Raw genomic sequence first — 70,316 nt, 5'->3', positions numbered from 1 at the left:
ACGCTACGTTAATGGTAATTGTATTACTCTTTTAATTCTGTTCCTTTCACATTTCTATTCCTCGCTGATCCGTTGATTTTAAATTCACAGGAAAAACTAAAAGATGCTCAACTAGGGCAGACAGAGGATGCAACACTACACAAGATTGATGATTTTAGCCCAAAACCGGATGGCACGGTGAACCTACTTGCTAGAGTTAACAATAATTCTGATGAAGGTGAGGCGTATGAAAATAGTAGTCCCGGAGCTAAGCTTCATGAGCTTCTTGATAAAAGCCCCAGGACTGACGCTGTAGCCGCAATCTGACTGCCGAGAGAGTCGCTGTGATCCTCTGGCATAATTTCAAGTCCAAAATTGCTTTTTTAACCATAGTATTGTAACACAATAGTATTACTGTAATAGCTCAAAAATCTAATTTATTGACCATTAATCTCAGCAAAGATGGAGAGCATTTTAAAGTTCAGATTTGCTGGGTTCTACAGATTATTCGATGTATATTGGAGGGAGAACGACTTAACTTGGGAGTGTTTAGCCGCAGATGTATTAATATGGTGTCTAATTTGTATGTTTTTGTGTGTGAGCTCTGAAAACAAACGGACTTTATTCCTATAGCTTGGATTTATTTGTTTTCTCCTTTTCTTTTCATGTAGCTTTGCGACTTATCTTTGTATCTTTCTTTTGATAAATGAAAGATAGGAAGAAGGGAACGATGTAATCATTTGACGAGCAAGTCACTGCCGTCCATGGAGTTGTGTCAAAATTTCAAGATTTTACTTATTTTCTTGCAACGAAAGAGTGCAAATAGTTAAATGCCAATTTTCTGGCAAATATATGAAACATCACCGACCCAAAATCTTATGTATCATGTGAAACATGAGGAACGAAATGAAAAATACTTTTCATCCAATAAAAATATATTATGATTACTCAAGTCAGCAATTATGATTCTTCAAAATATCAAACTAGTAATAATGAAATTTTAACCCACAAATCAAATATATGTCAAACATGGTAAATGTCGAACTCCATTATTTTGTGATTATTTGTATATTTATTTTCAAACTTTTTATTGATTGATTCTATATACAAAATAAAACGTCTAGCTCTGTCCCTGCATCACATTAAAATATTAACTAAACACTACATTAAGGCAATTATTAAAGCCAAAACATATATTACCACAATTGTTTAACGTTATGAAAATATATTCACGTTTATTACACAATCAAAATGAGATTTGTTATGAGATACAAAATGAAAGCTAAACATGAAATATACAACAACAATCAAGAATATCCTTTAGGAAAACACTAAACAACTGTTGTAAAAACTATTAATAATTTTTTATTTGTATAATCAAATTGATCAAATAAATTATTTCTTCCTTTGGAGACGTTATATTGAAAAAAAAATTTGTCTCAGATGGTCGTTAAGTTACGTTTACGCAATTTACACAAGCTCATCTTTTTTTCCCTCATAATAATAATATAAAAATCTGCTTATCGAAAATTATTATTTATAAAAACGTCGAAAAATCATTTGGATTTTGTTCTACGAGTTAAAGACTCGGGAACTTTGAAATTCTTTCTTGGCATTGAAGGTGGCTCGATCCAAGCAAGAATGTACCTAAACCAAAGGAAGTAACGTTACAGTTGCTGTCAGAGTCTGGAACACATAAGGAGCAAAGCCCTGTGACACTCCAATTCGGGGACGAAGCCAGAAATGGGGGCAAAAACAAATATTAGAGAGGGAAAGTGTAAAAAATATAATTATTGTAATGAAATTAAAAAATTAAGGGGATAAGTCGAAGAGAAGAGCAGCATGCAGACATATTTACAAAAGCTTTGGGGAAGAGTCAACATAGATATTTATTGAGCAAGCTTGGTGTGATACATCTATACCAAGCTTTAGAGGAGTGTAATGAAGTCGCATTTTAATTGTATAAAAGCGTGTTTCTTACTTTGTAGCGGTTAGCATGGTAAAATTTGTGTAAATATTGAAGAAATGAATGAATTTTGGGTTAATTATGTATCAGTACATTTTGAAAAAGAATTTGGGTTTTAGTACCTGGAGAGAGAAATTTTCTTTAAAAATACAAAAAATGCCCTTATTCCCTATTTTCTTTTAATTGATCCTCGCGCTTTCAAAATGGTATCAGAGCTTTAGGTTAATTTATTTCAAACACATTATTTATTATTATAAAGAAACGAAATGTTTGAGGAGGAGAATTTCGAAAATTATGAATCCGAACTTAAGTTCGAGAAAAATAATTTACAAGGATTATTCCAATATTTTGGAATATACACAAGGACATCTAACTATTGTTAGATATCTAGAGCAGAAAGGGAAGCCTCAGCACCCTCAGGTAAACTTATGATTCAATCTAATAAGTTTATGGAAATTGTACCCGATTCTTCTAAGCTCTCTTTAGATCTTAGAGAAATTCAGAAAACAGTACAAAACTATGGCAATATGCTATATTTTGTACCGCAACGAGTTGAAAAAATCCTTGAAAACCAGGAAGAAATTCTTGGAATATTAAAGGATATTCAAACAAGAATTCAGAAACTAGAACAACAACCAGGTTCTAGTAAAAAAACTTCAGGAGGATGGTTACCACCATCATTTGGTACTGAACCTTTGTTACATCAACAAGGAAAGACCAGAGTGGTGTCAAAACCTTTGACTGAAGAAGAAAAGATGATCAATCTAATAAAGTCTGTCTCAGAAAAGAAATTAATCTGATGACAACATTAGAAAGGATTGGTCTAGAGGATCTACAAGAGCTTGCAGAATCTTTCGCAAATCTCAAAGTTGTAGATCTAAAGATGAACAAAGCAGGAGGTGAAACACCTGCTATAACTTGGTCATCTTCACAGAAACCACCAAGGAAAAGTGTGGGATCTCAAAATATACACATGAGAGAATCTCAAACTGATTTCCATACTGGTGGAGGTTCACACCCTGCGGGAACAAGGACAAGGAGAAATCAAATTCTCTTGCACCAAACCCCCTATGGGAAAACTGTTTTAGATCCTATACATCCTTACGGGGTTATGCTTAACCTTGATGTATTAGATTTCAAAAACAGAGAAGAACTCATAGACGATTGGACATCTGCTATGAGAATCGCAGCAGGAACACTTGATCTCAATAGAGAAGGATTCATTAAACTCCTAGAAATGAGTCTTATGGGATCAGTGAAAATTGCTTGGGACATGACTTCGGTGGAAACTAAAGAGTCGGTCCTAGCCGGAGAATCTCTAAGCGAGATAGCCGGAAGAATGGCTACCCTATTTAAAGCACAATTTATAGGGGTAGACTATTTTAACAGTCAAGACACAGAGAAAAGGAAGAAATATACTGTATAGTCTTGAATTACATGACATCTGTTTAGTAGATGAATACATTATGTTATTCACTAAATATAGATGGAATTCAGGAGTCGAAGAAGACATAGCTATGCAGCTTTTCTTCGCAAAAATGCCAAGTCCTTGGAGAGAAATGCTAATAAGGGAATATGTACCTGGAAATCCAGATACATTGGCACGAAGAGCTTCTTTCCTTGAAGGAAAATTGGCGGAATGGTGCCATTTGGCAGCATTACAAAATAATTACAAACGATTAAGGGGTATTAACAAACGTACTCCTTTGTGTTGTAAGGAAAATGATCTTCCAACAATTATTGGAAGTAAACCACAAAAGCATAAAAGGAAAAGTTTTAGGACTCATCCTTATGCTAGAAATGGAAGAAGTTCTTGGAAACCAAGGACAATATGGTCTAGATAGAAAGCCAAATCTTACAAATCTGGACAAAGAAGTGGACCATCGAGAAGTAGGATATCTTCTCAGGCATCGAGTACATCTCGAAGCACTGGAAGAACACCTACAAAGAAAACTTTCAGAATAGCTCATACACGAGCTAATGAAAGTTTTAAGGATTGTAATTGCTGGACATGCGGAGCAAAAGGTCATATCTCGACTAACTGTCCAGAAAATGAAAAAAGAGGTATCAAACGCTTCGATCCAACTCCGGATATTGAAGAAGCAGTTTATTACCAAGATCTTATTCAGGTATACCTATTTGAGGATATTGACTCAGATGAGAGTATATATGAAGAAGAAGAAGTTTTAAGTCAGGAAGAATCCGATGGAACTGAACCGGAATCTGACTGAAAACGAGGTGTTTCGACACGAAACACATGAGGATTTGTCTGGGTTCTTTAGCCAGACAACAATATCTCATAACATGGTCCAAAGGATCATGAAAGAAAATCCTAGTCTACAGAGATATCAAAGATTCTCTGCAGGACAGGTAGAAAAGTTCTTAGGAAATCTTGGCCTAAGAAATAGAAAGCATCATCTTATTTATAAAGTTTCCAGAAGGGAAATGACAATCCCAATGGAACTTACTGGATATAGAATGGAGATGCAATTAATTCCTTCTGAGGAAATAAAAGAGGAATTACAAAAACTCAAGATCGAAGTAGCAAGGACTATGTCCTGGATTCATATTGGAGCAATCCAAATTATGATAAAAGCTACTTTCAAAGAAGGTATAGATTCACCCATTGATATTGCTATATGTGATAATAGAATGGGGAACCTTCAAGATTCAGTGCTGGGAACTATATCAGGAAATCTATGTGCAGGCAAGATTGTAGGAGTAATCTATCTAAGGATAGCCTACAACCTGGCAGATCGAGATTTCAGTCGAGCCTTGACATTGCATCAAAATTTCAAAGAGAAAATACTGATGAAGGAAGGTAATAGACCATATTCTATTCCTATCAAATCTCATATGCTTTATCTAATACACATTATTCAGAGTTGTTTATTATAAATGAGTTTATTGAGATACCAGAAATATTCGGAAAAGTTGCTCAGGCAATTTATCCAGAACGACTTGAATTTCCTGTTATACAGGAAACAGATATCCAAATACAAGACAAATCGATTCTACAAAGGAATCAGAGTCTTAGATTGGAATCAAGAACACTATCTTTTCAAGGAGATATAATTACAAGCTACAGATGGGGAAAAACCCCTGTCTAAGAAACCCAACATGAGCTAAAAAGTTTTTCAACAATAGGAAAGCTTAGATGCCCAGTAGGGTGGAAGGAAGTCGAAATAGTATTTGATATTACGAAACAAAGGAATCAATTTCCTTTTAATACCTTCTACTATTTAGAACAACATATGATAGGAACTTACCAAGGAATGATCCAAGTAGGAGAATTGGAAGTTAATATCACAGGGATTCCAGGAAAAGAATCAGATCAATTGGTTCTTGGACTAGAGTTTCTTAAGGAACATAAACTTTGGAAACGTCTAGAGTGTGGAATGGAGTTTATGGCAGAAGATAAGATGTGGAAAATCCAATGACTACAAGTCCATTCTCCATATACATTCCAGTCGGAATGTTATATAAACAATATAAGTCAGAATATTTTGCTGCTTATATTGATTCAGGTGCTGGCATTTGTACAGCAAAACGAGGAGTTTTTCCAAATAATTTGGAAGAAGAATTACCAAAGATTGCTGGAAGAGATTTTTCCAGAAGAATCTTAATCTTATGTATATGGATTAAGATGCCTGAAATAATGATTGACGGTGCTGTGCAAACACCTTGGTACAAGGTGAAGACACCACCGATTTATTTTCATGATACATGAGCTGAAATTTTACTAGGAAACAATTTCCTACAAATGTTCAAATCCTATACTCAAGAAAATGAGACTAGAAGATTAGTGTTTACAACTCCTTGTAACCACAAAATTATAGTCCAGAGACTAAGAGAGGTATTTTACAGAAAATTGCCGATCCAGTTTCGCAGCAAGCGTGGTGATTCAGGACAACTTCTGAACCCAAAAATAAAAGATTCTAGAAGGTTTGACGAAACAATGCTCCAGTTGAGAGCAGATAAAATGCTCCAACCAGAAGATATGGAATACCTAAAGATAACTCTACATCAGAATGAAGTAGAGTTTGAATCTAAGGTATCCTTAGAAGATGTCAAGAAAAGGATCAAAGAAAATTACAATGAAGATCCTTTGGCATGGTGGGACAGAAATCAACTCAAAGCTTGCCTTAAAATTAAGGAAGGCAAAGAGTATGAATTTGTCCGTTGCAAGCCTATCCCAATGAATATTATTGATCAAAAAGATATGCAGATTATAATCAAGGAACATTTGGACCTTGGTTTAATCAAAGCAGGAATGTCACCATATAGTAGTCCAGGTTTTCTGGTAAGAAATCATGGTGAGATAAAACGAGGAAAACCCTGATTAGTTATTAATTATCAAGAAATTAATAAGATTCTGGAGTTTGATGGGTATTTTATACCTAGTAGAGAACATCTAATAAGTTGCATACGTAATGCTAATATATTCTCTAAGTTCGATTATAAGTCCGGATTTTATCAGATTCGGATGCAAGAAGAAAGCAAGAAATTTACAGCTTTCTCAACACCTCAGGGACATTATATTTGGGAAGTATTACCAATGGGATTGGCTAATTCACCTCAGATATTTCAAAGAAAGATGGATACTATTTTTAAAGATTATTTTAAATTTATGTTTGTTTATATTGACGATGTTTTAATAGCGTCTAAAAATATAAATGAACATGTTAAGCATTTGGAGATTTTCTCTAATGTTTGTAAAAAAGAAGGACTTGTTTTATCCGAAAAGAAAGCAGTCATTGCTACAAGAAAGATTGAATTCCTCGGAATTGAAATCGATGAGTCAGGAATTATTCTGCAAGAACACATAGTGGAAAAAGTGCAGAGTTTTTCGGAAAGTCTCAAAGACAAGAAGCAACTTCAAAGTTTCTTAGGAGTTGTTAATGTTGCTGGGATGTTTATCAAAAACCTAGCAAAACATAGGAAAAGGATTAGTCCATTATTGAAAAAAGATGCTAGATTTATATGGACGGATGAACACACACAAGGATTATGCCAATTAAAGGAGATTTGTAAGAATCTTCCAAAAATGGCTATTCCTCAAGATGAGGATGATCTGGTATTATATTCTGATGTCAGTGATCATTGGTGGGCAGCAGTTCTTACAAAGCTCACACCAGATGGAGAACAACCATGTAGGTATTGTAGTGGTTTATTCTCAGATACAGAAGCCATAAGATGACATATCAACGAGAAGGAATTTTATGCAGTAAAAAGGGCTTTTGAGAAATGGCCATTATTCTTGCTTGCAAAGAAATTCACTTTGAAAGTTGATAACACACAAGTGAAAGCTTTCTTAAGGAATAGAATTGAGTCTAAACCTGAGTAGGACAGATTATTAAGATGGCAGGCATTATGTCAAAATTATATTTTTGATATTATAATTATTAAATCTCATGAGAATATTCTTGCAGATTTTTTAACAAGAGATGGACATCATTGACATTGATGCTATCATCAAGATGCAGAGGCATTTGAGGGAACACCTTGAAATGCTTCAAACCGAGTTTAACAAGTTAGCATTGAACGCAGAAGTTGCGGGAAGGCTTCAACAAGCTGATAAGAGAATTGTCTCTGATCGAATCACATGATGTTTACAGGCATATACTCAGTTATGGTCTGTAATGCAAAGACCTATCTTCTAAGGCATTCAGAAACCATTGGTTTCTCAAATGGAGAGTTTTCGAGTACAGGACTCTATACCTGGAGAAGGGAATTCAAGTACCCCTAGCACAAGTGTTAAGTCGGGATCATCTCCAGATGAGTAGGCTGAAACAAAAATTGAGACTCCAGATCCTTATCTCGAGTCCTCAAGTCAACCCTTCACCTCGGGGATTGAAGAGGGAGAGATCAACCTTAGGCCTCGTACAGACAAAGGCAAAACTAAGGTTGGTACTAATGAAAATACAATTTTTCCATTTCAGGTTTACCAACCGAATTGGGAGAAATTAAACACAAGAATTGGCATCAACCCAGCCATGGTTCGAGTTGATGTTGCAGGAAAATATCCTAGGGTATGGATGAAACAAAATTCATATCCAAAGGAGGTCAAAGCCTGGTATGAATTTGGGGCTCTTGCCTCAATTTATACTACTTCACCGAGCTTCCCGGATATATCAGCACTACCAAAATGGATACAGGAAGCGGTACATGAAACTTGGACAAACAATGATCATTTGTCCAGAGGAGATATTTTGGAGCTGTATTTTTTCAGTGCAGCACCAGAACCGGCAGGGAAAGGCTGACACGAAGCCTTTCATTTCATCAAGCTAAGGAGGCCAGACATGAATTCTCAAAAATTTATAAAGGATCCTCCTACAAATGAAACCCCATTAGTCTCTTCATTCAATGAAGATGATATATCTACCAGGAGAGCATGGGGTATTTGGGTCTGTCTCACGGAGATGGACAAAGTCAAGTTTCCATTTAAATTTTGCCAAAATTCTTTAAATGGATCATTCCTGTTAAACACTATGACATGAAAAACTATAAGCTTTGCAGAAGACCTATTCGAAAAGAAAAGAAATCTTCTGTGGAACAGCAAGCTGCCGGCCAGTAAAGAAACTCGCCGAAAATTCTGTAATATGGCACACATAGGAAGATGGTCAGAAAACATCTGTCCTGAATGCCAGAATCAGAAAGAACCGGAGTTCGGTAAAAGTTTCAAACCGATATCTGATCGGAAACATTCTACCGAAGCAAGAACTAGTGGGGAAGGACCACATTTACATTTTCCTCGAGGATACAAAAAACCTAAGATTCCTCGACAAAATTAAAAGGGACAGGTGACCAAGCCCACTAACCAAAAGAAAATCCACCATGTGAGTGGAAGGACATGACCACCAATAATCGGTGGAAAAATGACAAAGAACATTGGATACCTTATCTTTAAAGATAAAGGAAATCCAATCAAAACAAGAAACTGGACCCCAAAAAAAAAATTTACGATATAAATATGGGTAATTGGGAACCAGTAAAACACACCAGAAAATCAAAACTCAAAGATGTATCTAGTATATCTTAAAGTTTTGAAAAGAAAGATAAATTACAAGAGAAGTGAAGCTGCTGCCCTTAGATCAATAATTAAGATGTACAAAGAAAAGGGTAATGAGATAACAGCAGATCTATTCCAGACTCATCTCTATTGGTATCTCGGAGGGGTAAAAGAAGATGAGAAGTTGATTGCTAGATTGATAATCTAGAAAAAGACGAAAGTGGAGGGGCCATTTTAAAAGACCATTCAACCACTACATGGTCCCAAGCCAAGCTGTAAAGGCTTATCAAGATTTGAAGTCCGAGTTTCAAATCCGAAGAAGCCTTCTATAAATAAGGCAGGAAGAAGAAAGTGAAGATCATCGAATATTTTACTCATTTCTTTCAATTATAAGTTGTAATATTTTCTCTTTCTAGTTTATGTGTTTTTCAAGTTCGGCTATTATAAGTAGCTAAGCAAGTTCCTCATCCTCTACAGGAGGTTTCTATGTAATAAATAAATGTTTGTGTTTGAATAAAGAGATCTTTGCTCTCAGCCCATCTCGTGTATTATTTTCAAAATTTTATCTTTTATTGTACACCATAAAGTAGGAAACGAATTAGGGTTGTGCTAAGTGCTGCTGAAGGAATCTGCGTCTGTAACCATCGGTTGCGATCGTGTGGTTGAATTGTGAGGAGCAGTTCGTAAAATACGGTGGATATAACCCGGTGACATTCTGGTCAAAAAGGTAAAAGATTTAATTTATTTTATGGAAGCATGATGGGCCTTGAATTTAAAAAGAAAAATCAATTTAATTAAAATAAAGGATAAGGGGTATTTTGGGAAAAATTTGAAAACTAGGTATCAAATCCAAAGTTAAAAAACTTTGGGTACTGATACACAAGTTGCCCATGAATTTTCCCATCTCTGTTTCATGCTAAGTTTTAACAGTCTCCATACAAAAATCCAATGAAATAAAAATAACGTATCATTAACATTTAATCAGATTTAGAATCAAAACATAAGTCAGAAGAATTCACATCATATGCAAACGGGCTTCAAGAATCAATAAAAAAAACTTGAACATAAGAGTAAAAATAAAGACTGAGGTAGATCTTACAGACAACTTGAATGAATTAATTGCTGGTTTAAAATTCTTTGTAACATACTACTATAGTAGCAGCAGTCGAATAAATAATCATAAAAAAATTGTAAATTGATTCTTCTAATTTTAACTTCATGTGATACCAATATTATACATTTGTTTTTAATTTTCTAAACTTCAATAAACACTTTTGTTTTTATTTTTTTTAATTACAACAATTCACATAGCATTTTAGACCCTCGACAATTTGTCAAATTTCACTATAGTCTCTTGATAATTATAAAAAAAACTGTACACACGCACTACGTGTGCCAAGTAGCTAGTTATTATTAATGTTATCAGGATCCTTGAAACATGAAGAATAATATCTGAATTATGTTTTATTCAAGAACATTAATTATTTCTTAAAATAATTATTAAAATTGAAAAAGGTAAATAAAATAAAAGTCTGCCCTAAGTCGTCGATTTGCGTCAAGTAACAGCAGAGCAGCTGCAGCGAAAGGAGAAAACCAAGGAAAAGCTAAAGCGTAATCGCCTCCCATTTTCTATTTTAATCAGTACGTATTCATAAGTATAAAGTATATAATCTCCTTATATTTCATTTGTAATAAACAAATCGTTTGGTCATCGACATTTTACATTTACGGGGTCTTTTCTTCTTGGTGAAATTTTACATTAGATCGGACGATTTTTGGGTCGATGGCTTCGAAACGGATCTTGAAGGAGCTCAAGGATTTGCAGAAAGACCCTCCTACTTCTTGCAGCGCTGGTAAATCGTTGACCCTTTTCATTTTTGTTACTGGTATTTTTTTAAGCGTGTCTGGATGTGTCTATATCTCGTTTCTTAGTTGTGTTTTTTTGACTTTATTGGCATATTTTTTTATCTGGGTTAGTTCGATTTTTGTTCATCCGTGTGTAGATTGGTGTTTATTCAGTGTAGGTAGCCGTGGTTTGTTGTTTAGACTGTTGTTTGCAGGTAAAATGTTGGCCTAGTCATGAATAATGGTAATTTATTTTGGGCATATGGGTGCGCAGATTAGCATTATTTTGCTAGTCTGCATAATTTTGTTGTTCGATTGTTTCAGCGAGTAAGAATGTGACTTTGGCTGTAAAGTTCAAGGCGGGGGTGTTATTGGTCCTCGTTGCAGCTTGTTAGTGAATACGATCAAGAAAAAAAGTAGTAGTTTGTGCTTATGAACTTGTTGATTAACGATTTTATTTGAGCGACTGAGCGATTTTATGGTTACAATCAATTGCTGCTGATAAACGTTATCTCGGTTGTGGAAATTTTTTGGTGCACATGTTAATAATAATACATTTTGTGAGTTTTGTGTTAATTTTTAAAGTTGGTGTATGTTCTCTAAATGATCATAGGTCCATAAAGCCTCTCAAATTGAGGTGAAAATGAATTTTCTACTATTGAAATTCAGCTAGGGGCTTCTTACGATCCGCGCCTTGGAGCTAAGCCATAAAATATTTGATGTTTGTCATGAATTGATAGTATTTGTGCACAGTTATTCTTACGTTATATACAAACTATGAATTATATATTTTGTAACCAAAAGTTGAGCATCCGTATTTGCTATGTGCCCCTAGGTAAAAGTCTACAATCCATTTACTTATTTGTAGAAACTCTGTTCTCTCGCCAACAGACTGAATCTCATAATTAATTGGGTAAAAGAGATTCTATTGCAAGTATATATGCATTGTTTTACGTCTGCATATCTTTATCACATAAAAACCTTGAGAACTTCAAACATTTATAGTGGACTGCGTTCTATTCACACACCCTTTATCCATATAAACCAATTGCAAAGTTTTTACCTGCCTCCTTTTTGCCCTGAATGGTGCAAACACTTCCATCGACTATATTGGTATTTTAAAGGAAATTAAATCATAATCGGAAAGTATCCACAGTTATTCTTGCAATATTTTGTTTTTTATTATAAAAAATGTTGCTATGACACCAGTACTGCTGGACTTGCTTTTGACACTTGAACTCTACTCGATTGGTAGTTGATCCCCTTTTTCCACCCTTTTTCCTTGTTTCGAATGAAAACGTGATATACCTTTTGTTGTAACAGGACCTGTTGGTGAGGACATGTTTCACTGGCAAGCAACAATAATGGGACCACAGGATAGTCCCTATGCAGGCGGAGTGTTTTTAGTCACTATTCATTTTCCCCCTGATTACCCTTTCAAGCCTCCAAAGGTATGACCTTTCATAATATAATATTTGTGAATTTTGACTCTTTATTTACTGACTCGTCGTTGTAAAAAAATATCAATACTGCCACATTTGTCCTTAATAATATGTGATTGTGATTTCTGTCGAAATGATTTTGTTTTAATTTCTTTTCGAATGCAACTTCACAGAGTAATTTATTTGCAGTCTTTTATTGAGTAAGTTTCTTAAAAACTAAGGTTTTATTTGTGCGACTTCTATGTATATGAGTGATATCATTCCAGCACTTATTTTTTTAAAAAATACTTCTGATTTCTTTCAATTTTCAACCTGAATCTGGTGGAAAAAACTTGATACTTAGTTTCAATTTTCCCTACAAGTGTCGATAAATTAATTAGAAAATCGAAAAACTTCAAATTCTATTTTCCATGTATATATTATTATGTACGTGTTAATTTGGTTCTTGCAGACTATTATAATCAAATTCTTTCAGCTCTTTAACATTGTTGAAATTGTAGTGTGCTTTTGTAATTAAACTTTTGCAGGTTGCATTCCGGACTAAAGTTTTTCACCCAAACATTAACAGCAATGGTAGCATTTGCCTTGACATCTTGAAGGAGCAGTGGAGCCCAGCCTTGACAATTTCCAAGGTTGTCACGTGTTATCGCTTGTATGCTTTCTCGTAATTTAATCTGTGTCAGGTTCACATTTACATCTCGAAACCAATGGTGGCTTTGATTGAGTAGATTAAAGGTGAATTAGCTGTCATAATTGTGTTTTGGAATGAGGTGAAACACTTTTACTGTAGATAATTTCCTTTTTCCAATGGTTCCCAAATTTCTCACAATCTATAATCTTCAACTTAACGACCAAAAATGCTTTAAAATGTGCTTCAGACTGAATCTTTCCATTCATCTCTTCTACAAGTCCTACCCCATCAATTCGTCAGCACAGTAAGTAGCTTCCAAGAACTCATCATTCTTCTCTACTTCTAAAGTCATATTTGGGGATGTAAGATGAGTTGGGTTGGCTCGCAAGCCTGACGAGCCATCTTGTGTGGAGCTCAATCAAGCTAAGGTTTTCTTAAGCGTCCAATTTTATTTGCTCATGAGCTTTATGTAAATTTTAAAGATTATTTATATGAATTTAAAATTAATTAATAGTATAATATTATTATTAGATAAAAATACTGTAATTAATTTTACGTATGAAGTTCATTAACAAGTTCTTGAGTTCAAGCTTACTAGCCAAACTCGTGATATGAGCTCGCTAACACGTTCATGAACAAATTTTTTGAACTCGAGCTTCTTTATTAAGAGCTCGAACGGCTTGAACTAGAGTTCAAGATTGTACCTTTGTAGTCTAGCTCAAGCTCGAGCTTGATTCATACACCTTGACGGTAGTAGTTTATTCTCATGTACAATATTAATATAAAGTAGCATGTAGGTAATGTATTGTTGCATTAGTTTTTCCTGCCATTGTTGTCTTCGGAATCACGGCATTTTACAATTGTCATCCATCGGTGTGTCCTGTGCTACTGGATACCCATCTTTCCGTTTGTTGTTTCCTTTGGAAAATTCTAAAGTGGAGAAACCATTCTTTTGGACTTGAGGTGGTTGCTTTTGAGTTCCTATGTTACAATGAAGGCCCACCTGGTTTTCTAGCTGGCTACATGTGAATTCTGCTATTGTCAAAGAAGACTTAACCCATTTTTTTGGTGGCCGCTTTTGGACCCTACAGTTGCGTTTGAAGACCCACCTTCAATTTTCATGGTAGCTGTGTTACTTGTGGACCTATTTTTTTGTTTCATGGAGATTGGTAAGCATTGGCATGTGTATATATACAGAAGATAAAATATATTAACAGAAAAAAATTACTCGATACTCAGAACATTCAGTGTGGACTCAGGCATACAATCGTTGTTTAAGAAAATAAATTAACCACCACCAACCTTGAAAGGGCTGATATGTAGAGATTTTGCCACTAAATCCGAGCTTGGATTGAACAAAAATGATGAAAAAAAATAAAATGCTTGAGGATTTTGCACGGAGTCTCTTTACCGTGAGGAGGAAAAACATGTGCATCCCTTTTGGAGGTCTCTTTGTTCCTTGCTGCCTGAGGCCCTGAGCATTGACTTGAAATTAATGAAAATGAAAATTCTCAAGGACTTTACTAAGTCTCTTAACCATGAGGAGGAAAAACACGTGCAACTCTTATGAAATTAGATATTCGAAAAGGTTAGAGTGAAGGGTTCGAGGGAATAAGCTATGAGCTCAATTTGGTGCAGCTTATCAACTTATATTATTAAGCTCTTGCAACATGTTTTATCTGTTCCTTGAAATTAAAGTCCTATCTGTTCCTCGACGATTAATCAGTGTGGTTTCTAGGTACTGCTCTCAATATGTTCCCTTTTGACGGATCCAAACCCCGATGACCCTCTGGTGCCAGAAATTGCTCATATGTATAAGACTGACAAAGCCAAGTACGAGCAAACAGCAAGGAGCTGGACTCAGAAATATGCTATGGGTTAGTATTATTTGTCGCCATTATAAAATGTGCATGTGCTCTACGATCTTATAGTTGAAGAAATCCTGGAACTGATGCAATGGTGTCTTGAATTGTTTATGTGGAATGATTGTTGGAAAAGACTGGGCACGTTCTATTGACTATGTTTGATCTGTAACGTTGAGTAACTTCTATCATCTATAATCTACTGTTTTTAATTTTATAAATAAGTTTACTTCACAGTTTCTGATCTAGGAAACAAACTAACTACGAATCTGTTATATGGAGTGGATTGTATTTATGTTACCTATCAAATACATTGATGGGATGTTCGCAAGTACTGTTGCGAGGTCTGAGTGTATATTTGCACCAGAATGAGTACCTTTATGGATAAGAATCAAACCATGAATATGTTCTCCACTGTCTTTAAATTTCTTCATGGATCAAATATACTGACGTGAAGATCATCAGTTCTATCAAGGGACACCTACTAAGCATCCTGTGTGGATAATAGGTAGATCTGCACTGGAATGAATACCTCAGTAAAAAAAAATCGTAACCATGAATCTATTACATGGTTGTATATAATTTGTGTCTCGAATATGTTGATGGGATAATAATCCATCCTATTATGGAACAGTCCGTAATCTCAGAATTGATGATGTACCACCCAACGTGGGTTTGCATAAGATTGAGCATCTTATAGCCACATTACCAGTGACAGAAGGCACTCTAAATTCTGAAATGCACATGAAATATTTACTGAATTTGGCAGTTGTTGCGTCAGTTTCTTAAAATTGGAATGTCTCTAAATGAACCTGTTCATGCAAACTTTGAAAACAAACAAAACATGTAAATTTTGATCTCATCTCTTTTTTAAAAAAAAATCGAAGAATTGTTCTTTCTTGAAATAAAATTTGGATATTTTACTATCATATGTGTGATTGTTGACTCTTTAGTTTCCGTTTTGAATAATTTGTTTAAGTTTTGTTGCGACAAAAACCTTGAAAGGTGTATCAGAAGCAACTTTTTGATCTGGGTAACTTTTGCTGTCAAATTTGGAAATTTGTACTATGGGGAAACTTGGTGGCAAGTAATAATGTTTTTGCTTGTTTGTATTCAACTTTAGAGCCACCACCATTCAACAACAATGGATACGATCCTAGTCATGAATCTTTATGATTCATGGCCCATCGCAGTACTACGACCCCCTTTGCAATGCCAGATAGCATAATTTTAAGTGGAGGATGATCGTTCCTTTTAATTAAATAATTCAATATTTAATTACAACTTTTTAAAATATAATTATAAATTGGCTATATATATATATATAAAACTTTCAATTAATAATTGTGCTCCTAAAGTTGTAGCTCGAATTAACTGTTTTTATTTTGCTGATTCATAGTCGATATGATCTAATAACTTGAACTTCAAAAAAATAGACATCGCGGAAGGAAAAATGACACCAATCATTTAAAAATACATATGAATATTATTTGAAGCGAAAGTTGAAACTCTCATGAGAAACGATATTCTAGATCTATGAAAATATATTAATTTTTACGTGAGAATTTATTTTAAATATGTTGATAATAATGTTTTAATACGTACGTCGTACAGTAATCAATCTTAATAAAATCTGACGAACCAACTTTCGAGCTTTAAGGTAAAACGTTATCCAATTTGAAACGACCCAAGTGATGGTCTACGTATCTTGAGGCGAAAACAATCAGTTCGTTTTGGATGCAGGTTGAATTATTCTTTCAATATATATCGTTTTTTTTATTTATTTTAGAAAAGGACTCTTTTTTTTATTCAACGCATTTTGTGGGTGACGAGGTGTCAAGAGTTTCTCTTTTCTTGAAGGCCAAGTTCAGAAGTTGTACTTCCTCGTAATTCACGTCCAATGAGTCGGTGCGTGTTGGATGCGGCGAGTCGCTTGGGATCTCCCGTGTTACATGGATCTGCTTCCGGTTGGAATTTCGTTGCAATAATTATGGTGGCATATATATATATTTAAATAAAAGTTACCCTTAATTGGAAGTTGAATTATATCAAAGTTATTTTCAATATAAGAGTGTCCATTTATATCTATATAATAATTATACATAATTTTCATTTTTTGTTGTAATTTTTAATTCAATAGCGCAGACAATAAATAAAGAAAATCCCATATTAATAAATCATTTTAAATTTGTCTACTTTTTGGTTAATAAAATTTGATCCCAAGGTTTATGGGGTCTCCACCTACTTAAATGGATTCTCAAAGCACATTTTCTCCTTCTTCACTCACTTGCACACCTTCTATTCTCAATAATTTGCCATCAGTTGCTCCACTTTTTCTCTCCTATGATCCTGTTTTATACTGTAACTCACTCTGATTTTCCCTCCTCTCGTTAATATTTACCATTTACTACTCTGAAAATTTTGATGAATGGATTCGAAAGACTCGAAACCCGTCAAGTTTTCGGTCCACAAGACCACCACCACCGTGCTGCTTCCTCCCCTGCCGTGTAAAAAGGCATGTAAAAGGAGTTTCAGCTCAAACACGCCGCGTTTAGTGACGATTTCTGTCACTGATTGTGATGCTACTGATTCTTCAGGTGATGAATGTGAGATGGAGAATTTTCGGCGAGTGAGGAAGCATGTGAGTGAGGTTAGAATGGAGACAAGGAGTAAGTTCAGCAAGAGAACTACGGAAGAAAAGAGTCTTTCGGATGCGAGAAAGAAAAAGAGGCCAGCTGCGGAGCAGAGGGTGGTGGGAGCGCCGGGGAAGAAGTTTCGTGGCGTCAGGCAGCGCCCATGGGGGAAATGGGCGGCTGAAATACGTGATCCAACGAGGAGGACCAGGGTTTGGCTCGGGACATACGACACGGCGGAGGAGGCGGCGCTAGTTTACGACAGGGCTGCAATTCAGATACGCGGCCCGGATGCTCAGACAAATTTCATAAAGCCGCCGGTTAGGGTGTCTCCGTCGACGTATCCGGCCGCGGATGCCGTTTTGACATCGGTCTCCGGCTATGACTCAGGCAAAGAGGAGTCTTGTGAGAATCTCTGCTCACCCACCTCTGTTTTAAGGTTTAGCAATAACAACAAAGCTCCGGTTCGGTCTAACGCATCCGTGGTTCGGTCCGAGTTCAAAAAAATTGGAGCAACTTTGTTCGAACCGGTCTTCCTAGATAACAAGGATTTCTTGGTTGATGAATGTTTACCTTTGGATCAATGTTTTTTGAAGGATTATTTTGATTTCCGGTCTCCTCTTCCATTGATCTACGACGAAATCACCCCGCCGGACCAAAATATAGACGTGGCTGCGATTGACGACATGGGATGTGATTTCGAGTCTTTAACATGGGATGTTAACGAATTTTTTGAAGACCAAATCTTGGCGACTTAAAATGGCAAATGGGATTCGGACCTTTCGGATTGGCGACTTAGGCTCTCAAATTTGAATCTTTGGTAGGCTACGGAATAATTCTTCTGATGACAATGGTACATAATAATTTTGGTAGCATTGGTATTTTCTCGGAAAAAAATCTTGTAAATTGCATGTAGTGATTCTGTGGGTAAGTTAATGACACCTAATATCCTTAATTAATTTGTGGTATGAATAATCAAACATTTACTAATAGACAGTGTTTGTCCGAGCCAAGAAGAATGAATGTTTGCCTCTTTAATAGAAAACATTTCATATTAAAGGTATTAATTTTTTCAAATTTCTTGGATCTCGTTTTATAGCTCACCAGAATCCTGATTTTGTTCTACAAATGACAAATCCAAAATTAATTCAAATATCTTAGCTTCATCGTAAATAGGCTTACTATCAAAATTTTAAATAATGAAGCTGCGAAATCTCGAGTTCAAATCTTGTAGAATAGGAAAAAAATATTCGTTAGAAGAACTTCCTCCATGACGGATTCGATCTATCACAACCATATATATATATGTGTGTGTTTATACGTAATCTAATTTTAAATTATCTTATAGTTTCGTAAGGCGACGGGTCTAGACTGAGCAAAAACATTAATTGATACGTGAAGTGCGAACTTGTGTACGGTTATCGTACCTCACTCTGGTCTGTAACATACAATCTATGTCGATTTGTCGGCTTTCACTAGGTCTCTGGACGCCGAAAAGCACACATTTATTATTATTTTTGGGAAAAAATCTTATAGAATCATAATTAATATAACAAAAACTTCTTTCATGGATCAATTTTATCATCAAAAAATATAAAAAAAAATATTAATTATTTTTTACTTTAAATATGAATCATATTTAATTACATACTTTAAATATGTATCATAACATAACTACTCAATTAATATTCGATGATGTCTCATAACACAAATCATTAATGATTTTACTTTCACGAAATTTATTAATGATGCAAATTTTGAACCATTTCATTTCTCTTGCTTTGCCTGAACATTTTGTATAATATAAGACGAAATTTTCAATCGTGTAAAATGACAAGAGATGGGGGGGGGGGGTTTAAGGATATTTTGTAAAATTATTGGTATTATAATTGATATATATATCTATAAAATAAAAGAAGCCGTGCCAGAGAAGCTTGATTGGCTTTAAGATAGTCATGTGATTGTTCGAGAAAAAGTGAGACATATTGCACTATTTCACATTTAAATACTACTTTATTTTATTTGTATTATTTGGAATGATAAGACGTTTGATTCATCCAACTTAATTATTTATACACAAAATAAAATCCCATTTTGTTGTTTGAAAATGAAATAATATCTAATACTTTTTTCCGGAAAAAAAGAAAGGAAAAGAAAAGAAAATTTAAATATTCTAAAATCACACATCTCAAATTTCTCCATTAATCAAACAAGTTTTGTAGGCGAGGTGTTGAAGTTACTGGAAAGTATGAGGAAACGGCACTGTTTGCTACTGGCAAAGCTGCTCGAATGCAGCAACAATCTGTGCTGGTTGAACCACAGTCCACTCCTCTAACACACCTGCGTATGGAGTCGGCACATCCTGTGACGACAAACACAGGATTGGAGCATCCAGATAGTCATGGAAATTTTCGTTTATCGATGCTGTCAAGCTCGCGCCAATGCCACCGGTTCTCATACACTCCTCCACGATCAGCACACGATGAGTTTTCTTCACAGAATTCCCGATGGTGTGAAGATCAAAGGGTTTCAATGATCTGATATCGATAACCTCAGGGTCATATCCTTTGTTCACCAGAGTTTTGGCAGCCTGCATGACATGATACCTCATTCTAGAGTAGGTTAGAATTGTAGCGTGCTCCCCCTTTCTAACCATCTCGGCTTCTTCAAGATTCAATATGTATTCTTCATCCGGGATCCTCTCTTTGATATTGTAGAGCAAAACATGCTCAAAGAGAATCACCGGATTATCACTTCTAATAGCAGCTTTCATCAAACCCTTGGCATTGTAGGGTGTTGAGCAAGCAACCATTTGAATCCCAGGAATTGATTGGAAATATGATTCGAGACGCTGAGAGTGCTCTGCTCCAAGCTGTTTACCAACTCCACCAGGTCCTCGGATGACAACTGGTATCTTGAACTGACCACCAGATGTGTAATGGAGCATGCCACAGTTATTGGAGATTTGATTGAAAGCAAGAAGGAGAAAGCCCATGTTCATTCCCTCGACAATGGGGCGTAGGCCGGTCATGGCAGCTCCGATAGCCATGCCAGTAAATGAGTTTTCAGCAATGGGAGTGTCGAGAACCCTGAGATCTCCATACTTAGTCGCCAAGCCCTTCGTCACCTTGTATGAACCTCCATAGTGGCCAACATCTTCTCCCATTACACAAACATTTGGATCTCTGTCCATTTCTTCTTCAAGGCCTTCACGAAGAGCTTCGAAAAGCAAAACTTCATGGCTGGGAATAAAAAATTATCCCATTAAGCGATCATGTAAACTCAACCGGAATTAAGGCAGATAAAAATTATTATTAGTCACTAAAATACCAAATACGATTAAGAAATTATCCTTTTTCACCAACTTCTACAACAATCGGAGACAAATTACAGTAAAAACCTAGAGGATTCACCACGTTGTTTGTTTGGTTTAAAGTATGTAATATGACAACACTAACATTCGACAGAGTGAGAGTTCCACCTTGCTGGTATTATAAACACTCTTGGGTTTTTCTACTTTTTGAGGTAAGATTGTTACTACAGAATGACAGTAAAATCAATGACCCGGTAAATCAATCCAAATGACAATATTCTAGATCAAATTATTAGCAGACAGAAAGCACGCTACGAGTTAAGACCAATGTCGAGAAGAGGAAAAAGTAAAAATGAGCATTCAAATTTTAAGCCAGAAAAGTTTACAATAGATAAATTGTTGAAGCATACCCGGGATTGGAAGCAGTAGAAGTCGTTGCCTTTTCTTGCTTTGTCTACAACATAGAGAAGTAAAATATACAATAAGAGAAATCAAACAAGCGGATGAGAGCGTTCCACACAAGGAGAAAGAAGCGAAAATTACTGCAACCGCATTAGTTGTTAGCCCTCCCCTTCTATTCTTGTCTCCATTTAAGACAGAGGGCAAACTTCCATCAGATCTAATGACAAAGAAGCCAACTCTCCTCTCTGGAAAATTTGATTCGTAGACAGAACAAAGAGCAAGCTTATAGAACATAAAATGTAACTTGTTTAGTGCAGCTAGTTACGCTCATTATGAGACATAACGAAAAGCAATCACATATAGAAATGAATAAATTTAAAATACTTTGAAAAAAGAAACACCTTATTAAATTCTACTATGCCAAATATGGAACCAGCTTTGGCATCAAATTATTACAAATGTAATTCAAGGGGGAAAAAGAAATCTTTAACATAACTAACAAATTCAGTTCGAACAAAAAAATCAAGAAAATAAAAACCTGGGAGAGTTCTGCGGGAACCCGGATGAAGGATTTTGCAATTGGCAGACGAAAAAACACTTGCCAATCCAATCCCTTGCATGATCACAGTCGCCATCGAGAAAAAATTTCTGGAATCCAAGAAATAACGAGTGATTATTCTCCTGCAAACAGATCCTTGAAACATAAAATCATTGCAGCAATTTATTTTCTATCCCCCTCAAAGTACTCATCACAAATAATCCTAGAAAAGAAATATTACCCAATTCAACTTAAAAATATGCTTAAAAGACAATACACTAATTCTTTATTCTCCCTTGGAACAAAAACCACTGATTATCCTCTTCAATACGTAAAATACAAAATCTAACCAACAAAAAACAGTTAGATTTTTCATGTTCAATTCTACGTTCATTTCACAACAATTATCCAAAATTAGTCAATAATGTCCAAACCAAGATCATAATGTCACAAGACTGAATCATTCACAGGGTTTTATGCAGGAACAAAATTCTACAAACCCACATCCCCAAAATGGAAAGTTTTCTATCTTTCAGGTATTAAACTCTTTAGAAAAAGAAAAAAACATAAAAAAGCAAGAAATTACTTACAGATTTTCATAGAGAGATTGCTCCGCAAATTTTACGCAAAGGAGCGAGGCCAAAAGGATACTTTTTCTTTACAAGCTCAACTCAGGTGAATTTGTTTTTTTTAAGGACAAAGGAAGATTCACAGTTTGAATTGTGTGGTGCTGCGTTTTTCTACCTATATAAAGCCTACATTTTCTTTTGTCAAGTGTTCAAATGATGATTATTCAAAAAATGATTTTTTTACAGTAAAATAATGACGATTATTTAAAAATGATGATTATAATAAAAATAGCATGCATATTTTGAAAAATATATTTTTTACGCACCAAGGATAGTGGAAAACCAAGAATGGAGCTGCTTCGCCTGCTGATTTCCATTCTCTCCACCACTTTCACCTCTCTTACCCTTTCACTGCTCCTCCCCTTCCGCTATCTTCTCCGCCGCGTTTCCAACCCACGCGTCACCGCAGATCCTCTCAATGTCATCCTCTACCAAGGCACAGTCTGGCACGAGCGCCACCGGCCTGTCCACCACTCTTTCCGCTACCCGGTTCGCTATGCTCTCTTTGACCTCGATGGTGCCTTCCACGCGCCGACCAACCATCTTTCCGCTGATGAAGCCCGCCGTGTCGCCAACACCAACGGACCAGTGTGAGTTTCCACTTCCTCCCCTTATTACGTAGATTGGCAGCGATCTAATTTATTCATCATCTATATAAACTGCTCATTGCATATGAAAAAAAAAACATTCTTTTACAATGAAATTGTTGTGAAATCGTGTTTCACTTGATTTAAATTTGTATTGAATATAGACATTTGCTAATTTTCAAGTGGTTAAGTGGGGATTGACCATAGATGAATTTGCTTGACGCCATTGGCAACTAAAAAGCGAAGTCCATTGGCTTGAAGTCAGACTGATTTTATTGAAATGTACTGTTGGGTGTGGTGTGATGATACTCTACTATGGGGTATATTGAACTTCTGATTGGACTGAATAAATCTAGATCATCTTTATTATTAATCTACTTACTTTTCTTGAATAGGCATTTAGTTTGTGTTACTGGTTGAAGTTGAATTGGACTGATGATTTAATGGATTCCCCAGTTTTTGTTGGAAATTTAAAGTAAATTTAAAGATTGAATAAAAATTATGTCTCATGAATGTGGGAGTGTCTTTTGACTCTCCACATTCTTGAGTTAATTGAAGAGTTTTGACTCTTCATATACTTGAGTTAATGGGAAGATTAATTGAGTTAATTAATCTTGCATGACTCTTGGTGTGCATTTTGCAGCTTATAAATAGTAGGGCTCATTTTCTCATTTCAAGAACATGAAAATCTTTTCTCTTTCAAGCATTCTCTTGCATTTCATATTGTTAGCTTTCCATTTGGCCTCCGTTAAATCTCGGTGATAAAGTAAAGGTACGTTTTCAATTCGCCGTAGTAGTGTCTCGTGCTAAGTCACTGCTGGTTGTTCCGTTGTATCCTGGGAAACAGACTTCCAAGACGATCCTCGAAGCACATACAGGAGAGGACGAATCTGTTTTAAGGAAACTGTACATGCTACAGGCCTCGGTTTGGTTTTGCTTTCTTTTATACGATAGTCATACTGTAAACATCACACTTGTTTCGGTTATTGCTTTATCTCTACAAGTTCGTTTCTACGCTATTGTTGTTAGCAATTTTTCTAACAGTTTTCTGTTGACAATACCTCCTAGCGTGGGATATGAACAAAACCCATTGAGTTTGTACTATTGTTACGATTTCGAAGCCTCCAAGAAGACTCTGAGGAAATGCATTGCCGAGGTGAGTCGCGCGAGTGTGCACACACACCCAAAAAAAATAAAAATAAAATAAAATATTAGTCCACTCCAAAGAAAAATGAAGGGTGCCTGTGTCTTCTAATTGTTTCTCTGGAATTAGATAGTTTCTGACATGATATTGTATTGCATCAGGTTACTAATACACCATGGGGTGAAAGAGTATAATTTTTGTTCAATCCGAGCTCGGACTTAGTGGCAAAATCTCTTCATGTCAGCCCTTTCATGGTTGGTGGTTGATTTATTTTCTTAACCAGCGATTACTTGCCTGAATCCATGCTGAATCTTTGAGTATTGTGTAGTTTCTTTGTTACATATTTCATCTTGTGTACATGTTACTGGTAACTACAACAGGATATGCTTGGGAACTGGAGTATGAAAACAAATGACCCCGGGGACAATTTGCATGTAGCAATTTCAGTACATCACCCCAAGCTTGGCAACTACTTCACTGCTTCGTTGACCGCCAAGAGAGTGATCCCCTCTATCTCCGGGGATAATACAGGGTTTTTTCTGGCTGATGCCCCATAAAGTTGCATTATGGATATATTGGCATGTAAGCTTCATTAGTAATTATCTTCGGTTTAAAATTGATATTTAACTCGATGATAGCAATATGTTGCCCAAGCAGCCACAGAATGAGAAAAAAATTATTTTTGAGAGGGATGCTTGTGTTTTTTTTTAATATTTTGGACAGAATATATATCTTGGGCTACTCATTTTATTGTTTCAAATTGATGTGGTATTTCACTTCATGTGGTGTTCTAGGCTCTTAAACTTTGGTGGAAAAAAGGTTTCCTTGATTCAACATCCAAAGCAGCGAAATCCGGCGAACAAGGAAGAAGCATTGTTGCGGGATAAAACTATACGGTTTCGTCAGGCATATGGAGGTAACCAAACAAGCACTGTTCGAGAACTGGGGGGGCCAACAATCGATCAAGTGTCTATAACAGAGAACATCCGTTGCTGCACTTGGACAGATGCTTCGTGGCCATGGTGCTGAAGATATGCACGTAGGATCCATCATCTGACTGTTAAAAAAACGTAATGGATGACATGCTTCTGAAGCTTGTGATCACATTTTTCTGCTGTGTGCGATAAAATATTCATTTATAACATTTATTTTGCATGGATGAGCATTGTATTTAGCTGGCTCTATATAAACTCATCACATTTCACCTGGGGATTACAAGTCTTTTGTAACTGAATTCGTAAGTATAATCGTTTTATTTTCCTAAATAGATAAATAAATATTTTTTGGACTCTGTATCAGGTACAGCTATGGTTTGCGGTTGTACTTGATATATATTCACCAACAAAGAATTGGGCCTCTAAAAATCAGAGGAGATTCACCAAATTTGATGGCCAAGATTTATAAAATCACGTGAACAGCACACTACCATCATTATCATTTACTCGAAAATAATGGACCTCAACAGCGACTTGTCCTTAAATTTTAAAAAGACATAAATATAGATACGAGTATAATCTATTTTGACACTTCTAGGTGGATGATATATATTTTTTTTCAAAAAATTAAATCACCTAATAGATCGGATCGACTTGTTTCGATTTTTTTTTTAAAATAAAATAAAATTGAACAGCAAGCAGTAAAGATTACCAACTGATGATTTGCAACAAAAGAAGCAAAATAAAGAAGATGAAGATTCAATAGAAATGGAGGGGGATATAACTAACCCTACAAATATTATAAATAAAATATTTTTGAAAAATGAACTATCACCCCCCTCGATCCCGTGTGTCCATCCCTCAGTAGTGTGACAAATATATAATATTGTATTTATTCGGAGACAAAGTCACAATAGTGTAAAGTGGGGCATGAAACACAGCTAAGTTTGCAAAGCAATGAATGATCACTTGCAAACAAATCGCTTGCAAACAAAACGTGGCTTTGAAGTAAAACCACATGAAAGGAAAAAGGAGAAGTTCTTGGTTCCAAATTTTCTTTTGAAAAAAGAAAAGGCCGGGGATCAAGACGTCCCTGATAAAGAAGTAAATGGTCGTGAGAAAACCTGAAAAATAATATTTTTGATGGAAAAAAATAATCCTAAAGTAATAATATATGAACCAGAATGATAAAACTTCAATATAAAATAAAATGATTGATGGGATAAGAGATTGGTTCTTACATAGAATACAATGGAGGTTGTCATGAGCAGCAATGACCTGCAAATCCTGACGGATAGAAGTAGGGATTTGTTTGGCAAAATCAGCGAGATTATTGATGAAGATGGGTTTAGTTTCTGCTGCCATTGCTCGAATCATGGACGGTATTGCGTGGTGGCAAACAACACCTTGGATGAGAGGGAGAAGCAGCATATGATTGCTATCAGGGATTGTATCCACGATTTTCATACTATTCTCGTCTCTTTACAGGTGACGAATTAAGCTATTTATTTGCNTTTTCTTTTTTTTTTTTTTTTTTTTTTGTGGTATGGATGCTTCTAATTATCTTTGTATCATATTGGAAATCCAGAGATTAGCTAGCTAGATCGAACTTGAAATGTTCCTTCTCCTTCAAAAGCTGTTCTTTTGTCTTTTTTTATATTTGATGTAGCAAATTGTTCATTCTGAATCAACTGAAGAGATTTCTAGAACTAGCTTTCATTCTTCTTGATTCAAATTCAGGCACGAAAGTCAAGCGAAAAGAGACAAAGAGATGAAGCTCTGTCCCGTCTGGAAGAAAGTAGAATACATCTGACAGACATAATAAACCGATGCTCGGAGAGGGAGAGGAAGCTCGAGGTTCTCGAAGAGCTGATCACATTTCTTGAAAATTGTAATTTCGAAGGGGAAATAACGGAGGACAAAGCTGATGAGAAAATTGTGAATGGGGTCTCGAGTTTTCTTGTTAATGCAACCAAATTTGCATTCGAATTCGTCGTTGCGTTCGCAGGTATTTATTCTTCCATTCAATTCTATAATAACAGACATCATCGGAAACAGGTGGCTGCGGCTCCAGTAGAATCAAGAACAATAGGAAAACTCGAACGGTCTGCAAATGACAACTTGACTATACATTTAGATGTGTTACGTGGGAGGGGTTGAAATTTTTTTTTAATTTAATTGTTCAAGATTTTTTTCCTTCTTTTTTTGGTTAAAGATTTGTATTGTACATAAATGTTAAAATGATAATTTGTTCACACGCACGAAATTATTCTATGCTCAACGTGTAACTTCAAATTCACCAAGAAATCCCTTTGATCAATATCATATATAGAACATATATTTAATGGCTGAAAGGTCTAATACAGTCTCAACTAGCTAAGTTACTTGTTCCCATTACTATGTAGTCCACAAATTTATCCAGCAAGCAGTACAAGAATCCAAATTATCTGATCATTGGACTTGACATATATTTGTCTGAATAATTGAGTTAAACAATGAACAACCACACAATTCTGGGTAAAAGCCATCAATAATGCAGCACATATGGATGTGTAAATTGTATTTCAAAATGAAGATCAAGTCCAGGGCCAAGCTGTCGGCAGGTGTGCCAGTATCATCAGTGGTGACTGCGATTGCCAGTAAAAGACTGCGATTTTCCCTGAATGGACGTTCTCGTCTGATGAATAAGTTATCTAACATAAATAACCGAACTGTTAAGATCAATGTGAAACTACATTTGTTCTGTGCCGCTCGCAATTACTATGACTATCTGATCTGGCAAGGATTAACTTGAGGAAGCAGAAAAAAAACAAGTAAGAAATTATATAGAGCAAAGGCTTTGCGTGACTATGCTATGCACAATGAAACATATTTAATATAGCACACTTTGATAAATTGCCAAAAAATGACACGGTTTGCATATTACATAGCACACTTTGTTGCCAAAAAGAATCACAACAAATAAAAAAATATAAAAAAGGAAACTATTGAAGAAGTACTCTGATTTCAACTTAACAGAGTATTTTACACAGTAAGTTTCACTCGTATTATGTTCTGACAAAATGATAGAATTTGTGGGCCTTTCGATGCTTGTGATCATACATCTCAAAAAATTTCAACTACAGAAAAGTACGACGTACCAAAGTTGTTCAGGAATCCGTAGAACGGTCAACAGAAACTTCGAGTAGACTTCGAGGTGGTGGTTTTGTCGTCAAAGGCAAATCAACGAGCATGTTCGGAGGAGCGAAATACATGTGCAATGACATCATGCAAATTATAATTCCCAGATATAGCTGCACGTGCATGATGAAATTACACACCACACAGAAAAACAAGGGACATATCAAAGGGGGAGAATCAGCTAAAATAGAAAACAATGTTTCCATGTTTTGCAAGAGATACAATAAAGTCACCTGAATTGTTGGCTTGAAGTTGAAAAGGAACACAGATAGTACCATAGTTAGCAGCATGGCCATTGACGTAGAATACACCTGTTGAAATTAAAAGAAAAAATAGGACTTCAAAATAAATGAAATAGAATAGTTAATAAGATTAGTTATTGAGGATTTATTACAGCATAACCATAGAAAGGTTAAGAAATTAGGAACTTTACATGACAAAAACACGCATTGACCAACAAAGCAAGTTACATAATGTCAGCACAAATGCCTTGCAAGTACTTGGATCATATCTTTGGCTTGGTTCAAAGGTGTTTAACGTTTTGGGCCCAAGAAACGTAGAAAAACACTTACAGGGGAAGCTAGAACTAGTTATGCTTAAGGGCAGTGAAGTACTGGTGTATATTTAAGTTTCATTCCCTTAACTACGTGTAAAAATTATAGCTCAACAAGATCATGGTCGTTTAAGAAATTGAACATGATTTCATTTCTAGGAGCACAGGTTTGACGATATTTGTACTATACATGGAAAAATTTTGTTGGTAACATTGACGGGTTCTCACACAGACACACACGTTTAATATAATCTGCTTTTTTGGGAATACTTTTCTTGTTCAAACTTCCACGTTCAAGCAAAGATGCATATACACATTATAGTAAGCGGACACTGAAGGTTAGAATTCAACAAAGAGAAATTAGTTAAAAAGTGTAAGATACCTCACCTTCACGATATTGTCTGCATACTTCATTAACCACGAAACTAACAGCCCAGTGGAACCCAGATTTAAAACCACCAACCAAGTTGTGATGTTGTATCCATTGAAAAGTCGTTGCCACCAAGGTCCTTTCTCAAATCCACTTCTGAAATCATCCAAGACGAGCCGTGCCACGTTGAATATCGCACCAAATCTGAAAGTAAAGCCATAATCATCACAGTGCTTAATCCAAGTTAATCATGCTAATCTAATAGCTAGCCTAAACAAATAACATTCTAGTTCCTCCTCATGATATGTTCACTGGTGCACATATATTCACACATATAAAATTGAGTGTTTTGCCCCTAAAAACAATAGCTGATGTTAACTGCATAGTTAAAATCTTTCAACATGCAACAGGGTGCTACTTTTCGACTGGTATGACATATGGATGGCCATGTGGGATAAATGTGGCCATTATTAATCCCTAACAATATTCTAAACAAGCGCATGGATAAGAATTACATGTTCGCAAGGTATCACAAATTTACAGCTGTAGTCAAGTAATATAAGAAAGGACAGAGGTGAGGGAGTGAGATTACAAAAAATGACTCACGTATATAGTTGAATATTTTGCCAGTATAAGCTATCGTTGTTCTTCTTCATCAAAAATTCTGTATAGACACCAGCCAATGCTGAAAGGCAAGCAGATAATAGGCCCAACATATAGCCCTGAATCGGTGACGAAAAGAGCGAGTCACAAGAAGCTTCTCCACAGCTCTTTACCTGCATCAACATAAAATGGGTATTAACATGTTCAAATATTAATATTTTAAACTGAAAACTTTACCAAGAGTGTAACATAAATGGTTTACTAGAATCTTATTGATTTTAAGCCACTTATATATTGATATTTCTATGCATACTAAAACGAAGAATTTCATGTCTACGGCCCATCTTAAGAGAGCGTAGAAATGTGCCTCAGAAAGAATTACCAACAAATCGTGCACCCGTTATTTTTTTCATACATAAATAACTGACATAGTACCACAATATATAAAATCAAAAGAGTTATTGAAAAGATCTCTGCAGCACCTGACTTGTGGTCGTTCCGATAGCCAATAGGCCAATCGCCATCCACTGCAAATTAGAGAGCTTCCTCTTCAAAAACAGCCTAGAACAAAAAATAGAAAAACATTTCATAATTCTTCTCAAATAGAAAAAAAAACATGTATCAGGTTCATTAAGTCCCGAGTAAAGAATTCTGCATGAACTATTATAATGAATGAAAATGAAATTATGCATCACCTGAATAGAATTCCGGTAGTCACAATCTTTAAATTCCCCATTATCTGATATGTGGAGGTATCAACATAAGTCAATGTAGCAAACTGAACATTATTGTGAATCAGGTATATAATTGATGGGATGGGGTATAATCGGACACTCTTCCATTCTGTTGTCATTTTAGGAGGAGGTGACCTCTGGCATTCCCTCCACAGTAATACACTAGATACAATAAGCTGCAATTCAATTAAGGCTTTTTAGTAGCAAAAGAAGTTGATGCAAGTTTACATCAATAAAAAACGCATCGTCCAAAATAACTATACATGAAACACTGCCTCTTAGTTCTATTATTTTATTGAAAGGTATCTGATTCTTCATCTAAGATTCTTGTTTGAATATAATGGCTCATCTTTTTCAACAAAATAGTACATTAGTTCTATCTGAGTTTGAAAAAAACCGAAGCTTTAATCCTAACTACGTTAAAACGAAGCTACCACAAGATACAAAAGGGGTCATATTTATCAAAGATCATGATTTAACAACTATATTTCAGCTGGAACCAAGAAAAAAGGATTAAAAAATAATTAAGGAAACATGTTAGTTTCGAGTGAAATAATGTAATTATTATACAAAACCACATCTTACAAATTAGTAAAGTACCTTGAAAACTTCAGCAAGAAATGGCACAGTGGCATAGTCATATTTATATCCCCCATTACTCTGTGATAATGTCGTCAATATTCCCTACCAAAATGATATAAAATCGACACCCTTTACTCCAAATATCATAAATTTAAAAGAATCAATCACATATTTTCACACAAACACCTCTCTAATGAATCAAGATTCAAAATTTGAGTAGTGGATTCGAAGTGAGGAGAAACCTGAGAACTTGTAAGAATCGTAAGAATCGAAGCGACGACGTACCACTGCATCTTCGCCTCAAGGTATGCACATCGCACTGATCCGTATAATTGTTACACTTGAAAATCAGAATACTTGACTCATAAAATTCTTATTCAACCCCTGTACTTTGACATACACCGGAAGGTAGCCCCACGTTTATGAAAAAGTATTCATACATTTTTCCCGGATTATTTTTTTTAATCTAAATATGGGATAATTTCTCTTTAGCCCCTCATTTTATCACAGTTTTCGATTCAATCACCGATGTTTCATTTGTCTCGATTTAACCCTTCATTTATGTATTTTTTCTCAACTTAGTCCTCTCGTTACACACAATTAAAAGTTACAGAAAGAGCATACCACTCAATAATATTGGCAAGTGCAGTTGGTAGCATCATGTATGGCATGATTTTCACTATACCTGATTTGATTTATTCTATTAGCTTACTGAGCAGATTCATGGCAACTCCAGGAAAAGAACATTGGCAATCCATGAAATGAATTTTGAGATATGTAAAAGGAACCCCTGGACTTAGGACTTTGTTTTGATACCACAAAAGATGAAAAAGTGATAAGCTATGCAGATTTAGACTTTGCAAGAAACATAAATACAAGAAAATAATTCATCGAATACATGTTTATAATGTTTGACACTGCCATCAGCTAGATATCAATACTACAACTAGTGGTAGCATTATCTACCACAGAAGCTGAATGCATAACAATCACAGAGGCGGTAAAACAATGTTGTAATCTATTGTGATAGCCAAAATGTTGTTCACTTGACTAAACATCAAGTGTTCCAAGAAAGTTCTAAGCACATATATATTAGGCTACATTTCACAGAAATACTAGAGTTGGGGAAGGTTGAGGTACTAAAAAATAGTACACAAGATAATGCTTCAGATATGTGCACTAAACGCTTACTGGAGACACGTTCGACCCCTGCTTTAAGAAAATAAATGTGATCAGGAATAAACAGCCGTAAACAATGGATGGAGGAGCCAATGAAGTTAGAAATGAATTGATGACAAGGTGGAGAAATGTGGTGAGTCTCACTCAAGTCCTATTTGATATGTGGTATAGAATTAAGAAGTTTGAAACCGAGTCTAACGGCCAGATGGGTGCAACTCATTAGTAGATCATAGAGCTGTCAATTTGGGTTGGGCTCGTCGAGTCAACCCGTCACATAATTTAAGTGGTTTAAAGGCGGACCTAGATGTGCCAACCTGTGCTGATCGTGTCCCCAGGCGGATTTGGGTTGGCCCGTATGCTTGGAAGGAAAATAATTTTTTTTACATTGTGAGACCCTATGATAAATCAACTCATAATATAATTGTAATTAGAAATGGATTTGAAGTAATCTATGCAAATGGAAATAAACTATATACAAGTTGAAAATACTCTATATTTCTTTGAAAAATAATACATTTAATTTTAATAGCAAACATATAAATAAATTGAAAAATATTGAATTAAAATTTGATGGCAAACTTGTAAATAACTTGAAAAAATAGTCCCTTTAATTTTAAGATGAAAATGATAATTTTCTTTAAGAAATTCAATGGGAGCCTTGCTTGAATTTTTGTTACTTGTAATATTATGGTTGTTCCATAGGAGAGTTTGCTCACCCCCAAGGGGGCTGGCGTTATCTTTGTGTGTGGATAATGGTAGGTACTCCAAGTTATCATGAGATCGGAGAAGGTACTTCTGGAAGGAGTCAAATCTGAGTTGAAGTTGAGTGGTCTATCCCAGTGTATAAATGTATTTATATACCGGAGCATGTTCCGGGATATGAGTTGTTTGTATGTAGTTGATTTCAGTCATGTGTGAGCTTATTTTATGATATGATGTGTTTAGATGAGACTTTATTATATACTATTTTTAGTATTATAATTATAGTTGACATATTTTGAACTCATTGTAAAGAAAATTTTACTTGTTTTTCGCTGTAATTAATTAACTCTAATCAAATTGTATTGTAATAACGATTATGAGTTAAGACCCCCACATACATTATGAATTTATGATGATATATTTATTTTTTTTAAATAAAAGTTGGGAATTTTTTTGTATTAATTATTTCTTATAAAATGTATGAATGTGAAATCAATAACTATAAAATTTATTTATATTTTTTTTATGAATGTTTATTTTTGAAATGAAAAATTTTAATTAATTATGATGATTTTTTATTTTTCTTTATTTATTTTTATTTTTTGTGGACAAACATGTGATCTGTCCCGCTTAACCAGCAATCCACCTTGGGTTGGGGATTTCCAGCCCGTCTGGATGGCGGGATAGGCTTCTGGTAGACAGCCCGTCATGAGTTGGCATGTTTGAAAACTGTAGTAATTCAATTGAAGCTGACAAGAATATTCTTCGGTGTAACCACATATTAAGAAGATGAGCACAACTCAGGAATGTATGAGAGACTCACTTGATAACTAAGTTTGGCCACAGATGATTTCGAAAATTCATAAAATCAAGAGAAGCCATATTTGTTCAATAGAGTTTTTCTGATAAATTGCGAGGAACAAGAGAGCACTAACAGTGTCACGATATTTTGTTTGTATTGTTACCAACTTATTGATCAATTCATTGCCTCCTGTGCATGTAGGCATATTTTTGGGTCGAACCACGTAAAATCTTGTGTCATTAGAGAGTAAAAATAATTGTAGTGCAAAATCGATCCCTTTCAATATTTAGGTGCCAAGAGATTTTACCAAAGCTTTTCTCACATACACGAACACACAATCAAGATCAACATAGAAGTGCACAGTCGATTCTGATTTGTTACTGTGCACTTCTATGTTGATCTTGATTGTGTGTTCGTGTATGTGAGAAAAGCTTTGGTAAAATCTTGACACCTTTATATTGAAAGGGATCGATTTTCACTACAATTATTTTTACTCTCTAATGTTTTTATTGTTTTACTTTGGCACCTCAATTAGTAATATAGCTCTTTCACAGTTGGTGAAGACGTGTCCCGTAATAATAATAATAATAATAATAATGACAAATGATGAAACCAAGAAAATTTGAACGGCATCCACATTTGGAACTCATCATTGCCCTGATCTATGGCAGAAATGAATTCGATTTGCTCGTGTTGCAAGCCCTGCGACCGTTAATATCTTTTTCAAAGAAAAATCAAGCCCAATAAATTATTATCCTCCGAGCTTCAAAATCGTTGACATCCTCAGATACCATTTCTTGATTGCCTTGATCGCAGCCAGCCACGTTTTCTCTGAGGTAATTATTCGAAGTTCTTACACTTTTTGTGTTTCTGTGAAATACCCTTTAAGAAACTGATTGCACTCGGCAGATTTCGAGCTGAAAAAATGGCGGAAACAGTGGGGGATACATCCCAGCAAACAGAAAAAGTTGAAGATGGAAAATATGAAGAAAAGAGTGAAGAGAACATGGATGAAAATGGGAATCTTGAGACGGATTCATCTGTTGTATGTGGGCTTAATATTGTTGTGATCCTTTCGTATCTGTCATTATCCGCAGAAGAAAGCTCCAATTTCGAGGAAATTAATTTAAGGGAGATGGGAAATTGCGACAACAAATTGAAGCACGGTGTGAGTAGATCGAATGTTGTTTCGAGAAAGCGAGAATTGAATGAATTTCGAAGCGTTGTTGGAAAACAAACATCGAAGGATCACACGAAGATAAGAGACTGCAGGTAATTTAGTTTATTTTGTCATAAATTCACTGAAATGAACCATTAATCCTTTTGCATATAATAATATTTAGACGCCGTTTGATTAAATTTTCAAGGAGCAAACAAATTTCAAAACGTCATGGCTTCTTTCCATGAATCAATTACACCCATGTTTACATTTTGTTCTCAGACACTGCAGAAAATTGTGAATTCTTGAAGGTAACGTGGAAGAAAAGCGTGATTCCCAACAAGGCCAAGAACTCATATCGCGAGCTCGGGCAAAAATTTCGAACTTAGATATGGTCTCTTGGTTCAATTTTACTTATTTCAGTGTATGAAATATAGGCTTAGAAATGGTTTGGAATATATGTATATATAGTCTTGAGACAATTGTGTGAATCAAGCACCAAAGTGAGGTTATTACATGGTGTTGCCAAAGTGATGGGAGCCACAAATCAAGTACAGCAAAGTCTTCTGCTATATTTAATGTTATATTTTCTTCACTGCACAATCCTTAGTAATCTATAGACATGAAGCAAATACGCAGTTGATGCAATATAATAACGGAACATGACATAAGATTAGTGTACATCGGTCCATGGAAATCTCAGTTCACATAATGCATCAGTTCAATTCCTGAATGGGCAGATTATGTCCATGTGAGGCACAAAGTACATATAAAAGCTATTAAATTACAAAGCGACCTGAGAAGGCTATTTTATTGAATCATTATTCTTACTTGCACTTATTTGAAACATCTGTTGGAACGAGTTGCTAACTCTGCACAACTAGGGAAAAAAAAACATACATTTCCAAACGCGTAAAAAAGACCTCAACAAACGGATGTTAGACCGTCCCCAGCTTCTCTATGCAGAAGATGATGTAATATTGACCTTTTTTCTTCAGTCAATCAAAAACACACAAAGAACAAACGTCATGGCTCTCCTCTCCCTGCCTGCCTCAGTCAGATATTCTAATCTCTACCCCAAGAAGTTCCTTCACTTGTTCGTACGTCACAAAGGCAATGGCTATTGAAGGGACAACCTGAACAGGAAATGTGATGTCAAGTAAGACCAACTCGACTAATTCAAGCACTGGAATGCAGCCTATTTTCGCAAATTATAAATGTAACAAAATTTACTACTACTAGTAGCAGCAAGTTGCACATGGGAAAAAAAAACAAGGATTGCTATTAGGAACTTGATTGATTATAGAGTACATTAGGATGAAGAAGCTTTTATAAGAAAAATATTACTTCATAAAAAATGTGCTTCAGTTAAGGATCACTGGTATTTACCCAAAATAAATCGGCTTCTACTTCTTTTTCAAAAAATAACAATTTCCCAAGCCTGGTAGTTCCGTGTCCAAATTTGTCCATGATCTTATTTGGCCTTAAAAATGTTATTCTATTTTAAAATTCCCCACTAATACAAAATGTATATATTAGAAGACAAACCTTCACCGAATTGGGGATCAAACCCCGGTATAATGCTCTGACACCCTCGTGCCTCACAGTTTTCCTGAAAGCATCAAGCATGCCAGTATATTCAAGAGAGGTTCTGCTTCTCCCATCACCAGTAACAATTGAAGAAGCATTATGCCATCCCACCATCTGCATTCGTCTACGAATCACATCTAGTGGGTAAGCAACGGTTTGTCCAACAGTTCCAGCCGCAGCACCACAAGCAAGCCTAGTTACAATGCCCAATTCATTATCTTCAACAAGCCCAAAGGCTTTAGATTTAATCAACCAATCTTTCAGAGATTCATACACAGCAAAGTTAAGACCCACATAAGGAACCTACAAACAGCAGGAGATAATAAGTTTCCCGAACAAGATAAGACAAAGATGTGATTTCACACTCATGATGAAAATCTTACCTTTCAGAAGCGGGTAGAATTCACTCACCAAGAATCATTTTGATCTTAGTGTTAAAATTGGTTTCACGAGGCCTTACCAGCAACATTAATTCATGTAGATTCAATCAGTATAAAAGAATTAATAATATCAATGCAATTTAATTTTTTTTAAAGAATGACAAAAGTAAATTAAGCATGCGGCTGACTGTCGAACACTAAACATTCATTTCACATCATCTGTAAATCAAGTCATAAATGCTAGAGATAGTCATTCAAGCGCAATGATAGTTATAATCTGTTGTCTTTTCAGGGTGTTAACGAGATGGGTATCTGGCCATTGGGTTTCTTTATGGATAAAACAGCATTTTTAACTGTCACTTCATCGGGCCCAGAAAAAGATCACTGACAATTATCATAGTGACCATCAGATACTAAAATAAATACAGAATATAAGGACTTACTACACCAATGACAGAAGGAAGCCAACCCTTGTATAAAGCACGGAAACCTTCCTCACGAAGCACAGTAGATAAAGCATGAAACATGCCTCTGTACTGATAAGGCGATTTCTCGGTCTGCAAAAGTCAGAAAGTACTAGAAACTTTAGGAGAATAATTTTATGGAAATCCTAAAAAAATCGAGAAGGCTCATCTTCGAGAGGCTTGCAATACCTGTACAGTAATCCTGCCTCGAACCATGTCCATTGGGTAGGTCGCAGACATGGCAATGATTCCAGCACAAGCCCCCGCTCCCAGCCGTAATAAAGGAGTCAATTCAGCGTCCTCTGCAAAAGGAAATAACAATTACATGCATCTCACCATAATCAAATGTACCTCATGTCTCTTAAAAAAATAAAACAAAAATCATAGGCGGTACTTTTAGAAAATGCAGCATAATCACCACGTGAAATAATTAGAGAATGTCCAAGTTATTTTAATTCAGGATATCATCCTTTGAAATAAACACATAGATTTCTGAGCAAATGAAACATTGTGCTATTCAGCGGATATTTCACTAAATTTTTAGTGAAGCTCCTCATTTGAAAGTTGAAACTCATTTGCTTACAGGCTCCCAGAGCTGAGAGTTGCTTCTGAGACTTTACAATTTTCAGTGATTTTCCCTGAAGTATGTAGTGTTTACGTAAGGATAGAAAGTACCCAACAAGCAAAAGATGTTGCAAAAAGATAAAGCTCAACTTGCTTCTCACGGTAATAACCCACTTTACCAACAAGAACCATTGATCAAATGGTAAGCACTTCTATAAAATGATGTGCATGTGTTGTATGTACAATGATAGTGTCATACCATTTCCAGTATGTTGCTGATACATATATAATATACCCCTGTAACAAATAAAAAAAAATATCACTTAATCAAAAGATGGAAAATGTCAGACTCATCTCACGTGAAAGAGCAATCAAAATATTTTTTTTAATACTTATTTATGTAAACAAACCGACACATCATTATCCAATTTGATTCGACCACAATCTAGATAAGAGAAACTCCATTCAAGAATATGACTTAGGAGTGCAAGAAAGTCAAGCTACTTGTGAGTAGCTTATGAGCATTTCAGTCAAATCAAGCTATCGGTCAAAACTCGACTCGACCTTGATCTGACCGAACTCGAATCGAATTCGAGTAACTCGATTCTTCATTCGAGTAGAGTGCGTTTTATTATTTATACTCAAGTAGCTCACGAGTTTTAATTGTTCCTGCTCAAGTAGCTCGCAAGCAACCTGAGTAACTATATATTATTTTTTTAGAGGATATAATTTAAGGGTAATTTTCTTCGAATAAATACAAAACTTAAACTCTAAAATTATGATACAAACATTTTCAAGCTTTTAGAGCACGATCTCGAGTAACATGAAAATTACACGAGTCTAGCTCCAGCTTGAAATTGAAAGCTTGATCAAGTTAGAGTCGACCTCAATCCGATTTAAATCAAGTCAAGCTCCAGCAGTATGATACTCGAGCTTGACTCGGCTCGTGTGCACCCCTAATATGACTAGACAACATCCTCATTGTCATAAAAATGCAAACCCTCATTGTCATCAAAGCACAATTTTTTTACGGTTATAGTCGTTCGAGTGATGTACCTTTTTTTAGTGCTGGGACAGCCTAGAAAGGATGCTATCTTCTTCAGAAAAAATAGCTATTAGAAAAGATGATGCCCTCGAACAACCATAACCACAGAGATCAAATCCATTTTTCAAAAATATCGAAAGTAATGGTCTAACAGAATGATCCTTCCATGTTTCCATGAAAGAGATATATTCCATGTCAATCACAATAAATTATTAAACATGTGCCTAAATCATTGATGCCTTATTACAAGGTCTAGAGCAATTTTTGGAGCTCACAAAGCAAGACTGGGATATTGTTCCTCTTCAATGCTATCAAATTATTCCTGTAATATTTTGATATTTTTCACACGCATGACAAATCTAACCATCGAGGACATATCTATCATCATCTATGACATGTAGCATTTCAATTTTCAATGAGAAGAAAATGAGGGATGTATGATTTCCTTGAAAGCGCTGGAAGCAAAAACTCTTAAAGACATTGTGAAATAAATAAATAAATAAATAAATAAAGAAAAGAAATGTCTTCTGTACATTCTATCATTTCTAGGACCATACTTTGATGCTTGCTCGTAGCTGAAGAACTTTACTGCCGAGTTTGGGACGATCCTGGCACAATTAGTGCCATTGCCTTTGAACATTCCTCGAAAACCCTCAGTTCTCCATATATATTTCAAGCCTTGAACAGTTCCACGGTATTTTATGTTGTGTGGATTCTGAACCTGAAACATAGGTAAAGGAATGAGAGCACATGAAGCTAAATACTGGCGATTTTCTAAATCAAATCATGGCTCGCCAATATTTGCTATTCAGACCACAAAGGTCATAGCTTCTGGGACGTTACAACTTCACTTTTAACTACAACAGTTAAGAAATATAGGAGTATGCCACTAGATTTAAACATAACTAACCTGGAGCAAAATTTTCAGTCGTTCCAATGGAGCTACAGCAGTCCGCGACCTGCAATGTTCATGCAACAAGAACAAGTCAACCACACGCCAACGGTTTACCCATAATCGGAAAACCCGCAGCCAGAAGTTTTTACAACGCACAGCTCCTTTGCAGAAAATGTTCATTTATTGTATTCTGCCTTCCCTAAAATTATTCTTCAGATGTTCAACCAAATTTGGTTCTTTTTTGAACGCTTTGTTCCAATTCTCTTTCAAAAATGCAATCTTCTAGTTCAATCATAGCAAGGGTCATTTCAATCTTTTCATGCCCAATTGAATAGAAACCATTTCCACAGCATTTATATCAATCAAAGAGCAAAAATTACGAAGAGACAGATTTTCCAAAAAAAATTTCAGGAACAGTAGCAAATCCAAGACTAAAAAGAAACATGTTCGATAGAACTTTACTGCCGAGTTTGGGACGATCCTGGCACAATTATAACTATAATCAGAAAAATGTTAAATAAATTTGAACACAACAAACACCATTATCCACCAAATTTTCTTTTAAAAAAAGTGATCCATGAAAATCAGTGCATGCTCAGACAAGCAGAGAAAACACAGAAAAACCTTAAAAGCAAACACTTACACGCCTCCTGCAACACCGCCGGCAACGAGAGATTTGCAAATACTGTAAACTTGATACTTGGTAGGCTTTATATCTTCCTTGGCGAGCTTCGCCTCCTCGGCCAAATTCACAATCTTTGTCACCGCCGATTCGCTCGTCTTCACATCCTCTGATGCCATCAAATCCCCGAATAAGTTAAATAAATTCAATCAAAAATTTTGAATTTGACGATCAAATTCAAGCTATAATTGTACATGAAACTGTCCCTTCTCGTGGCGGAGGAGGAGGGAGGCGGCGGAAAGAGAGACAGAAAGGGAGCGGTGCGCGTAAGCAAGTGTGTTTCTGTGCCGGGGTTTTTTTTAGAGAACGGGATTCTGACTGATTCCAATTTTGGAAACAATAATCTCAACTATCGGTTGTACATTGAGGTACTACCCTCGTCCGTGGGATTCTATTTGTGAGAGATTATATTTAATTAAAAANTATATGGTAGTTCAGGTCTAATATCCGATTGGTTGTGTTTTGTTTTTATACTCAAACTCGGTCTGATTTTTAAACTATCCGAATAGTCGAGTGTCCGGTTGTGTTTGGGTCGGGTAACCCGTGTAGTTCGGGTTTGTATATGTGAGTTTAAATCTTAGCATTTTTTCCACCAAACTAAACTTTCAACATAATTTTTTCCCCCTTTTGAGTTTGAATTTTCATTTTCTAACATTTTAAAACTAAAATAGTCCTCAATTTCTTAGCTTGATTCTTTTCTTTTTTGTCACAAATTGTAATGCTTTTGCAATATTGTAAAATCACACAAATTTAAATTTATGGAAAAAGTCAATCTTATTTCCACTCGTTCAGGTTCAGGTTGGGTAGGAACCCAATTGCTAACCTAAGAGATACACATAGATACTTGTAATGGAACAACTTGATACCTGAGTTAAAATTTTTTAATAATATTGTCAAAAATATTTAGTCCGACAACTAAGAATCGAGAAGGTGGTACATAATACCAATTCAATCTACCGAGACGCATAATCTTGAAAATTGAAGCAACATGAATATATTGTTAAATAAACACATAACTCTTCCGTAAGTTCTTACTTCTTCAACATTCATTACTCCCGTTATGACTATCATCCTGAGTACCTGAAATAAAATATATTCTAATTATTTATGAATAATAAAAATTTAATAAATTTGAACGATAAATTTAAAATTACTTACACTTTTACATATTTGTTTTCGGTTGTTGCCTCTCCCTAGTAATCGGTCTATCCATCTCATTCCATAATCTCATTCTTCATACGTACGATATGTGTAATCTGGACATGAATGCTTTTCGTGAACCATACAACGATCTTTTGTGGCATGTTCAATGAAGTATTGTATGCGTCTCTGAAAGATCAACTATACTATCACAGAAATATGAAGTCTATGAGCACCATTTAACATACTATTTAAGTACTCCACAATGTTGGTCGTCATCACCCACAATACCTTCCACCATCACGGGCTAGACTCAATTCCCGATAATTGTGCGCCAATTTTTTTTTTTTTTGAATTGCTTCCATTATCACTTCAAACTTACATATTTGTTGTTGCATACATGCTTTTTAGCATAATATTTCAAGTGCATATCTTTGAATATAACATTAATATTTGAGCATATGTGTTTCAAACAAAAATGATGCACACCATGTGGAGGTTGAAAATGTGATAGATCATTAACTGCTCGCACAATTACTATATGCCAATAAGAAATTAGACACATTATTTGCACCACAAACAACATCTTGGTCGAGATTCTCCAAAAACCATATATATGTTTCTTCATCCACAATAGTGAATGCTAATGGTACAACTTGATTGTTTCCATCCATAATGAAAACAATCAACATTTTGTGCTTATATTTTGTGTACAAATATGTATCATCGACAATAATGATTTTACGGTAATGTCGAAACCCATCTATGCAAGATTTGAAATCCCAAAAAACACAATTCATTGTATTTATCGTTCGATTGTTCGATCTGAAATGATTAAACTTCACGTCTGTTCTTGGATTATATTTGAACAGAACACCAATATATTTGGATAGTTAGGCCTCTTGGGCTTCCCTCGGAAATGGCCTCTGCCTCATGTCCGTCCAGCCATGACTAGATTACACCAAAACAAAATTAACCATGTGCCCCTCACAACTCTCATTTCTTTACAATGGTTCTGGCCAAAGAGGTGAAAATCATTCCTTCTTTTATAAGGTTCTCTCTGTTAGAAAAAAATGAGTTTTGTACTCATTTAGGATCGATAAAATAATTCGAACATTCGTTCAAATTTTATCGAATGAAAAGATTGAATTATAATATATTATTATATTATAATATTATATAATATATATAATTAAAAAAAATTATTATTGAAATCACACGGCCGTGTGATTTCATGAATGTGGCGCCTCTTGAAAGAGGCGCCTCTTTCAACTTGGCCTGAGTTTGATTCAAGTGATGCTATGAAGTGGTGCATCATTTCATGGAGTCTTTTCATTTTCTATAAATAGGTCTCATCTCATTTGTTTTGATTGCACCAATTTCTCTTCTTCTCCTTTCTCTCTAATTTAGTTCTATATGCGAATTTTTAAGCACTAGCGCTTAAAGTTCAAATTTTCAAGATATAAAATCTTAAGTTTGGATTTTCTAAGTTTATACGCTTAAATTCGAACTTTGAAATTAAATTTGAGAGTTGTCTTCTAGTTTTGAGTTTTTAAGCATTTGCGCTTAAATCCAGGTTTTGCAAGATATAAACTCTTGGAATTTGATTTTTAAGTTTAACGCTTAAAGTTCGAAATTAGAAATTTTTCATACCATATTAATAGCGTTCTAAACATTTCAAGTTCGTATGGCTTTGAAATTTGTAGTGCTACTATTTTAAAGCCATAATCGTTGTATCTTGTGAAACGAATTGCCAATAACCGTGAGCATCGGTGCGGGGCAATATCGTTTTAAGGAAAAATAGTCAAATTCTTGCCTCGACTATTTTCACCTAGCCATTTGGTTCACCCATTTATATCCCTTGATTTCCCAAGTCAAAAGAATACCATACCAACACTCTCAATTTCCATCCCTTCAAATCACGGTTTCTCCCTTTTATCTTTGCTTAAAAACGGCAAGGGATCATGAATTCCTTCTCCCCTCCGAAACGAGAAAAAACCTCCTCCTACTCACACTCAAATTCTTCCATTTATGTGTCAATCTATATCTTACTTTCTCCGTCTTTGCACAAACGGGTAGCTTTTAAACGTGACAACATTACGTTAAATCAATAATATATTGTATGCATGGGAAATATCTCGTGAAAACCTTGAAACGAGATTGCGGTTGTTTTTTGGTCGGAGGATTATATAAAGATAAGTTTTACAAAAGCTATTAAAATGATTGAATATATATAATTAACAGTAATGTATTTGATTTAAAATTATAATTATAATATAATAAGCAAATTATATTTTTACTCTTTAGCCGTTTCAAAAAAACTACTAATACTACGTTTGGCTTAATTGAGTAAAACTGAAATTGAAAGATAAATTATATATCTACGTTTCAGAATTACTCGTCCTCAAATTGATTGTATACTGAGCTCGAGTACCTCAACATGTATATGAGCCAAGCTCGAGCTTGAAATGATTTATTCGATGAAGTTCGAATTCGCGTTCTAGCATATATAATTTAAATGGAATCGAGATCGAGTAATAAATTCGAGGTACACCACAATTTGTATTCTAGAAGTTATATTTATTTTCCAAGATGTAATTTCTAATCTCGAACAGCACATTTTTATTAAATTATTAAATCATTTTACTAAAATTGATTAGATTTTATTCCTAAATATGTGACCTTTTCAATATCCAAATATGAAATCAAAGTGTAATTTTCACTAAAAAAAACGCTCAATTAGCAACAGAATTCATTAAACCGACGCTAATTTTAATGACGATTTACAATTTAATCAAATTTCGCCTCTAAATTGTAATTAGCGACTATTTTATAAGAACCACCGCTAAATTTACCGACGAATATTAAAAAACGTCGCTAAAATTAGCGACGTTTTTATGACGATGTTTCTATACAACCATAGGTAAATTTAGTGAAAGTTTTTTTAATTGTCGCTAAAAGTAACAACGATTTTTTTAAAAAAATCGTCTCACTTAAATATATAGCGATAGTTTTTGTATGATTTTCGTCGCTAATTGCAACCAAATTTCTAAATTAAATTGCTTTGCAAATTTGAAATTTTAAAAACTGACATTGTGATAGTTTTTTCAAAAACTGTTCTAGTTGCTTACATATACCTCTCACCTCATTTTTTTCACCGATTTTGACATGTTGCACGCGAGGCCGAATAACTTAATCAAACAACGATAAAAAAAAACGTGTAACATGATTAAAAAAAATTTCAATACTAATTTTACTTTTTTCATATTTAATTATGTTTTGCGGTGATTAAAATAATTAATTGTTGTCTTTTCAAAAAGGTTACTTATGCGCTAATTGAATTTAAATGAGTTGAGAAATATAAAAGATATTTAACCTACTCTAATCTAACCTAAAATATTGGGAGTTAGAAGTCGCTTTTTCAATTAAACTAAACCACATAAATTTTGTACTACGATTTCTTCGAATTTCAATGTCGACGACGCAACTTCTGAATTTTCAATCCATGGATTTATTAAAGTTTAATTAAATCAAAGCAGTTATGCATATGCAATCACATTATTCATTATGCAATCAATTTTTATATATTGTCTAATCATCGTGTTCACAATGAGCGATCATTTATCTATTAGATATACAATTTGGATATGTATAGGACCGAGAACCTGCGTTTTTATCAAAAATTATAGTTGGTGGTAATAGTACAACTCAAATATTTTAAACCGCACATTAGCTCAAGCGACATGGTTCGATCGCTCTACTCAGCATGGATAATTATTGAACCTCAATAATCTTCCTTATAATAATTGCACACATTGCAATCAATGAGAATTGAACTCGTGACCTTGGCCCTAATATCAATTATAGGACCGGACGTTTGTCGCTTTACCAAAAGTTATAGCTGGTGGTAATTATGCAACTCAAATCTTTTAAACTGTACAGCAGCTGAAGCATCATGGTTCGATCGCTCTACCCAAAAAACACAATTATTGCAGCTCAACAATATATTAATATAAACATAAATAAATATATAAAAGCCTGCAATTTTTTTGAAGACAAAAGCCTGCAAATTACTGTCGTAGTAAATATGCTTACGCTGAGTTTTCATTTCAATTTTTGTCTGATGTGCACCGATTAAGTGAAAATGTACTAATATAATACTTTATTAACAATTCATATGCCGAAATAAGTTTGTACACTATAATTAAATTAAATTAAATTACATAAAAATTATTCATAACAAGAGATTTAGGATGGATGGGGACAAACATTTAGCTCTAATAGCTCGGTTCTTAAAATGCCGAACATCGAGAAATTAAATCGAGTTTGATTTTTAAACCAAATGAAAGACAATAAAAATAATATCTCTAAAGCTGATTAAATATTTTTTAAAACATTTAAAAAAATATGTAAGTTGAATGTATAAAAACAGTTTGGCTAAAACATTTTATCAAACATTTCGTGTGTAACATTTGATATTTTATTGAACAAATAAAATGCTTCAACAACAATAAGTAAGTATGATAAAGTAAAGAGATACAACTTTGTTTATGGAAGTTCGAAGGTTCCTTCTAAGTTTCTCTTTCTTCTATTGTCGGAAGGATTCCATTAGAAAACTTTGATTTATACAAGTTATTTGTATAAACCCAAGCCAACCAATGTCACCCTCTCGAGTAGAACTCTTAACACAATCTCAATGTTCTTCACAACAAGTCAATAGCCAAATACACATTTTAAATTCTTTGTGAAAATATTATTACTCAACTATTCTATCAAACTCATCTCTTTTGAGTGAGTGATTTGTCTGTGAAATCCATTACAATACAATTCTCTCAATTGTAACCTCATACAAGGGGATACCTCTAAATCAACTGATATATCTATTTTGCAAATTCTGGTATGATCTTCAAATAGTTGTATTTATAGACTCTAAGAATGATATGAACGTTAGAAATAAGAATATGACCATTTAGAAATGTTTTATACAAATTTTCACATTGAAACAGTTATATTCGCTTTGATTGTCATTTTCTAAGATCGAATTGATTTTTCTGTTGACTGAGTTGGTTTGACCTGCTGATTTGGTATGATGGTTCTACTGATATCTGCTAAGTTGAATCAAGTGTTGTCTTGTATGCTGAATCTGCTACGTTGAATTTTCTGCTATGTTGAATTCGAGTTTCACCTTCCCAAAACTTTCAAATTCTAATTTACCAACTACACACTTTATGGTAACAATATAATAAAAAGTTTTGTTATAATCAATATATTTATATGGGCAAATAAATTTAAATGAATAAGCAACAACTTGTAAGAATTAACAAATTTATTTCTTAAAAAATCATAAGTTCATAAATGTAAATATTGAAACTGAAAGATAAAAAAAAAACAAAAAAAATAACCCTCATTCCAAATATAAAAATCACATATCTTTTATCATTCATCCCAAATTTTAGTACCTATATTAAATATTATGTTTTTATTTTTTTTCATCAATATGTCCTTATTCATTAAATGCGGTATCTATTTCCGATTCAAATTTTTTTTTTTAGTCTTATTAAAATACTCATGAAATAATGGTAAAATGTCAAATTTCTTTATATAAAATTTAATTTTCCAATAATTTTTTATTCACATGCAGAATACATTGGGTTGAGTAAGTATATAGAGACAAAGTAAGTGGATAACACATAATAATGGCCATATTTTTTTGGTCCAACACGAGGAATCCCATGTATGTAACCAATTGTTGCTGCGCCTCACAAAGATAAAGGGCATATTTCTATGTATTCTTTGGGAAAATATAATTTTGGCTGTATTTACGCACACCCCTAACCACAAGCTAAGTATGGTGGTCATTATCTGTCTTTTTTTTTTTAAAAAAAAAAAATGAACTAAAACTGTTGAAAAATTATTTAAAAATGTGTTAAATATTTGTGTTGAAAATGTGAATGTTGAATGTTGAAAATTTGGTAAAATTAGGTGTTGAATATTGAAAATTAGTGTGTGATGATGTAGGTAATGATGTATTTTATTTTTGGATTATTTGTAAAAATTTTCTATAAATAGATCTCTCATTTGTGAAGAAAATCACAATTGAGTTGAGAGAAAAATATTATAAAGTGTGTAGTGTGATAATTTTGAGAGTTTGAGATTTTTACTTTTTTCCGGTAAATTTTTACTTTTTCACAACACGTTATCAGCACGAAGCTCTAAAAGTCCTCCATATTTTTCCAAGCTCCGAACAGAAGAAAAAGGTAACAAAAGTAATAATATTTATTTTACTGTTATTTATTTATTGTTTATATATGTAATATATAATATAATGTTATTGTTAGAAATAATAAAAATAATTTTTTCAAAAACTTGTTATAAATCCTGGGAGGATGTTAAGACGACATCCCACACTCCCGGTAAGGGATACGACAAGTATAAAAGCCTATAAGGTTTTTAAACAAAATAACTTATGACACCTAATTATAATAATGTGATATGATATACATAATTATTTAAATATGACTAATATTATATACACCATATTATTACCATAAAATTATACAAATACATACATTTATTTTCTTATACACCAACGGTAATAAACGGTAACAAAACGGCTAGTTTTTGCTCTATAAATACAATCTCACAAATACATTCAATCACTCCAACTTTCTCTTCTTCTCTAAAAATTATTCTTCATCAAATTTTCGAAGAAAAAAAGAAGATGGCTTTCACGAGGTTATTTTTAATTATTTTGGTTATCATACTCACCAGTCTTGTATTTATCGGAGAATATCCTCCTCGTGTGTTTTCTTTATTTTTACGAATACTTGTACTTGTTGTTTATCCATTACTTTGTATTGCAATATTCATTAACTAATAAAATGCATCGTAATTTTTAGTACCACCATGGCAAACTTGGCAAAGCTCGAATTCATCGCTCTTGATATTACTGGGAAAAACTATATGCCATGGACTCTTGATGTAGAAATGCATCTTGAGTCATTGGGTCTAAGCGAGACCATTAAAGAAAATGGTATATCTTCATCACAAGAAAAAGCAAAAGCTATAATATTTTTACGACGACACCTTGATGAAGGTTTAAAATGTGAATATCTCATCGAAAAAGATCCCATGGCTCTGTGGAAAGGATTAAAAGAGAGATTTGAACATATAAGGGAAGTTATACTTCCGACCGCCCGTGATGAATGGAATATGTTAAGATTCCAAGACTTTAAAAAAGTCAGTGATTACAATTCAGCGATGTATAGAATAATCTCGCAGTTAAAATTTTGTGGACATGAGGTTACAGAATCGGAAATGCTTGAAAAAACATTTTCCACGTTTCACGCATCAAATATAACACTACAGCAACAATATAGAGTGCGTGGATTTGCGAGATATTCTGAACTCATCGCCTGTCTTCTTGTGGCGGAAAAGAACAACGAGCTATTAATGAGAAATCATCAGTCCCGACCCACTGGATCAACAGCATTTCCAGAAGTAAATGCTGTAAGCAAAAATGAATTTAAACCTGGAAACCAAAATCAAAGTTACAGACAAGATTTTGGTCGAGGACAAAATCGAGGTCGTGGTCGTGGTCGTGGACGTGGACGTGGACGTGGAAGTGGTCGTGGTCGTGGACGCGGCCGTGGTTTTGAAAATAATCGAGATAGTTATTTCTATAACTCATCTCAAAAGAACGTCCCAAACCACCCACCGAAAAGGCATCAAGAGAATATGAGTGTTAATGAGAATCACTCAAAAAGATTTGAAAGTTCTTGTTTCAGATGTGGTACTCCAGGACATTGGTCCCGTATTTGTCGAGCCCCTGAGCACCTTTGTAAACTTTATAAAGAATCAATAAAGGGGAAAGAAAAGGAGACCAACTTTACTGAACACAGTGAACCTTTGAGTGGTTCAACTCATTTTGATGCTGGAGATTTTCTGATTGATTTCTCAGATAATGATCAATTTGATGGTGGAATAAATATGTAAAATATTTTATTTTTTATGTATTCGTATGATAATGTTTTATAGTGTGTTATATTGTATTGTATTTTATTGTCAATAATTTTATTTCATTGCATATTTTTTTGAAGTTCAAATATGGAAAATGCTACGAACCAAGCTGAAGTTTGCATACCTGATAGTGGTACAACGCACACTATCCTCCGAGATAAAAGATATTTCTTGGAACTAAAACCAACAAAAACAACGGTGAATACAATATCAGGTCCTGTAGACTTGATTAAAGGATGTGGTAAAGCACAATTTTTGTTACCTAATGGTACAAAATTTTTGATCAATGATGCTTTATATTCACCACAATCGAAAAGAAATTTGTTGAGTTTTAATGATATATATTCCCATGGGTATGATACTCAAACAATGAATGAAGGGAATGAGAAATATATGTGTCTTACCACATATAAATCAGGAAAGAAATATGTGATTGAAAAACTACCAATGCTCCCTACTGGATTGCATTATACACATATACGTCCCATTGAATCAAACATGGTAATTGATAATTCTTCAATATTAACCAATTGGCATGATCGATTAGGACATCCTGGTTCAACAATGATGCGAAGAATTATAGAAAATACACATGGTCATCCATTGAAAGACCAGAAGATCTTTCAGAATAATAAGTTTCAATGTAAAGCATGTTCTCTTGGAAAACTTATTATAAGACCATCACCAGCCAAAATCCAAACTGAATCACCAATGTTTCTTGAACGTATTCAGGGTGATATTTGTGGACCAATCCATCCACCATGTGGACCATTCAGATACTTTATGGTATTGATTGATGCCTCCAGCAGATGGTCACATGTATGTTTATTGTCAACTCGAAATGTTGCATTTGCAAGATTACTTGCTCAAATAATAAAATTGAGGAATCAATTTCCCGATTATACAATCAAGAAAATTAGACTTGATAATGCTGGTGAATTTACTTCCCAGACTTTCAATGATTATTGTATGTCTATGGGAATCATTGTTGAGCATCCTGTTGCTCATGTACATACTCAAAATGGATTGGCTGAATCATTGATTAAACGTCTGCAAATGATTGCTAGACCAATGATTATGAAAACAAAGCTCCCTATTTCTATATGGGGACATGCAATTTTACATGCTGCTTCATTAATTCGCATCAGACCAAGTGCATATCATAAATACTCCCCATTGCAGCTTGCATTTGGTAAAGAACCAGACATTTCTCATCTGAGAATTTTTGGATGTATGGTGTATGTGCCTATTGCACCACCTCAACGAAAGAAAATGGGACCTCAAAGAAAGATTGGAATTTATATTGGTTATGATAGTCCATCGATCATTCGATATCTTGAACCACAGACAGGCGACGTGTTCACAGCACGTTTTGCTGATTGTCATTTTAATGAGGAAATCTTCCCAATGTTAGGGGGAGAACAGAAACATACCGAAAAAGAAATTACATGGTATGTATCATCATTGTTACATCTGGATCCAAGAACAAAACAATGTGAAAAAGATGTACAGCAAATTGTGCACTTGCAAAGAATAGCAAATCAAATACCAGATGCATTTGCAGACACAAAAGGGGTAACTAAATCATATATACATGCTGCAAATGCCCCTGCTCGAATTGAAATTCCGAAGAAACAAATTGAAGATAGTCATGATGTCATTAAACGCCTGAAGCGTGGAAGGCCAGTTGGTTCCAAGGATAAAAATCCTCGAAAAAGAAAATTCATAGAGAAACACAATGATCACAAAATAGAGAATGATGTTCCTGAAGAAACACATAATGATCACAAAATAGAGAATGATGTTCCTGAAGAAACACATGATGATGAAAATGTTTTGTCAGAACCACAAACTGACGAGAATCATGAAATCTCTATCAATTATATTAATACTGGAAAAATATGGAACCGAAAAGATATAGAAGAAATTGATGATATATTTTCTTATAATGTGGCAATCGACATCATAAATGATAATGAAGATCATGAACCAAAATCTTTTGGTGAATGTAAAAATCGGCAGGATTGGATAAAATGGAAAGATGCCATCCAGGTTGAATTGGATTCGCTAAATAAACGTAATGTTTTTGGACCTATAGTCCTTACACCTGAAGGTGTAAAACCTGTTGGATACAAATGGGTTTTTATTCGAAAGCGAAATGAGAAAAATGAAATAGTAAGATATAAAGCTCGACTTGTTGCACAAGGTTTTTCTCAAAGGCCTGGAATTGATTATGAAGAAACGTATTCTCCTGTGATGGATGCAATTACGTTTCGGTATTTGATTAGCTTGGCAGTATCTGAAAATTTAGAAATGCGTCTTATGGATGTTGTTACAGCCTACTTATATGGATCACTTGATAGTAATATATATATGAAAATCCCTGAAGGATTTAAGATGCCTGAAGCACAAAGTTCAAAACCCAGAGAATGTTATTCTGTGAAATTACTAAGATCATTATATGGGTTGAAGCAATCCGGCAGAATGTGGTATAATAGGCTAAGTGATCACTTGATGAAAAAGGGATATGTAAATAATTCAATATGCCCTTGTGTTTTCATTAAGAAAACAACATCCGGATGCGTAATTATTGCTGTATATGTTGATGATTTAAACATCATTGGAACAAATAAGGAAATTCAAGAAGTTGTGTCATACTTGAAAGAAGAATTTGAAATGAAGGATCTTGGAAAAACCAAGTATTGTCTGGGTTTACAAATTGAACAAAAAGAATGTGGAATATTTGTTCACCAGACAAATTATACAGAAAAGATCCTTAAACGTTTTAATATGGACAAATCAAATCCTTTAAGTACTCCAATGGTTGTTAGATCATTAAACATAGAAAAGGATCCATTCCGTCCATGTGAAGATGATGAAGATATTCTTGGTCCAGAAGTACCATATCTAAGTGCTATCGGTGCCCTTATGTATCTTACAAATTGTACAAGGCCTGATATATCTTTTGCCGTAAATTTATTGGCAAGATTTAGCACATATCCAACAAAGAGACATTGGAACGGAATTAAACATATATTCCGTTATCTACGAGGAACGACAGACTTGGGACTTTTGTATTCAAAAGATGCTAATCCAAGTATAATTGGTTATGCCGATGCTGGATACTTATCTGATCCACACAAAGCACGTTCTCAAACTGGATATGTATTTACTCGTGGAGGCACTGCAATTTCTTGGCGTTCACAGAAACAAACACTTGTAACAACTTCATCAAATCATGCCGAGATTATTGCACTACATGAAGCAAGCCGTGAATGTGTGTGGTTAAAATCAATGACTCAACATATCCAAATCTCATGCGGATTATCATTCGACGAGAAGCCTGTGATACTATATGAAGATAATGCTGCATGTGTTGCTCAAATGAAAGAAGGATACATAAAAAGCGACAGAACTAAACATATTCCTCCTAAGTTCTTCGCATTCACCAAGGAGCTTGAGAAGAATAAATGTATTGATGTTCGTCACATTCAATCAAGTGAAAACTCATCAGATCTCTTCACAAAGGCACTTCCTACGACAATATTCAGAAAGCACATATATAATATTGGGATGCGCAATCTACGAAATTTGTGAAGAATTGTTCGTGTCAACATGAGGGGGAGTTTACGTGACTGCACTCTTTTTCCCTTACTATGGTTTTTATCCCAATGGGTTTTTCCTAGTAAGGTTTTTAACGAGGCAGTATAAAAACACGTAATGTATACAATCATTATGATCATCATCACAAGGGGGAGTGTTGAAAAATTATTTAAAAATGTGTTAAATATTTGTGTTGAAAATGTGAATGTTGAATGTTGAAAATTAGGTAAAATTAGGTGTTGAATATTGAAAATTAGTGTGTGATGATGTAGGTAATGATGTATTTTATTTTTGGATTATTTGTAAAAATTTTCTATAAATAGATCTCTCATTTGTGAAGAAAATCACAATTGAGTTGAGAGAAAAATATTATAAAGTGTGTAGTGTGATAATTTTGAGAGTTTGAGATTTTTACTTTTTACCGTAAATTTTTACTTTTTCACAACAAAAACATCTATATTATACAATATGGAAATTAATATTTAGAATAATCAATATTTGGACTTTTGAAGTATTTATGATGTTTAACAAAATTAAATGTGACACAATATTTAGTAAGATTTTTTTTTTTTTTTACAAAAGATTAAAATTTAAAAATAATCTACAAAATTAAATATGTATTAAAGTTAAATGTATAAAATGATAGCTTTAGAATTAAGAGGACGACTTCACCAAAGTTGATTGCTATCTAGATTAATTAATGTATAGATACATAGCATTCAATTTACAGTGTATGAGTACTGTAATATCTTGATTTGTTTCTTTATTGATGAAATGGATGTTGGATGGTTGCTTATATTTAAAATGATGAAGGGTTATACATATCAATTATCGTTGTTTCACTAAAAACTATAAATATCGGTAGCGAAGCAAGTTCGGTTGCATTTGGATTTAGTCATTTTCGAATTTATTTTCATTACTAAATAACTTGAACAAAGGAACTCATATCTAACCCCTACTTATTTACACTATATAATAATACTAATCACAATAGATTTCAATTAAATCCAATACTAAGGATTTGAAATCTGTTGTGATTGGTATAATTATAATGTAAACGAGTAGGGATATGAATTTGAATTTATTTTGTTTACTTTATATAAATAATAAGTGCTCAAATCCATAGATTTCAAACGATTCAATTCAAATGCACTCTTAAATCTTTTTAATTGAATAATAACTTCACCCTCAGCTCATTTTCTTGTCATAGATCCTATTTGATCCTGATAATTATAGATGTCAAAATGGGCTATACTCGTTGTACTAACTCAACCCGCAATGATAAAAATGTGGGTTGGGTTAATGTTTTATAACATACTTGGAAGTGAGTCAAACTGAGTTAGCTCATTTGGTTTATGAGTTAACGTGGGTTAGGTCGGGTTGCCCTTCCATTTTTATAAATATTATCAATCTATTGAAGAGTGACGAAGAAGAGGAGAAAAAATATGTGAATTCTTTGAGTCATCTTGTGTTATTTACTTAGTTGATATATTAGTTCATTGCGATTTTAATTTTTAACTATCTTTATCTTTGTATATTTTAAATGCAAATACTGAATATAGTAAAATACTAAACCAAAATTTTATCGTGAAGGATCAAATATTGTGGAGATTAATATTGATTGATGGAAGAGAAAGAAAGTGAAGGAAGGAGAACAAGATAAAGAATAAATGACTGTCGATGGATTTTGAAGAATTTTATATTTATATTATTTATTTAGTTTTCTAGACTTTTGTTAAACATTGTGTACTTTTTTTTTTATACACATAAATTTTATGCTCTTTTAAAGTTTTCATCCTAATGATATTAATTGTTGAAGTATTTTGTAAAATATATTATATAATGGATAATATATGTATTATAAAATATGATTTTTTTTTGTTTTTGAAATTCTTGGGGGTTGGTCTATCTAGCTTGCAACCCAAAGTGTGTTAGGTTGGGTTAAGTGTCACGCCCCGAAACTCGGGTTTGACACCGACGTCGTTTAATTATCACACAATTGAAAACAACTAACCTCGTAGCACAATATAAATCGAAACCAGTTTATATCATAAATTCTCAAAAAAATAACAATGTCTTACAACTGAAATAAATTGCAGAAACGTCTTACATGAAATTTAAATTACTAACTTCGAAACTAACAAAAGAAATATAACATGGCTGATACTAAATCTCGAAAATCACCATCCCCAGAATTGCTCGGATTCCTCTTCCTCAACCTGTTCTTAGGATTTATCTGGGGAGAGGAGTGTAAAGGGTGAGTATTTTGGAAAATACTCAGCAAGTGGGGGCCGTTCGAGTACAATAAAAACAACATGAAATTTTCGAACATATACCATGCAAAACATGACTCATACCATATGCAAATCATTGACCAGACACTGAGATTCATCGACTTTCAATGGTTTACTGATATCAGTCCCTAATTTTTACTCCTCTAAGGGGGCGAGGCCAAATCGGTTATATCCCCACCGTATGAGGGTCATATCATAGTTGGGATTCCCACCCATATCGAGTTGAATTCTCACAGTGTCAAAACATTATCATGCCGAAAGTCGTAACTAGAAGGGGGTAGAAAAAGAATTGTACTCGACCGAATTTTTAACCAAAAACGAAAACACATGCACCGAAAATTCAACCATTTAAAACAAGCCCACTTACCTTAAATTCTTGAGAAAAACGTGAAAAAAAGAGGTTTCCTTGCACTGGAATTTTCGAACCCTAGCTTCAGGTTTGGACTGCAGCAGCGCTTCGCTTCTTCGCACACCGAGAGAGCAAGCTCTCGAAAATCCTAAGAAAACTAGGAGAGAAACTCGAAAATTTGGAGTAGAAAATGGTGTGATATTCGAGTTATAGGGCCCTCCTATTTATAGGGGTTGACTGCTATCGTGATAGTGTATTATCCTCGCGTTTGAATTCTGGATCAAATCTGAATCTAAGATAATTCTTTTATCTCTCATCCTGGATAATATTTCGAAATCTAGATATCACTCCCTTGGATAATTTCGAAATATGCCTTGTCCAGCCTGAAAAATTTCGACTTTTGTGTCTAATTTTCAATATTCGGTAGACTTTTTATTTCCCAATATAATAAAATTATTTTTCTTAAATCCCAAAAATTTCCCTACCTAAATCCGAAATTTAGTGGTATTTTTCCAAAAATAAGATTTTGATTTTTCCTAAAATCATGGTAGTTAAACTTTTAAATTTTTCTCAAACCTGTATATTATATCATGTAGACTTTTCCCTATATCTAACTATTTTCGAAAATCCACAATAAATCTTCCTATATTTTTTCGAAAATCCTATGATATATTCTTCAAGATTTTGAGATCCAAGATTGAGTTATCTTTTTGCCTAAATCTTTATCCAAGTATATTTCTGTATATCTCAAATATTCTGTATATCTCCAACCTTGACAAGAAATTAATATTTCATCTTAATTAATGGGATGAGCATCCAAGATGGTACAAATCCTAGTACAATTTAAATCACTAAAATATGATCACGGTTATATGAAATTCTGAGTTTTACATTAAGGTTTATCCAAACGTCAATTGGATGGCCAGCTCGCACCGCCCTGTTTGATGGTGGGTTGTGTTTGTCGGGTCTGTCGGGTCGGGCCGAGTTGGTCAGTTTTGACATCTTTATCGATAATTATATCAACTTTATGAAAGTTGGACATCCATTATTGTATTAATTATAAGATTAATGGTTTGTTGTTTTACTCAAAATTATGATCGATTGTAGTCGGTCAATTCAATTTTTTAAAGTCATGTGAAACTCAAAACAAGATCGACTTAAAATAGGGCAAATTACATTCACCTTCCACAAATTACACCTAGTCATCATCTCAAATATATGATTCAGAATCATTAATATCCCCGAAAGACTTAAAATAATCTACGCCTATCCATGCTCATAAATATAACATTGATTGATTGATATTTTTTTTTACTTAAAATCCCTAAACGAAAGGATGCAACTTGGACCACCATTTGTGGTTTGGATGTATGCATTCATGCAACCGTACGAACTACAGCAACAGCTCGGCAGTAGCGCAAATTGCAATGTTTTATCTTATCGTGGATTTGGAATTCACGCTCTATATATATATATATATATAGACACACACACACATTGGTGCCATTTGCATGCATTGTGAAGTTGAACTAAATACTTGATAGGTATTTTTTTTTCTTTTTCAAATTAATTATTTTTCATTTTTAATATTAATTATTTTTCATTTTTATTAAAAATGATATGACTATCTAAAAATTTAAATATAAATAAAAATTTAAATAATATATGCTAGATTATTTTATGCTATACCTGAAATATTTTTCCTCTTATATTATGGTCAAATGTTAGTCATTATGATCAGGGACGGAGCGATCCCAAAGGCTGGGGTGGGCTCCAGCCCTGGATCAAAAAACAAAAAAAAAAATAGTAATAATGGTATATATGTAATTTTTACCTATATTAAAGTTTTGTTCAGCTCATAAAATAATTATATTTAATAACTTAGCCCACTAAAATTATCTTCAACTCATTTAATCATAAGAAGAATCAAATTACTCTATGAACCGTAGTTTTGGAAGCAAAGAGTTGGAGTTCAAAAGGGTTGTATGGCGGAGGACCTCGATTGAGTTAGCACAATATGAAATGATTGTTTTTTGCTACTTAATAGGTTTATTCCATTTATTATGCAGAAAAATTCAAAATGTGGTTTGGTTGAGTTTGTAGTTATTTTTTAGGACACCAACTTTTTCTTTCAAGCAGACCCTTATATGATTTTAATATTACACTTTTGTTTTTTGTTTTTTTTTTTTTTTTAATTTCAACACACATTTTTATTTTTATTTAAACAATACAAATATCAATTTATTCCCTCCATAATTTGTCAAATTTCACTTTAGTCCATCGATAATAATAAAAAAAGATCGATTGTATACACACGCATCGCGTGTGCATAGTAACTAGTTATTATATTAAGTGTGAAGACATGATAATAACTACCTAGAGAGTACACCATTTTTTTTTCCAATTTTACCCTTATATGATATTAATATTACACTTTTGTTTTTTGTTTTTTGTTTTTTTTTAATTTCAACACACATTTTTATTTTTATTTAAACAATACAAATATCAATTTAGTCCCTCCATAATTTGTCAAATTTCACTTTAGTATGTCGATAATAATAAAAAAATTGTACACACACGCATCGCGTGTGCATAGTAACCAGTAGTGATGAAGTCATAGAAGATTAGATTTTTGTTATGTATAGAGCTTGAGATTAACTTCTGTATGATGCATATTTTAATTTAGTTGTTTCTGGATTTTCTGTTTTTCTTTGAAGTAAAATCATGTTAAATTTGTTCATGTGCAGAAGTTAATAAGTGATTCTTCAATGATTTGTCAAGTGACTGAGATATATTATTTTGAGTTAATTTGAGTTTTTGAAACTATTAAATAGTTTTACAAGGATTTTAGTAAAGTGAAATGCTTAATTTGTTGTCTTAATGTTATTAAATTTCCAATATGTGTTCATTCCTCCTATGTAGGTGCTTGGATGTTATTAATTTGGTGATAGCTTCTGCACTTTTCATTGGTGGTGGTCTTCTCATCCTAGATATGTGCTGATAAAATTTGATTTTATTAAAATATTCATTTTAGAAATCAATAATCGACGAGTTTTATTCGATGAAAAACCACATTACACATTTTCAGTAGCTTATATTTAGTTCATGTTACTATTGTTTATCAAATTATTTCAGCCCAAGGTAAAAAATTTTTCTGTCTACGTCCCTGATTATGATTATCAACATATATGTCAATTTTCCAAAAAAAAAAAAATGTGAGAGACCTACACAATCTAATATACTTTGGTCAATTAACTAATTGATTATCAATATCATAAGTTAATCAAAAACTTAAAAAACGATGATATTAACATATTTGTTACGAGTAGGTCTCTTGTGAGACGGTCTCACGGATCTTTATCTGTGAGACGGGTCAACCATACCGATATTCACAATAAAAAGTAATACTCTTAGCATAAAAGTAATACTCTTTCATGCATGACCCAAATAAAAGATCCGTATCACAAAATACGATCCGTGAGACCGTTTCACATAAGTTTTTGTCATTTGGGCTACATGCAATGTTCATGCATTATATTATACCCATATAAGTAATAATAATTAACTATCGAATAATAGCGAGTATGATAATAATAATAATAATAATAATGAAAAATTTAATTTATAGAATCGAAAAAAGTCAAGAGGAAAAGTAGGATGAATATTTCTGCAAATCGGGTTACGAGGCAGCGTGATATTACTATAATCCCATTTAAATCAGAGTAAATTCTTTTTTTTTTTGTAAATCGGATTATAAGGCACGTGATATTATTATAATCTCTCTCAAATCTGAATTTATAGTTTTAAAAAAATTTTATATATAAAAAGCTACGTCTCTCGCAACNTATATAAAGTAATTAAATCTTCTAAGGGTAAAAAAGTCAATTATTACCTGGACTCACCCACACAACCAACTATAAATACCAGGGTTCATACACGTATGTATAATATACACAGTACACAACGATCTCATTTTCCGTTTCTTGTTTTGGATGAACAAAGACCACATTTTTCTCCGATTATTGCTAGCAAATCTCCGTTTGGCGGAAATCCCATGTCCTCTTTAGTCTTCAACTGCAAAATACACGACAAAATACTTGATACTTAATTGGAGTTAGCGATACTTGTTCTTTCTTGCTCTTTATTCTTCATCGCGCTGAGGTTATAACAGACTACTGGTTTGTGGATTATTTGAATCTTTTGTGTTTGAGTCTTTTCTTGTTGGTTTTGATCACTGGTCCAGTGATGATTCTTTCTGTGCGAACTGGTGATGGTTCTTTCTTTTCGTTTTTCCCTTTTAATTATTGGATTATGGGTGCCATTTATGTAGTACGTGACTTCATGGAGGTGGTTTTATTGAATTTTCTTGAAACTTTTTGACCATCTGTGATTCTTGTGGTTTTATGTGTGTGAAATACAAGCTGGGAACTCAGTTTTCTTGAAAATTTTCCAGTTAATTCGCGTGGTTATCATGCATTAATGGTGGCTATATCGTTCCTGGATTTCAGCGCGCTTCCTTGTGACATCCGTTCCCTTGAATCTGGTTTTTATTTGTTAAGATAGAATATGTATGGCTGCCGTGTGAAATTCCTCTTTCTCTGCAGTCATCTTTTCTGCTTCAAGCATTCATTGTGATAAAAAGATATGGATCTTTCTTTGATTTTTTAATTCAACTTTTTTTTCCTTACAATTTCATTTTTCATTTTATTGTCCTCAACCTTGACATTGTTGTTAATTCTACAATGTCTGCCCTTTTTTGAACTCAAATTCCGTGCCGACTTCCCTTTCGCAATTTCTGTTTTCGAAAGCTTACGAACTTTGGTGTTATATAGCAGTTTCAACTAAATTGTTGATATGCTAGGGAAAATGGAGGAAATATTTGATCCGGAAGTAGTCATAGAAGAATTCGAAGATTTGTCGAATGATGCTGGGAAAGTTCAGAGGGAGGCCTTGAAAAAGATCTTGGAAGAAAATGGTGAAGCAGAGTATCTGTGCCAATGGGGCCTCGATGCAAGAACAGACCCCGAAAGCTTCATTGCTTGTGTTCCCCTTGTCAATCACAACGACTTGGAGCCTTACATCCAGCGAATTGCCGATGGCGAAACAGCATCAATTTTAACTGGAAAACCAATAACTACTATTTCATTGAGGTACAACTTTATCTTATTTGATTAAAGATTTCTGCCATAACTGTTTAAATAAGAAGATACATTTGTCATATTCTTGAAATAAATGATTCTCATAAGTTTCGAAGGTATAAACTTTGGAGAATCTTGCAGCTCTGGTACCACTCAAGGGAAGCCAAAATTTGTGCCTTTCAATGATGAATTGATGGAAAGCACCAGTCAAATATACAAGACCTCTTTTGCATTTAGGAACAGGTAAATTAAATGCCTGAACTTCACCTAATTTGAATTTGTGAGGTTTGTTGTCATATAAGAACAAGATTGAAGGCCCTTTTCCTCTCAATTTCTCATGTGCTCTTACTGAAAGTATAATCATGACAGCGAAGGTTGTCCTCGTTGTTTTTGTTGCAGTATCATAGTATCATTGAGGCATAGCCTTGGGACCATTGTAGACTTTAAAATATTTACTATGCACCATTATGAACATCTTAGTTTCTGGTATAACAATAGATACTCGAAGTTGTGGAAAGTTAATAACTATTATTATCTTTACATTATTTCAAGTTCAGTTGGGCTCTTGCGTTATGTTTCATGTATAATAGGTCACAGTTTAAACGTGGCTTATTCTATTATATTTTATCGTTGTATGCTCTGCCTTCCTCAACTTGATCGATCAAATATGTCCTCATAATAACAAATGTCGACTGATGTGTTTGCTTTCTGTGCTCATGATTATGTGCAACAATTTACTTTCGCAGAGAATACCCGATAGGGAATGGAAAAGCGCTACAATTCATTTACAGTAGCAAACAATTCAAAACAAAAGGTGGTCTAACAGCTGGAACTGCCACTACTAATGTGTATCGCAACCCTCAATTCAAGAAAACAATGAGTGCAATGCAGACCCCATGTTGCAGTCCTGATGAGGTGATATTTGGCCCCGATTATCACCAATCTTTATACTGTCATCTCTTATGTGGGCTGATTTTCCGAGAAGAAGTTCAAGTTGTTTCCTCCACATTCGCCCACAGCATTATACATGCCTTCCGAACCTTTGAACAAGTTTGGGAAGAACTTGTCACTGATATCCGAGAAGGGTCTCTAAGTGACCGAATTAAGGTCCTATCAATTCGAGTGGCTGTGTCAAAACTACTGAAGCCTGATCCCGTATTGGCAAATACTATTTTCGACAAGATTTCAGGATTAAGCGACTGGAATGGACTTATTCCAGAGCTATTTCCGAATACCAAGTACATTTATGGGATCATGACAGGTTCCATGGAACCTTATCTCAAGAAATTGAGGCACTATGCGGGGCAACTACCTTTATTAAGTGCTGATTATGGATCTTCAGAAGGATGGATAGGGGTAAATGTCAACCCCAAATTACCACCTGAGATGGCTACCTTTGCCGTTCTTCCAAATATCGGTTATTTCGAATTTATACCTGTAAAAGATGATACTAACTGCCCAGAGCAGGAGAGTGCCTATGTATCGTCCGTAGAGCCCCAGCCTGTAGGCCTAACAGAAGTTAAGGTTGGCGAGAATTATGAGATCGTTGTCACAAATTTTGCAGGTGTGTAGTATTCTTCTATTCTTGATCTCACTACAAGTTTTATTGTGTCTTGCCTACTTGAGCCATAATTATGGGATTGTGTGTCAATGGTCATTCACCTTCCTAAGTTTGTGATGAAAATATTGTCTGTATGGACTTATTAGACTTTTTTTTAAAAAAAAAATTCCAAAAATTGCGTTTCTATACTTTGTAGCTTCAGTTACTTTTTCTTGCCTTGATGTTCTAAATCAAAAGTCGCTTTATGACCTCAGTTTGCATTAACTTTTTCGCATTTTTTAGAACTAATTTTAAAATGTATGGTGATTTTCTTGCCTATGTTTGTTTACTTTAAGCGTAACAAATGTGATGAACACATTATAATTGCCTATGTTACAGCTGTGCCCACTATATCTTTGCACTATATCATTATTATTAGCTATTACGTTTTCTTCGGTGTCACATTCTCGATCATGCGATAGTTGTCTTGTTGTTTGAATCCAATGACTCTCTCTTTTCCAGAACTTGTCGCCGTGTGTAAATATATTTCTCACGTTAATCTTGATCTGTTATCATTGTCAAAGGATCTTGAATTTTTAATTAGATTGGAAGACATTTTTCATGCACAGGGCTGTATCGTTACAGACTAGGAGACTTGGTCAAGGTTAAAGGATTCCACAACTCCACTCCTGAGCTCCAATTTGTTTGCAGAAGAAACCTTCTTCTCACCATTAACATTGACAAGAACACCGAGAAAGATCTACAACTAGCTGTAGAAGCGGCAGCCACGCTGCTATCTGAGGAAAAACTCGAGCTTTTAGATTTTACGAGCCAAGTTGATACATCTACTGACCCTGGCCATTATGTGATCTTCTGGGAAATTAGTCATGCAGCAAAAGATGAAGTTCTCAAAGAATGCTGCAACTGTCTTGACAGATCATTCGTCGATGCAGGGTACGTGAGTTCCCGGAAAGTTAATACAATTGGAGCCCTCGAATTACGAATCTTGAAGCCAGGCACTTTCCACAAGATTATGGATCATTTTGTGGGATTAGGTGCTGCTGTTAGCCAGTTCAAAACACCAAGATGCGTGGGGCAAAACAACACCACTGTGTTGCAGATACTGTCGAATAATGTTGTCAAGAGCTACTTAAGTACAGCGTATTAGTCGAAAATCGTTCAGAGTTTTCTGTTTTCCATGCAGTTTCATAGAGCTATCTTAGGTAAACTGTAGAAAATGATTACCTCCGTTGCTTCTTTTATCGCAAATTATTCAACATTGTACTCACACAACCTCGGAGATTTCCATTCTTTCATATGTGCTACCTTCCTAAATTCCATATAAATCTCAATATAGCTTTTAGTTTAACGAGTAATGCTCCATCATAATTATCTTTTGTTGCATACCACTGTTAACCATTACTGCGACGTTGGGCTATCCAACCCGTCTCAAAAGTGAATTATGAGCCTAGCTAATCTGTGAATCAAGGACGCTCCCCTTGCAAGTAATGGTGTGGTGGTGAACCTCTTATTCTAAATCAGTGCTCCGCAAGGAATTGTTGGGAGACGGGATGTTGGATTGCAATTACATCCTTAAAAAACGCTCATAATTTAAAAGATTTAAGTCACACGATCACTAGAAGATATAACTTTTCGCACTTAATTTATCATTTGCTAGAGGCCTAAACCAAATATATTTTTGAGATGCGCAGTGAAAATATCTACCAAATGTATGAAAAGTTATTAAGAAAGTTGTAAGTAATCTTTCAAGTCTGACTCCACATTCATCCAGATTGTTTATCTTGCACATATCAACATAAGAAAGTTGAAAGATATTATTTGGAGGCAAAAAATTTAAACCTTTCAATTTAAATCAATTCAAATTACAAATTAGCAGGTTTCTTTGTAGGCTACAGCAAGGTGTTTATTTGTAAGCTGACAAATAAATCCGTCTCACATTACTTATGTAATCCAGCTAACATTAATAAGCCATCTGTCATTTTATTGAGAAGTATCTTGCAATAATTATAAACAAAATGGGGAAAAAATTTAGAAGCAAAAAGACTAATATCTCCCTCAAAGACACCAAATGTAACTACGCTACACCCCATTAACAGTGTCCAAACATTTAAAAAGGCTTTCCAGTTGTATGTTCTATTTCTCCTTATATTTTGATAAAATTTAGGCAGAAGTTTTCCAAAAAAGAAGCCTCAAATAACCAGATGGAGTGAAAACTTATTATGTTTTGAAAAAAACTCAGCGACTTCGGCATAAAATTCAAGATGGAGAAACTTGAAGAATCCCGTGAAATGAAGGAAAAAACGAGGATATGGGATTGTGCGAGCCCTTTATACGATTCATTCGAACTGGTTGCCATGAACCATGTTCTTGAGAAACATTTCATGACTTTTCCTTGTTATCGTGGCACTGGATCAAGAAACTTGAATGCTCATTCATCAAGATTCACATCATCATCTTCGTCGATTGAACCCGATTATGCAACACAAGAGACGATTGGAGGAGAACCGAACAAAGTTAAAAAACATCTTATGACTAAGTTTTTGAGTGAGCTTGAGGGAGAGGTATGGAAAAGTAAGAATGATGGAGAAATGATAAAAGAGAGATCAGCAAAGGAGAAGAAAAGTTTGGTTTTTAAGATTTTCGGGTGCGGTATGAGTTCGTCGAAGAAATAGCAAAATGCAGCATGGTTATGGTATATAACCTCAAGTGGCGGAGCCGCCAGAAATCGTCGACGATGTTGTTTCGGCGGATCATCTTGATCATTTTACTACTCACAATGGTGTAAAATTTCATTTGTTTCTCGGATCCATGCATAAATTTTGCTGGTTTTTTAATTTGTGTGCTTTTGTCTGGTTCATAGCTAAAAATTGAATCTTTAAGCATTTTCTAGGCCGTGATTCAAAAAGTGACATGCAATCGGTAAAACAAGAGAGTTGAATATTTTCTGCTCAGTCAAGAATAAAGAGTATTTTAATGAGCTGGAATTTATATATTTTCTTCAGCAAAATTACGCATCCTGAAATTTGGAATTTTTTCCTGCTCGAGTTAAGACTGCAGGTGGCCTTTGAGTTCTTGTTTATTTAACTTTTTTCTTTTTTCTTTTTTACGAAGAAGTTAAATTTAGCTTTTGGTAGTGATGCTAAAATGTTTGTTCACTGTTCAGTTATATGCCACGGACTAAATTTAAACTGATGTACTTATTTTACAGGAAGATATATTAATGTTGCACGTGTGAAATATAAAAAGATTATATGATGAGAATAATTCTTATTTTACTCACATAAAATCAATTTAAACTCATTTTGATTCTTTTGAAGTGTTCTCTTATGACACAAATCAATTATTTGTGTTTGTCATGCATAGGATTTTACGGTTTGACCTATTGACACCCACGTCAGTGCAATACTCATTATGTTTACCATTATCTTAGTATATGATTTTGCATGATAGATCACAATTATAAGAAATAAAAGTTATGTCTTGAGTAAAATAATGTAGAGTAAATTTCATTCCAAAAATAAATTTTTTTTTCAATTTATTGTAAAATTCATTAATATATGAAAAAACAAAAAAAAAACCATGTATTCATTAATACTATTTAACGAAGATAATGACATACATGTAAATTCATACAATTTTATTAGAGTTTTCAAATTTATTAATCTCGTATTATTTATGTTATTCATGGATGCTAATATACTCAAGTTAAAAATAAAAATTTACACAAAAACTCCTATGTGACTGTTTCATGGGTCAATTTTTTGAAACATATCTCATATCCACCTGGATCATAAAAAAACGTTGTTTTTCACTCCGAAAATGGATTGAGTTGACCAATCTCAAAGATATATATCCACGAGTCCCGCTTACAGTAGACCTACTCAAAAAATAGAGAACTATAAAATTTTGAGCAAGAGCAGTATATTCTTCATTTTCATTCGATTTATTTTAAATGCATTAATTAATGAAAAAGAAATTAAAAAAGGATATCCAAAAAATAAAGATAGAGTTAATAAATAAATAAAAAAAGAAAAAAAAGAGAGCATCAAACAAAAAAATTATTTTAAAATAAAGATATAATAAAATGAAATGTAACTTTTATTATTCTTCTATTTATTTTAAATTCTATTAAAGATATAGTTTTTTTAAAAAATAGAGTATAAATTTCATTCCAAAAAATAAAACTAAATTTAAATTTCATTACAAAAAATGGTAGTTAAATTTCATTTTACTTTAATTTATTTTAAAAGCCATTAATGGCTGAAGAAAAACAAAGGAAAAACATTTATTTATTATTATTATTTAAAATTTAATTAAAGATATTTTTTGTGATACGAATCTCCTATTTTGGTCACCCATGAAAATATATTATTTTTTATGTCAAAAATATTATTTATTTTTGTAAATATGAATATAGTTAACCTGTCTCAATCCGTGAGAATCCGTGAAACCATATCATATATAAAATACCTACTAATAGTCCAATGTACACTAATACAACCTGCTATACCATTGAAGGTCCACAAAATTGTATGTGTCACGCCCCGAAATCGAGACGTGTCATCGGCGTTGTTTAACAATTTAAAATCGTATAACAACAAGCCACGTAGTACATCAAATAGCAAAAAGTCAGTCTATTACATAAATCAATAAGCGTCTTTACAGTGCGATTAAAACGAAATGCGGAAGCGTAAAACACGGTAATCTAACTAAAAGATAGAATGACAAGACTGGTCTTCAATTGGATTGGCTTCATCACCATCCCCAAAAATATTCTTGTTCTTTATCTTCGATTTGTTCCTCGTTCTTATCTGGGGTGGGAATGTAAGAGGTGAGTATTTGGGAAATACTCAGTAAATGAGGGTCGATCGGGCATAACAAATATCAAGGTTATATGAATACATTATCATAATTTCAATAATAAGCATGTTGAATCGAATACGAACAAGATACAAACATGGCACTGAAAATCATCTCCTTTTCATGGTTTACTGATCAGTCCCCTATATGTTACTGCTCAGAGGGGCGAGGCCAAAAGAACGGTTATTATAACCCACCGTATCAGGGCCTTAAACAAAACATATCAAATATCGGAATTTCCTTGCCATTTCTAATTCGAATCATTATAGTGCATTTCAAATATTCAAACATGCTTTCAAATATTATAACTGATATCAAACAATAAATTGTTCAAGGATTTTCATAACAAATAGGAACGAATATATCATGCCGATCAAATTTCAAGAAACATACATAATGTATTTTTAAGCAAATGCGGACATACTTACGAAGAACGAGTATGTTGATATATTTATCGAGTAGTACACTTGTGAAAAACAGGTGTACATAATAGTATAGCAGAAGCTCACTTACGAAAAAATATATATAGCAAAAGCCCACTTACTTGATTATTATCTTCAGAATAAAACGTGAGGAACTTGTGGGAGGAATTCAGCTCGAACTCTTCCGAATAGTGGCAGCACTTGAGCAGCAACCTTAACTCAAACTAGAGACAAAATGTGGGTAGGACGGGGGTAAACCGAGGCTTGAGAATAACCGCTATGGAGCTCGAAAATATGGACAGCTTGTGCCTTGTTTTTTGTGTGGTTTCCTTTAGCTCTTGGGGGTATTTATAGGTTCATGGAGGGGAGTTGAAGAGGCTATCATTCAATACCATTACCACCATGTTTATGGCCTCCTTAAGGGCTTTAAATACCATTAAAATGTTGTTATGTCCCTTCAAATTCCTCTTTGAATTCATGGCTTGAATGAGTTTTAATTCATGGCTTTGTGTAGCTAATTCTTGGGTCTTCACAGTATGAAGAATGGAAGGTCAGATTCCAATTATGTTTATTGGCAGTGGAAACCAATGGATTGTAGTTTACCCACGTTTGAACCAAAGAAATTTCTGGAGATAATGAGGACCAATTGACCAGAATTGCTTATAATGAATGCATCCAGTTTGAATTTGTCATTTCAATTGTTTTTCTAGCAGCTGAAGAATGATAATACCTATAACTATATTCAGATCTTGAATCTCAAAATCTTGAACAACTTCATTGTCTTGCTTCGGACTCGACTTGAGTTGGTACTTGCATGTATCTGTAACCAACTTCGTTTCATTTATTTTTGTCACTGGCTAGCTCAATAGAGGTTGCTTATAGGGAGTGGTCGGTTTGCAAATGAATTGTGAACTTAATTGAATAGTAATCATCTTCCGATATCTGAGCTCGAGTCCAATGCTTCTAGCCGTTTCAAGCTTGGGTCACGTGCTTGAGATCTATGGGATTGAATTCGACTCGATCAAGTGTTGAATTCATCATTTAGTTCGAACATAATTATCAAACTCTATGAAGCGAAAGCTGGAATTATGTTAAGGCTCAAAAATATATTACCACATGTTCAAGTCCAATAATTTCAAATACAAATTGAATACCATTCGAGCTGGCTTGATTCATTAAATCTGCAGCGATGCAACATAGTGTAATTATAAGTACATTATAATATCGCAGGCCGACCAAGCTGTTGAAGTCTACGAAAATGGAGTTTCATCAAGTATGATCCAGCTCCATCTCGATGAACTGGACAGTGTATGGACACAGCAATACGAGAAATTCAATTACATAATGAGCCGGAGGGAAATGGCTTCTCAAATCTGCACTTTACTACGAGAACAACACTGTGGTTGGGTTGGGTACCATAACTGTCACAATGGTAACATCACGCAACTGTGATTCACATATGCTTATCGTAAAGCATTAAACTCGAATTTGGTTCGAAGCATCAGCAGTATATTTTCATCAGAAGAACCACCCCGATTCAGAATCCATATGAAGGAAAGGATAAAAATGCAAAGATTCAGAATGATTGTCTACACAAGGGCCGATAGATTCTTGGAATGGGTTGATGATGGAAATGCTTAATAAAGCCACAAATTGATGGAAAGGTTACAACTTTTTAAATTGTGTACCCCATCTTTGAACTTTACACCACATAGGTTACAATAAAATGTTGAGGATGGTATATATAATTGGAGTTATTATATTTATATAATTGTTTAGGGCACTGTAAAAACTCATATTTGTCATGTAGGTTGATAATATCAATTCACTAGTAATGTGCCACACATATCCTCCTTTCGATTTATGAAAATATTATATTTAATGTTAAAAATATTACTTTTCATTTTAAATATGGATATGGTTGATCCGTCTCACACAAATAGATCCATGAAGCTATTTCACAAGAGATCTACTTTGCTTTTTATTTCAAAAGTATTAATTTTTGTTTCAAATATGAATCGGATTGACTCATCACACTAATATGAATCTATGAAACCATCTCATAAAATAGTTATTCAAGAGAGCATAACCTAGATTTGGTTTCAATTACTGTAAATACAAGAAAATAACCGAAACCAGCGTAATAGATTTGAGAACAAAACTGATTTAGATTTCAAGCATTGACATTATATCTTCTTTATAGTGACTTTGCGACTTCTGCTATGTAAAGTTGCGGTGCGTTTCCAACCATTGAATTTTACGAGAATGATAATAATTTAATAAGTTGTGATTTTCTAGAAACACATTCCAAAAAAATTGAGGGACATATTTGCAAATATTAGCTTCTTTTGTGATTAAATAAATGGCAAAAACTTGTATTAGACGGTCTCACGGGTCGTATTTTGTGAGACATATATCTTATTTGGATCACCATGAAAAAGTATTACTTTTTATGCTAAGATTATTATTTTTTATTTTGAATATCGATAAAATTGATGTTGGTCCCACGTGCGGAATTTGAGATAATA

General features: G+C 34.2%; 8 protein-coding genes, 1 long non-coding RNA gene and 2 pseudogenes across 23 annotated transcripts in view; 8 read left to right on the top strand and 3 right to left on the bottom strand.

The window, feature by feature from the left end:
- LOC140988771 (common plant regulatory factor 1-like) overlaps positions 1-645 on the top strand; it is a 3,939-nt gene extending 3,294 nt beyond the window's left edge. For all 5 annotated transcript variants that reach the window (XM_073457843.1, XM_073457842.1, XM_073457844.1 and 2 more), the window contains 2 exons: positions 1-14; positions 91-645. The exon at positions 1-14 is cut by the window's left edge and continues 112 nt beyond it. In XM_073457843.1, coding sequence (XP_073313944.1) covers positions 1-14; positions 91-306 — 230 coding nt within the window. In that variant the 3' untranslated portion in view covers positions 307-645. The remainder of the gene's footprint in view (positions 15-90) is intronic.
- Positions 646-10,441: 9,796 nt separating this feature from the next.
- Positions 10,442-14,981, top strand: LOC140987729 (ubiquitin-conjugating enzyme E2 28-like). Of its 2 annotated transcripts, none has more exons than XM_073456374.1 (5): positions 10,442-10,598; positions 10,721-10,810; positions 12,126-12,253; positions 12,772-12,876; positions 14,614-14,981. In XM_073456374.1, exons 2-5 carry the CDS (start codon positions 10,741-10,743, stop codon positions 14,755-14,757), a joined length of 447 nt encoding a protein of 148 aa, XP_073312475.1. In that variant the 5' UTR covers positions 10,442-10,598; positions 10,721-10,740; the 3' UTR covers positions 14,758-14,981. The 2 variants fall into 2 exon arrangements, with proteins under 2 accessions (XP_073312475.1, XP_073312476.1); XM_073456375.1 differs by having other exon boundaries at positions 10,462-10,568.
- Positions 14,982-16,860: 1,879 nt separating this feature from the next.
- On the top strand, positions 16,861-18,329 carry LOC140988652 (ethylene-responsive transcription factor CRF5-like). The gene has a single exon (XM_073457690.1). The coding sequence runs from the start codon at positions 17,166-17,168 to the stop codon at positions 18,126-18,128; it is 963 nt and encodes a 320-aa protein (XP_073313791.1). The 5' UTR covers positions 16,861-17,165; the 3' UTR covers positions 18,129-18,329.
- A 1,210-nt stretch (positions 18,330-19,539) lies between these two features.
- LOC140988963 (pyruvate dehydrogenase E1 component subunit beta-like) lies at positions 19,540-22,349 on the bottom strand. Of its 4 annotated transcripts, none has more exons than XM_073458084.1 (5): positions 22,214-22,349; positions 21,624-21,779; positions 21,227-21,330; positions 21,094-21,137; positions 19,540-20,612 (listed from the first exon to the last, which is right to left on the bottom strand). In XM_073458084.1, the coding sequence occupies exons 2-5, from the start codon at positions 21,718-21,720 to the stop codon at positions 19,640-19,642; spliced, it is 1,218 nt and encodes a 405-aa protein (XP_073314185.1). In that variant the 5' UTR covers positions 21,721-21,779; positions 22,214-22,349; the 3' UTR covers positions 19,540-19,639. The 4 variants fall into 4 exon arrangements, with proteins under 4 accessions (XP_073314185.1, XP_073314184.1, XP_073314183.1 ...); XM_073458083.1 differs by having other exon boundaries at positions 21,624-21,766; positions 22,214-22,348; XM_073458082.1 differs by having other exon boundaries at positions 21,624-21,733; positions 22,214-22,348.
- Positions 22,350-22,502: 153 nt separating this feature from the next.
- Positions 22,503-25,129, top strand: LOC140988965 (uncharacterized; annotated as a pseudogene).
- Positions 25,130-25,883: 754 nt separating this feature from the next.
- Positions 25,884-27,516, top strand: LOC140988967 (uncharacterized). Of its 2 annotated transcripts, XM_073458092.1 has the most exons (3): positions 25,884-26,032; positions 26,176-26,406; positions 26,659-27,516. In XM_073458092.1, exons 1-3 carry the CDS (start codon positions 26,027-26,029, stop codon positions 27,076-27,078), a joined length of 657 nt encoding a protein of 218 aa, XP_073314193.1. In that variant the 5' UTR covers positions 25,884-26,026; the 3' UTR covers positions 27,079-27,516. The 2 variants fall into 2 exon arrangements, with proteins under 2 accessions (XP_073314193.1, XP_073314192.1); XM_073458091.1 differs by lacking the exon at positions 25,884-26,032 and having other exon boundaries at positions 26,041-26,406.
- Positions 27,321-31,353, bottom strand: LOC140988964 (CMP-sialic acid transporter 1-like). 4 transcript variants are annotated; one of them, XM_073458088.1, is made up of 9 exons: positions 31,183-31,353; positions 30,959-31,042; positions 30,320-30,534; positions 30,107-30,185; positions 29,628-29,797; positions 29,039-29,225; positions 28,332-28,409; positions 28,059-28,211; positions 27,321-27,577 (listed from the first exon to the last, which is right to left on the bottom strand). In XM_073458088.1, the coding sequence occupies exons 1-8, from the start codon at positions 31,231-31,233 to the stop codon at positions 28,068-28,070; spliced, it is 1,008 nt and encodes a 335-aa protein (XP_073314189.1). In that variant the 5' UTR covers positions 31,234-31,353; the 3' UTR covers positions 27,321-27,577; positions 28,059-28,067. The 4 variants fall into 4 exon arrangements, with proteins under 4 accessions (XP_073314189.1, XP_073314187.1, XP_073314188.1 ...); XM_073458086.1 differs by having other exon boundaries at positions 27,321-27,707; positions 31,183-31,352; XM_073458087.1 differs by having other exon boundaries at positions 27,321-27,611; positions 31,183-31,352.
- Positions 31,354-34,257: 2,904 nt separating this feature from the next.
- Positions 34,258-35,773, top strand: LOC140987617 (uncharacterized). The gene is made up of 3 exons (XR_012177184.1): positions 34,258-34,459; positions 34,533-34,895; positions 35,065-35,773. It is a non-coding gene; the product is annotated as an uncharacterized lncRNA (long non-coding RNA).
- LOC140987616 (mitochondrial adenine nucleotide transporter ADNT1-like) lies at positions 35,603-40,737 on the bottom strand. Its single transcript, XM_073456189.1, has 8 exons — positions 40,364-40,737; positions 39,736-39,784; positions 39,383-39,546; positions 38,040-38,077; positions 37,406-37,518; positions 37,196-37,309; positions 36,331-36,675; positions 35,603-35,918 (listed from the first exon to the last, which is right to left on the bottom strand). Exons 1-8 carry the CDS (start codon positions 40,519-40,521, stop codon positions 35,835-35,837), a joined length of 1,065 nt encoding a protein of 354 aa, XP_073312290.1. The 5' UTR covers positions 40,522-40,737; the 3' UTR covers positions 35,603-35,834.
- A 19,037-nt stretch (positions 40,738-59,774) lies between these two features.
- On the top strand, positions 59,775-63,840 carry LOC140987236 (jasmonoyl--L-amino acid synthetase JAR6-like). 3 transcript variants are annotated; one of them, XM_073455671.1, is made up of 5 exons: positions 59,775-59,985; positions 60,669-60,957; positions 61,087-61,188; positions 61,692-62,509; positions 63,115-63,840. In XM_073455671.1, the coding sequence occupies exons 2-5, from the start codon at positions 60,674-60,676 to the stop codon at positions 63,651-63,653; spliced, it is 1,743 nt and encodes a 580-aa protein (XP_073311772.1). In that variant the 5' UTR covers positions 59,775-59,985; positions 60,669-60,673; the 3' UTR covers positions 63,654-63,840. The 3 variants fall into 3 exon arrangements, with proteins under 3 accessions (XP_073311772.1, XP_073311771.1, XP_073311770.1); XM_073455670.1 differs by having other exon boundaries at positions 60,643-60,957; XM_073455669.1 differs by having other exon boundaries at positions 60,640-60,957.
- A 3,150-nt stretch (positions 63,841-66,990) lies between these two features.
- Positions 66,991-69,445, top strand: LOC140988459 (protein trichome birefringence-like 25; annotated as a pseudogene).
- The last annotated feature ends 871 nt before the right edge of the window (positions 69,446-70,316 follow it).

Source organism: Primulina huaijiensis, chromosome 11 (assembly GCF_012295235.1).
Source record: "Primulina huaijiensis isolate GDHJ02 chromosome 11, ASM1229523v2, whole genome shotgun sequence".
Lineage (NCBI taxonomy): Eukaryota > Viridiplantae > Streptophyta > Magnoliopsida > Lamiales > Gesneriaceae > Primulina > Primulina huaijiensis.
This window is presented reverse-complemented; position numbering and strand designations above follow the sequence as displayed.

Bases quoted from the DNA above. Each gene is read 5' to 3' on its own strand.
- LOC140987729 (XM_073456374.1), top strand. From the start codon at position 10,741: ATGGCTTCGAAACGGATCTTGAAGGAGCTCAAGGATTTGCAGAAAGAC. The intron at 12,254-12,771 runs GTATGACCTTTC...AAACTTTTGCAG, and splicing joins ACCCTTTCAAGCCTCCAAAG to GTTGCATTCCGGACTAAAGT. The intron at 12,877-14,613 runs GTTGTCACGTGT...TGTGGTTTCTAG, and splicing joins CAGCCTTGACAATTTCCAAG to GTACTGCTCTCAATATGTTC.
- LOC140987236 (XM_073455670.1), top strand. From the start codon at position 60,662: ATGCTAGGGAAAATGGAGGAAATATTTGATCCGGAAGTAGTCATAGAA. The intron at 61,189-61,691 runs GTAAATTAAATG...TTACTTTCGCAG, and splicing joins TCTTTTGCATTTAGGAACAG to AGAATACCCGATAGGGAATG. The intron at 62,510-63,114 runs GTGTGTAGTATT...TTTCATGCACAG, and splicing joins CGTTGTCACAAATTTTGCAG to GGCTGTATCGTTACAGACTA.
- LOC140988964 (XM_073458088.1), bottom strand. From the start codon at position 31,233: ATGCAGTGGTACGTCGTCGCTTCGATTCTTACGATTCTTACAAGTTCT. The intron at 31,043-31,182 runs GTTTCTCCTCAC...TCATTTTGGTAG, and splicing joins CGATTCTTACAAGTTCTCAG to GGAATATTGACGACATTATC. The intron at 28,212-28,331 runs GTGACTTTATTG...ATGCACGTGCAG, and splicing joins ACTTCAAGCCAACAATTCAG to CTATATCTGGGAATTATAAT.
- LOC140988963 (XM_073458084.1), bottom strand. From the start codon at position 21,720: ATGGCGACTGTGATCATGCAAGGGATTGGATTGGCAAGTGTTTTTTCG. The intron at 21,138-21,226 runs GTAATTTTCGCT...TCTATGTTGTAG, and splicing joins TAACAACTAATGCGGTTGCA to ACAAAGCAAGAAAAGGCAAC. The intron at 20,613-21,093 runs GTATGCTTCAAC...TTTTATTCCCAG, and splicing joins TCTACTGCTTCCAATCCCGG to CCATGAAGTTTTGCTTTTCG.
- LOC140987616 (XM_073456189.1), bottom strand. From the start codon at position 40,521: ATGGCATCAGAGGATGTGAAGACGAGCGAATCGGCGGTGACAAAGATT. The intron at 39,785-40,363 runs GTAAGTGTTTGC...TGAACATTGCAG, and splicing joins GGCGGTGTTGCAGGAGGCGT to GTCGCGGACTGCTGTAGCTC. The intron at 36,676-37,195 runs GTAAGTCCTTAT...TGCTGTTTGTAG, and splicing joins TTCCTTCTGTCATTGGTGTA to GTTCCTTATGTGGGTCTTAA.
- LOC140988967 (XM_073458092.1), top strand. The intron at 26,407-26,658 runs GTGACGAATTAA...ATTCAAATTCAG, and splicing joins CTATTCTCGTCTCTTTACAG to GCACGAAAGTCAAGCGAAAA.
- LOC140988652 (XM_073457690.1), top strand. From the start codon at position 17,166: ATGGATTCGAAAGACTCGAAACCCGTCAAGTTTTCGGTCCACAAGACC.